This window comes from Oncorhynchus clarkii, chromosome 26 (genome assembly GCF_045791955.1).
Source record: "Oncorhynchus clarkii lewisi isolate Uvic-CL-2024 chromosome 26, UVic_Ocla_1.0, whole genome shotgun sequence".
Lineage (NCBI taxonomy): Eukaryota > Metazoa > Chordata > Actinopteri > Salmoniformes > Salmonidae > Oncorhynchus > Oncorhynchus clarkii.
In genome coordinates, this window is record NC_092172.1 from 21639711 (window position 1) to 21711799 (window position 72089).

The following is a 72089-nucleotide window of genomic DNA, read 5'->3' on the forward strand; positions in this document are numbered from 1 at the left end:
AAAAGTCTGTACCAAAATTAACGACATGGTATCAATAGCTCTATGTTATCAATAGATGTTCAATCTAGAGGAAAAAGAAAGGCACACCTATTTAGGCGAGGTGCTGGCTAGCGGAGTGGAAAACTTGATAATAAAGGAGACACACACTCTAGGAGCTCAGATCCAAAAATGTCATGTCCAACGTTATACCCTGAAAAAGACAGCTTACCTTTCAAAACGTTGGACATTACATTTTTGGATCTGAGCTCCTGGAGTGTGCGGCTCTCCTTTATTATCAATAGATGTTCAATCATTATCTTATCATGTGTCTCCTAAAACGAGGGAAGCAAGACAGACTAATCTCTATTCAGCTCCAGTAAACACCAGTAAATGTGGTTATGTAAGACAAGAGGGACATGTTTATCCAACAACACCCTTTCAAACATGCCGTCTCTGCCTGGCAACTGTACCGTTTAACCATTACCCCCGAAGAGTGTCCAAGATGCATCACTTATCAGGGGTGTTTGCAGTACAGGATCAAAAGTCTTTTAGAATTGACTTAGCTTCACACAATGAAATATTGTGAAAGACAATTCAGTTACTTTTTAAATCATTGCACTCTGTGGATGCCCCTGCTGTTTGCTGCTTTGACCCAAAATGGAGACTTGTCAGTGTCATAATGTCATCACCCACAATGCATTGGGTCACACCGCTTGTTTCACACCGCTTGTTTGAGCAGGGCAACTCGGGTCTAATTGAAGATGCATATCACACTGCAACAGTTGCATATTAACACAAAACCAGGGACCAATTGATCATTAGGCCGTCGATATGTAGTTTGCATAAAATTATTCCCCTTAAATAGTCTATGTTTGAGGTGACACAGGGTTTGCTCATCAATAATGCAAATGGAACATTAGGGCATTAACAGGCTGTCTATGGGAGTGAGGGAGCGCTGGTCTTCTGTAAGTTAATATCCAATACACCCTTCCATGCCAGAGAAAGGGAGAGGGGGAGACCTAGTCAGTTGAACAACTGAATGCATGTCTTCCGCATTTAACCCGAAACCAGCAGGGGGGGCTGTCTTAAACGACAACCACATCATTGGGGCCAGGGGAGCAGTTGTTGGTTAACTGCCTTGCTCAGGGGCAGAACGACAGATTTTAACCTTGTCGGCTCAGGGATTCGATCCAGCAACCTTTCGGTTACTGGCCCAACTAGATGCTATTTATACTTATTGGAGAGTTTTGTGTGCCATTTTGGGTAAACTGAAATGGTTGAGCTGATACAAAGGTCAGGACATACTCTGTATTGTTTACGCAAAGTTTAGGGAGGTTGTGATATGTGATAAACATTGAATTAAAGAAAATGTCTAAATTGGAAATTTTTATTTGTTTAAGTATACTTTTCCAAATTATATGCATTTTATTAACCTGTAAACTGATGTATTCTGTGTAACATAAAGTGAATCATTTCTGAGGAAATGTTCCAAACAGGAGTCCAATAATTCTGAGTAGAATTCCCCAAGAAGACATGGAGTCAGGGCCTGTCTCAAACCTCATCCTCCATCTCGATCCATAAATGCTCCTGGCTGCCAGCTGCAACCTTGAGACACCCCACCCCAGAGAGAGAGTGGCAGGAAATGGCGTTTGCTAAAGCGGTAGTGTCGTCTTAGCTCAGGGGAAAGGGACGTCAACGTGATCCATCACTCCATTGATTCCCGCTGGAGGAAAGGACTCAAATCCGCAGGAGAGCCGCAGCAGCAGCAGCCGCAACATGTCCTCAACTCTCAGAGAGGGCTGGATGTATTCTCCATGCTTTCTTTCACACTGGAAGAGTATGGGTATTAGAGGAGAAGAGGGGATAGTTTCACCACTCTCTTGCTCTTGGGCATGTCATGTCTCTTGTATGACTAATTATGACTATACTGGAAGAGCAATGAGACCAGAGTAAAAACCCTGAGAGTGGATATGAAGAGCAGTGTCACCAAATACCGTCTAGTATTTTTCAAACAGTCGCGCTCTATACAGTATCACATTTGCAATAACACTGATTTATGGAAGGGGAAAGTATTACAAACTCAATGGAAAACCATATGGATTCTCCAATTGAGTTTACACGACAGAAATAAGGAAAATGAAGGAACAGTGCTAATTAAATCTGTTTTTCAGCTTCTGAAACCTGGGACAGAGCATACAGATATAAGGCAGCTAAATGAGATAAAGAGGTAGGGAACAGTGAACGCTGTGTTTTTGATTTGCGTTCGCTAATCTGTAGATTTGTTGAAACCTTTAGCAGTCCCATGCAGACAGGACAAACGGCATCAGAATCACAGCTGAACTATGTGATCAGTTACAGTGCATTCATGAAAGTATTCAGACCTCTTGACATTTTCCACATTGTTACGTTACAGCCTTATTGTAAAATGTATTAAATCGTTTTTAAGATCTACACACAATACCCCATAATGACAAAGCAAAAACAGGATTTAGGACATTTTTGCAAATGTATTAATAATAAAAAACAAAAATATCACATTGACATAAGTATTCAGACCCTTTACGCAGTACTTTGTTGAAGCACCTATGGCAGCGATTACCACCTTGAGTCTTCTTGGGTATGACGCTACAAGCTTGGAACACCTGTATGGGGAGTGTCTCCGATTCATATCTGCAGATCCTCTCAAGCTCTGTCAGTTTGGATGGGGAGCGTCGCTGCACAGCTATTTTCAGGTCTTTCTGGAGATGTTCGATCGGGTTCAAGTCTGGGCTCTGGCTGGGCCACTCAAGGACATTGAGAGACTTGTCCCGAAGCCATCATGCATTGTCTTGGCTGTGTGTTTAGGGTTGTTGTCCTGTTGGAGGGTGAACTTTCACCCTAGTCTGAGGTCCTGAGTGCTCCGGAGTAGGTTTTCATCAAGGATCTCTCTGTACTTTGCTCCCTTCATCTTTCCCTCGATCCTGACTAGTGTCCCAGTCCCTGGCTCTGAAAAACATCCCCACATCATGATGCTGCCACCACCATGATTCACCGTAGAGATGGTGCCAGGTTTCCTCCAGACATGACGCTTGGCATTCAGACCAAACAGTTCAATCTTGGTTTCATCAGACCAGAGAATCGTCTTTGTCATGGTCTGAGAGTCCTTTAGGTGCCTTTTAGCAAACTCCAAACGGCTGTCATGTGCCTTTTACTGAGGAGTGGCTTCTGTCTGGCCACTCTATCATAAAGGCCTGATTGGTGGAGTGCTGCAGAGACGGCTGTCCTTCTGGGAGGGTCTCCTATGAATGGCACACATACACAATCCATTTCTCAATTGTCTCAAAGCTTAAAAATCCTTATTTAACCTGCCTCCTCCACTTAATCTACACTGATTGAAGTGGATTTAACAGGTGGGATCATAGCATTCAGTTGGATTCACCAGGTCAGTCTATATCGGGGAAAGTTCAGGTGTTCCTAATGTTTTGTACACTCAGTGTATGTGTCTTTGCTTAATCACCTTTGTATTTTTCACATTATATTTTTGCAATACAATGTTTGTATCTCTAAATACTGTGTTAATGCTTGCGTTCTCAGAGAGAGAGGACTACTGGCTGTTGAAATACTGTACGTTATTATCAAACTAAGGGGCCTCTCTCATTAAGGCAAACCGCTAGATTATCTCTCTCTCTATCTCTCTGCCTGTGTGTGTGAGAGAGAGAGGTTGCCAGAGTGTGTTCCTGTCATGCATGTCATTGCCTTTGAGAGGTGAAGCCTTATTTAACACAAGACAGATGTAGGTATTTGCTCATTTTTTAAGTACTCTTCAAAGTATTTTGTTGTGTGTGCCCAACACCATGGTTGTTTCATCCTCCCCCGGAAACACTTTGACTCAGAACATCTAAATAGAAACAGAACATTTAAGATGATTATGTTGTGAGAGGAAACACTAATGAAGGTGTGTGTGTGCCTGTCTGTAGGGGTGCACATTTGTTATGTGTATGGCAGCAGAGCAAAGAGCATGTGAAAGAGAGTTTATGCCAACACATTTCATTTCCATTAAAACGGGCAGTTAGCGTTCTTGCATTACTCGCCAAAGTAAAGAGTGGAGGCTTACCTAAAACACCCTGTGTTGTCATTTCTACTGCAGGGACAAGCTTGTTTTCATTGTAAAAATCACTTCAACCCAGCATTTATTAAGGAAAGAAGGCATACACATACATCTCAGCCACCTTTCAAACCCTAATTACAGGAGCAGGCTAATGCATATGCATTGGAGGGCCCAGCTAAGATATATAAATACAAGACCAACCCTGTTGATATTCACTGGCTTTGGAGGTAGTCTGTATAATATTGGATTGACAGAAGGATACCAAGCCAGCGGTCCACACTGGAACATCCCATTACACGTGTAGTGTCTTAGCTCTTATTACTTAATTATATAATAAGAAAGACTCTGAAAACAAACAATTGAACTGGAGCTTCACATTTACTAAAATGAGTTAGTACCAGAATAACATAGAACAACACTGCGCATGACCAAGGGTGCTCCATTCTTAAAGGGGACATCAGTAATTAACAGAACATAACAACATGCATCCCTGGGCGCCGATGACGTGGACGATGATTAAGGCGGCCCTCCATGACCTCTCTGATTCAGAGGTGTTGAGTTAAATGCGGAAGACACATTTCAGTTGAATGCATTCAGTAGTACAACTGACTAAGTATCCCCTTTCCCTTTCTCCAGATACTCATATAGCCTACACACATGAGCACGGATGCACACACACACACACACACACACACACACACACAACACACAGACACGCGGACGTACTCACACACACACAAACAAATATACGCACACACACGCGCACCCACTAGGCATCCATAAACACTCAACAAAAGTATACACTTTGGCGAAACACTGCACACTGACTGAAGGGGAAGACTCTGTATGACCTAACTAGGGAAACATACCTTTTTTAAACTATTCATGCTTGTCTGTTTTGTTCATTACAATTTCATCTGATCAATATCACTGTTGAATTTCAAGGAGAAATTAGGACTTGTTGAATAATACAGTGTCAAAGACAGTGTAACTTATACTGAAACTGTACGGATGATGTTCCAGTCAGTCTCCAGAGTGAGTCAGCCTGAGGAGAAGTGAAGAATAGGAAGGTCTAAGGAGCCTCTCTCTGGATCAATGGTGCTACTACACTGTTTCTGATTATATCTATGTGGACAATTTTCTGTGTAGAAATCATAGCTCTTTTTTCCCTGATTCTCTTGGCAGTAAGAATACCCTGGCACACGTCGACACCTATCTCTCACTCACTCTACTCTCGCTCCCTTCCTCTGTCTCTCATTTCCCTCTCATCTCTTGTCTATCCCTCCCCTTCTCCCCACCCCCCTTCACTTCCCTTGTTCAAGCTGCCATCTCAGTTTGTAACCTGGCCCCAGTGGCCTGTTTGCCATTCTGCTCATTACCAAACACAGGAAGGTATTTCGGAGTTCAAGACTCCTTATTGATCAGTCACAAGACCCTGATATCAACCTCTGTCTCTTGTGTTGGCCCAGTGTTAGCCAATCCTCCAACAAGGAACACAGCTATTGATCAAGATTCTAATTTACCTAGCAGATATACTCAGACAACCCCAATACAGCTCCAAAAAATGCATAACATTTTTTGTTCTTTGCTAAGACAGTGTAACATAATTTGTAACATATTTCAGAAAATCATTACACATAATAAGGCCTTGACCAATACATTTTTAGAGAGCAAAGTTTTACAAATAAAGTGTCATAAATGAAAAATGTAGGCTTTCACCAAGAGAACTAGTGGGTGCCCCACCTCCACCCGGCATGCCACTCGCGATGCTCTAACTCTGCCATCCTCCTCTGAATGCCAGCGCACCAGGGGTCTCGTTAGCCCTCTATTACAGATGTGACGAGCGTCCCATAATGGGCCAATTATCCCAAAACTCAAAATTTCACTCCAAAGGAAAACGACTGTGTAGTGATTAATGGGAAACACTTTAGGGGGAAGAGTAACACAACGCTGCTGGATGGGGAAGAAATATGTATCAGTCAGCCACCACTACAGATGCTTCCTCCCTTCTGACAACTGCAATTCATTTGAGATGCTATTAACATGCATAATTATGCTAATCAAGTGGTAATTAAGTGCCAATTCATCAGAGACTGTTTTTTGTGTGTAATTTTGAGGAAAACGGTTAGTTTGTTGTTGTTTACGTCCTCTATTTCCTTTCACAATATTGTCTAAGTGTTTCACGTTACATCCACTGTATCAGCCCTCTGCTCCATGTCTCCTCTCATATCGGACTGTTCACATCATCGCATCCAACATTCACAATCAACCTTAACACTTTTCAAGAGAAGGCCTCAAATAGAAAGTAGCCTATGCTGATCAATATAAAAGGAACAGTTCCTACATAATTTACCCAAACTAAACATAGATTTTTATTGCCCAGCTGCCAGCAGCGACTTTGGGTACATACTGTTTGTTACAAAGATATTAAACCGACCATGTTTGATACAGCCGTGATCTTAATTAATCCTCCATACAGTCGGTCCACTACTAGCTTCACCCCTAATTAATGACTCGCTCACTTTTCAAAATCTGATATAGGCCTACTTCATCCATAATGGCATCCATCACACTTCTCTACATGGATATCACTGGGAGTGAAATAATCCCTCTCTACAGCCCGTTGACTGTGACTGGTAGTCTAATCATGCTGGGTCTGTCTTAAAGTAGCTACAGTATATAAGACCATAGGTTTGTAGAAATCTGATCTCTCTCACTCTCTCTCTGTCACTCTCTCTCTCTCTCTCTTTTTCTCTCTCTCTCTCTCTGAACAGCTCAGAGGGCATTGAACATTGGCCAGGAAATCCAACAAATATCTCTGAACCTCAATGCCACCCTACGCATGGCTTGAGTGGTCTGACAGACACTAAAGCTTTTTGGATTTACAAAGGATAAACCTTTTAAGAACCCTTTTTGGTTCCAGGTAGAACCCTTTTGGTTCAATGTAGAACCCTTTTGGTGTCCATGTAGAACCTTTTCCACAGATGGCTCTACATGGAACCCAAAAGGGTTGTACCTAGAACTAAAAAGGGTTCTCCTATGGGGACAGCCGAACCACCTTTATGGAACATCTATTTCTAAGAATGTAGGCTATGCCTACTATCGTTATGTGCATGCCTACTCCAGTGACCCAATTTGGTATACAAACTTCATACAAAATAACAATATTAAAAATACTACAAATATAGTTTGGTTTTTTGTCTACAATACAACTTGTATCTATTTGTGTGTCCTAGTAGTTTGTGTCGGTCAGTGCACTATGACATAGGAAAACACATATGAAACATAATTTGCTGTGGCATCCCTCTGTCCAGTTTCACCCTGAGAGTCAGACAGGTGTTCTCATTGGACATGAAGGTCTCTGATGATTGATGTCACTCTTGATCACCACTAACGCTGGCCTGGGGTTATGAAACTGCTAGTTTCCCACCAACATGGGATCTCTTTGGAGTTTCAGCACTTTTAGGATGTTTTTGGCAGCTGCAACAACCTCCAACGCTACATCGAGATGGACAGAGTCTCACAACAAGGGGCATCAGTTCTCTTTCCCTGTCTTTCGCTGTCTCTCTCTCTCTCTCTCTTTCCTGTCATTTCTAAAAACAAAACTAAAACACTGTATTAGAGTTTCTAAAATGACCGAAGTGTACTAGTGGGCAGCCGTTTATATTTTTCATCATTTAAAGGCGACATGGAAGTAGTGCAAAAGCATTTTGCAAAGTCCCGAAATTACCATAAACCTCATTATAAACTGGCAGCGTTATTTCATTGGTAGCTTTTCATCCACAATGTGCGTTATGAAGAGGCAACTATTTATGTATTGCTCAATTTACTTCACTCTAATTAAAGAATTGAAGAAAAGTTTCAAATGAATTCATACTGTGAGAATATTATAATTTTTACGGTATTGTTAGGTCTTTCTACAATGCTTTTGCATTACAAAAATGGAAATGTAGCCCTAAATCTTTGTTTCCAAAATACATAGACATTGATTTAATTCTGCATCCTTAAATACTATACATGTGTGAATCTGGCCAGCTCTGTTGTTGTGGCACATGTTGTTGTCTGTGCTCCCCTCTAACAGTTAGCAGGCCTTGACAGATCTATTTAATAACCCAGGCTGTGCCCCTCTCTACACAGCACTCTGGCCCAGTTCACAGGAATAAGGCTGAGAAAACAGCCAAGCGAGAGGTCACCATAACACACTGTGCAAATGTTTGACCTCGAAATCTTTCCTCCATCTCTCCCTCTCCCTGTTACTAAACGTTTTCATGTCTATTTTTCTTCTCCTGCTCTCTCCTTCTATACTCCAGCTCATGTGTGTTCCTCTTTCTACACATCTCTGTCTCGCTATCCTGTATACAAAATCTCTTCTTCTATGTCTCTCCAACACCGCTCTCCTCTCCTTCCTCTCTATTCCTCCCCAGTTTGAAGACACAGAGGGCCCCAGGTTCCTCAGACTCCCCATGGTCTCCCCTGACCCCAGCCTATGAATGAATGATGACTGCATGGCCGGACACATAAAGACTCTTTATGGTGGTGGACCTGCAGCTGGTGCTCCCAGGGTGTCATGTTTATGATGTGGAGGAGAGAGGAGAGAGGCGCTGAAAGGCAAGGCCAAGGCGCTGAAAGGCACGGCTGCATGCTCCCGGGATGGGGAATGTAAAGCAAAATCAAGTTACGTTGCTTCATGTAATACATACTGGACTCAAAAGCCACATGGATGGATAGTAATTTATTACATTTATCATAGATGATCACAGAGTTCAGGGAGAACATTTATCATACTTTTTCATTTACACCAATATTGGCTATAATCTCCCATTGTTGCATGACGAAAAAGGCCTCTAAAATAACCTCCTGTTTGAAGAAATGAAAGCAACAGTAGAGGAAGAATACCATTTCTGTTTTCAACTCCTTCGTCTGAGTGGATCAATCAAATCTCAATGATGTTGTCTGTACAGTAGGCTGTGGTTGTTGTTCCATTAGATTCCACCAGTGGGAGAGATACATCTATCCTATTCCTAAAGTTCTGTGTGCAGCGTTTGCTAAATGACCTGATGCTCGATCTCGTGTGTTGAAGGACTCCTTAAATGTCTCTATAATTCTCTCATCTCTCCGTGACTGATCTCTCTCCTGTCTCAACATGTTCCCACTGCATTTTTCAGGCAGCGAAAAGGCCAGTCCTTTTTCAGCTCCTAAGCACACATGACAGGGAGTTGTCTCGGGAGCCTGTAAAAAGGCCCTTGGGTGCCGCGGGCGGCCGATCATAACAGATCCCAGTTAGTCCTCTGAATCATACCCCATCAAGCTTGTTTTGGGACGTTAGTTGGGCTGTCTGTTTGTCTGTAAAGCTCAGACCACTGGGAGAGGGAAGGACAGGCAGAGGTTGGAGAATCACTGAAAAGGCACATTTCCCATGCTTCCAATGGCTCATTCGAAACATCCTGAAATATAACTCAATTTTGAAGAATAAGACAACTTGGTATATTGGGAACTGGGAATTGAAATTAAACATAACAGATGCACTATGCAGAAATCGTTCAGACAAATTAGTTTCCCTAATTTCAGTTTGTGAAAAAATAAGTATGTACAGTGTAGAGAATCACTGTACTATCTTTCCCATAACCAAAAGTATTGTATTTTCAGCTGTTTGAAGCTGGTATACAAAACTGAAAGTAAAAGATGCAAAAACTAAACTTAAGAACAGGAAGCATAGAAATAGCGACATACAACAGATCTATGACTTCTTAGACTCGCTGTCAATGATAATGACAGATCTATAACTGAGATTTCTATGTGAATGTGGCCTGGTCGCCCAAAAAGTCACATATTGCAGCTTTAATGCTAGAGAAACACACAGTGAGACAGAGAGACACACAGATAGGACTGCTCCATTTGATACAGTGAAGGTTGCGACAGACAGACGGGCAGGTTGGACGGAGACGCAGAGGTCTTGATACAGCACGGCCGTATAGGACAAGATAGGCTGTGAGGTTTGACGAGGCAGAAGAAGGCTTATGCGAACGTCTGGCTGCTCCTTTTGACGGCATGTCAGGCTTGGCTCGCAGGCCGCTTGGCCACGTCCGCATGACGCACTCATCGTTGTGGCAGGCCTGTCCGAAAACACTAGTGTGCGGGAGACAGATCCGACCTCGGCTCGCCCAGCGACCAGTGTGTGACGTATGCGCCACCCTGCCAAGGAATATGTTCCCCAAACTGGCAAGCTGGTGGCAAGCCTGTTGACGAGAACGACCAGTGACATCATACAACAACATGATCACGCTCCGCTCCAGACATCTGAGGGAGCTCAAGGATCAAACAGACAGACACACCGACAGGGTGATTGATGGAGGTGCTTTCAGATTTGGTTGTTACTGTGACTTCTAACACCCTTGATAGAGAATGCAAGTTTGCTCTTTACAGAAAGAAGACGGGTTTGATTAAACAATTGTAAAATAGCAACAACACACAAAAGCAAGCAAGCAGGCACACTTACAAGCGGAGTAGGACTTTGTCAAGAGGGTCATTTTTTCAATGCCTTACCGATCCAAAGTTTTTTATGTGATATGTTTCAAGTGAATGGACAGGCACAGTGGGAGAATAATGTGTAATCATTAGCAAAGGGTTTACAAATTATTTATGTAATCTAAGCCATGATAATTTACTCAGACTTTTTTCCTGACTGCCATTAACAAGTAACTTGGAATCCAATAAATGTCACAATCGCTTTCACTTAATTAAAACAATAGATATCATATAGCAAGGCGTGCTGTCATTCATCCCCTAGTTAACTGCACACTGCCATTTACAGCCAATGCTTTATGAGAGAGGGTGACACAAATAATAGTCATTAAACTGTCAGCCAATGGGAGCTGGATCACATTACCGAAATTAGCTAAGATGCACCATTATAAACGAGGCCTTCCCTCTACAGAAGCACACACCCCCAAACATTACAGGAGGGAAACAGGCCAAAAAGGAGGAGAGGAAAGGTCTTTCTACTTACTGCTAACACTTACAGAGCAGTTTAAAGGCATACCCCCCAGCTTTAAGGTTGTTTCCACACAGAAGGCTCTTTTGTCCCCACCATATTTGGGCGGGTGAGTTGAAACACTGTGTCTGATCCCATTAGGGCATCTGTCTTGACCATCCTGACTCCCATTAGGGCATCTGTCTTGACCATCCTGACTCCCATTAGGGCATCTGTCTTGACCATCCTGACTCCCATTAGGGCATCTGTCTTGACCATCCTGACACCCATTAGGGCATCTGGCCAAATCCTGACTGTGACGTCCTGTTAATTAAGTGTCCATCGGACCACGCAAGATGAGCCTTTGTGCTTGACCGGTGCTGTGACATCCAATCATGTCCTCTGCGTTGGCATCAAACCCCTGTTCACCTCCTGCCCGTCAGAGAGACATTTGGGGGGGGGTGTTGTCATCACGTATGTCCTGACAAATGTGTCACATTGAGATGAGGGGCTGTAACAGAGATAGTATTACCATGACCCCGCTGATGGCCTGACTAACACCAGCAGGACTGGGAACTACCATTATAAAGTACGTGGGGAAAGGAACAATGAAAGACAAGAGTTCTCATTATCATTCTGTAAATCGACTTTAAAGTGTTTACTTCCAGCAAGGTCCAACCTTTGTTAGACGACATTAGTCACTTTCAGTCAAAATTAATTGACACACTCATTTCTCTTAGTTGAGAGATTATAATGGCCTGACATCACAATACAAAATTGTAGAAAAAGAGCAATAAACGACAGTGATAAGTGGTGTTAGTAGGCATCGTCACGGCAACTTATTCTACAGACAACACTGACACCTGTTGGTGTGGAACATCAGTCAAATCTTCACAGTCCAACATGATATTTAGAGTACCGCCATTGCCAAACTTTTCTGAAACTACCACATGTATAACGCCAATCACATACAGGCAACCCCCTACAGTTTAACCCACAGACCAATATCTTTATATATACCCCATCTCCCCTTTAGCGTCAGCCACATCCCTGTCCCCTCCTACCCATCCTCCACACCCAATATATCTTTATATATACCCCATCTCCCCTTTAGCCTCAGCCACATCCCTGTCCCCTCCTACCCATTCCATTCTCCACACCCACTCCTTTCCCTCCTCCTCTAATAAGCATTTAACATGGGCCATTGATTGGTGTGGCACACTATCGGTGGGACTAATTTATTTATGATCTTGTCATTTCCAATCATTGATCTGGATGTCCTTCGTTAGGGAACTAATGATATGCAGAGGTTAAAGATTCACTAATTATTGTGTTTGGTCTAGTGGAGGCTGTGCTGCAGGATGAGAGGTGACTACTGGAGGAGAGGGCGCCAGAGGAGAGAGGACTACTGGAGGAGTGTGCGCCAGAGGGGAGGTGACTACTGGAGGAGAGGGCGCCAGAGGGGAGGTGACTACTGGAGGAGAGGGCGCCAGAGGGGAGGTGACTACTGGAGGAGAGGGCGCCAGAGGGGAGGTGACTACTGGAGGAGTGGGCGCCAGAGGGGAGGTAACTACTGGAGGAGAGGGCGCCAGAGGGGAGGTGACTACTGGAGGAGAGGGCGCCAGAGGGGTGGTGACTGTAAGAGGAGGGGGCTCCAGAGGGGTGGTGACTGTAAGAGGAGGGGGCTCCAGAGGGGAGGTGGCTGCAGGATGAGAAGGCGCCAGAGGGGAGGTGACTACTGGAGGAGAGGGCGCCAGAGGGGAGGTGACTACTAGAGGAGAGGGCGCCAGAGGGGTGGTGACTGTAAGAGGAGGGGGCTCCAGAGGCGTGGTGACTGTAAGAGGAGGGGGCTCCAGAGGGGAGGTGGCTGCAGGAGGAGAGGGCTCCAGAGGGGTGGTGACTGCAGGATGAGAAGGCGCCAGAGGGGAGGTGACTACTGGAGGAGAGGGCGCCAGAGGGGAGGTGACTACTGGAGGAGAGGGCGCCAGAGGGGAGGTGACTACTGGAGGAGAGGGCGCCAGAGGGGAGGTGACTACTGGAGGAGAGGGCGCCAGAAGGGAGGTGACTGTAAGAGGAGAGGGCTCCAGAGGGGAAGTGGATGCAGGAGGAGAGGGCTCCAGAGGGGTGGTGACTGCAGGATGAGAAGGCTCCAGAGGGGAGGGCTCCAGAGGGGAGGTGACTGTAAGAGGAGAGGGCTCCAGAGGGGAGGTGACTGTAGGAGAGGGCTCCAGAGGGGAGGAGACGGCCCCATATGGGAAGTGACTGTAGGAGGAGAGGGCTCCAGGGGGGAGGTGACTGTAGGAGGAGAGGGCTCCAGATGGGAGGAGACTGTAGGAGGAGAGGGCTCCAGATGAGAGGTGACTCTAGGAGGAGAGGGCTCCCGAGGGGAGGTAACTGTAGGAAAGGGCTCAAGAGGGGAGGTGACGTGACTGTAGGAGAGGGCTCCAGAGGGGAGGAGGCGGCTCCAGATGGGAGGTGACTGCAGGAGGAGAGAGCTCCAAACTGGAGGTTTCTGTAGACTGCAGGAGGAGAGGGCTCTGGATGGGAGGGTGCTCTAGGATTAGATGGCTCCAGCCACTAACTTTCACAGGGGATGGGGGGACACATGTCCCCCCCACACACACATTCTGAAATTTCATTTTTGTCCCAACCCAGTTTTATCATTGGAATGTTAGAGCTGTCAAATCCACAAGTGGCTCCCAGCATTATACCAAAATGCAGACATTGTCATTGACCAGTTGTTTAAATCCTTTCTTCAGAAGTTTGAAGACTGGAAAGTGAGATGTAAACTACACCTAAGTTAGGATGATAGAAATCGTTATTTAGTTTCATGCTTTTTAAGTTTGGGCATTAACGCTGAATGGTTAAGGGTTAAGGTTTGGGATAGGCTTAAAACAAAAATCTCAAAAACAACTTTCTATTGCTGGATTTGAACATCCATCCTTCGAAATCAGAGGCAGATGCTTACACCCATCCACCATACTCAGCAAAACTGAAACATATTTGAAGTTAACGGCGCTCTCTGTTGCCCCCAGTGGCCGTTTTCACATCTCCCCATGTCTGAGGACGTTGATGGACGTCACATACCGACTTGAATCTCGGCCAAAGTGTTTTTTTTCTCAAAGTTGTCAGGATGTCACATGTCCTACTTATTTCAGTACACTCGTAACAAACATTGTGAAACTTCTATTCAATCAAATAAGCCACACAGCAAATAAGCCTCTCATTGACCTACAAACAAAAACTCCTCGCTTGGTGAGCGGGAAAAAACGAAAAACCGCCACCTGCTGGAGAACACAGATTTTAGGCCCAGTTATCCCTGTTGCTTCGCCTCTTGCTCTCTGACATAGTCTGGGTGGGACTTCCAACTTCGTTGGCTGATCCTTCCTTGTAACACTGTTGGAGTCAAGTCCAACCGGGTCATCAGAAGGGATCAGCCAATCATAAAGAAGAAATTGACTACTTCAAAATCGAGATTGCCTCAATGGCACTGCGCATGCTGTCACAGACAGTATCATGGCACAGATACAAAGATGATGTGACCATGGTATTATGATCAGCTAGCCAGGATACAGGCTACTCACATGTATTGTCATATAACCCTAGTCTGGTTCATGTAAACTGGAGATGTGGGGAATATTATTTTGAGACACTTTAATACATCAATATACATTAATACATTAATACGTCAATGAAACCGAATGTAAACTGCTGCAAAGACATGTACAGTAATTAAATCACAACATGCATTATGTTGACGATTGGTGCTGCACTAGTAAACTAGACTGCACATACAACGCATGGCACTATGCATCATTTAAAATACATTTTCATTTCATTTAAAATACTTGTCTAACGGGGTTATTCGTTTTATTAAATTCTATAAAACTCAAGGGAATCCAATCCTGAGACATGTCCTTGCCTTTTTAAACCAGTAGAGAGCAGTACTAGACCAGTCAAACAGATCACCTTAAACCAGTAGAGAGCAGTACTAGACCAGTCAAACAGATCACCTTAAACCAGTAGAGAGCAGTGCTAGACCAGTCAAACAGATCACCTTAAACCAGTAGAGAGCAGTACTAGACCAGTCAAACAGATCACCTTAAACCAGTAGAGAGCAGTACTAGACCAGTCAAACAGATCACCCGACTTATTTTCTTCCCCTCAGACAGTCATGAACTATTCTTTGACAGAGATATAATTGTTCACATTGGACAGAATAACCTTTGCTGCCATGTCTAGAAAATCAGTTGTGGACAAGCGTAGGAGTGAGATGATTGTGTGAAGCTGGGTAAATCACATGACATTCCTCTGCTAATGATGAAATGCAAGAAAAGCCCTAATGTAAATTGGATTGTTGAATGTTTATCTGTTTCTTTTCTGCACTTCTTTCCTAATGAAGATAACATGTCTTCTTGTTTGTACTTTTCAAGATGTTGGTACTCTAATAGTGTCTGAACTGGTCATTCATGTTTTGTTCTTCCAATCCAACTGTTGGATATGTCTGCCTTTTTTGACATATGAAGCCACTCAATTTCATCATTAACAGAATAACATTATTGATCAAAGAAGTTGCATTGATAAACTGTAAATATATTTTATTACAGCCATCAATTTCCCTCTATTATAGCTGAATAAATGGGTGTGGGCTTCCAACCTAAAAATATCCTTCAGAGAGCCATCCTCCACTTCAGATCTTCACGAGGGTGAGTACACAGGGCTTTCTGGGAATTTCTGCTAGTTTGGTTTCTGCTTCTCACAAATTCCAAGGCAGAATCTGTTCACTGCGTTCACACTGGAATAACACATAGGTAGACTATACAGAGGCTAAAGTATAACTTTAATGATGGACCTGAGGATACAATGAAGACCATAATGTTGCAATAACATGGAGGCGCATGGTACATAACAGTCCAACATACTGAATTATACTCCACCTACTGTAGCATTGTAACTTGAGCCATAGCATCACAAACACCATGAGGGAAAATGACATACTGTACGATAAAGAACATGTCTTCAGTTCTCTGAAAAACAATGCTAAAACTCACCAGGTTGTTCTCAGAGTCTGAGCTGGAGACAGAACTGTCCTCAGTCGATGCCTGATGGAACATTCATCAGCAATCTGAAAACATTAGCATTCATGGCTTACCAGTCACATGATAGTATACAATAGTACAGATGTAGCAATGCCGTAAATTCAGGTGTGCATTGACGGAATAATTATTTGAAGCCGCTGTAGCATCGTCTATAATCCATGATGTGTGTTATAGTGGAGTCAGTCAGCAAGAGCACTCTGCTTCAGAGTCAATATTGGCTAGTGTGGCCTTTTACCCCAATCACCTTACACCACATTAAATAATGCATTTAGGATTAAAATGAACCAAACAAAACAATCACCTGCAAATTATTATTTATTTTCAATATATAATTATAGGCCAGTTGAGTATTGTGTGCAAACCTGAATTTTCATGAGAGCACCTCGTTTTGTGAATTTGCCAATTATTAAATATAGCACAAAATAAATCAAACAAGCTTATAGAATAGGTATTCATTTGTACCATAACTCAAGAAAGGCAGTTAATAGCTAAGAAATCCAGCAAGGTAAGGAGGAAGACTACAATGGTCAGTAACATCATAAGGGTCGTGTTCTGAAGCAATTGCAGAAGATAGGAACATTTAATCCATCTCATGTTCCCAGGAATGCAGAGAGCAGCTTTCAAAAGGGAACCATTATACAACCATAGCATTATGAATACTCATTTAGTCTGTCAGGTCAGTCATCATTTCAACATATCCAGCATATCCATATCCAGTAAACAAGTAATTAGCACATCCAGCTAATTATCATCCAGCAAATACCCAATTAGCACATCCTGCTGATATTCATTATATGCACACACAGTATCTTGTCCAGTGAATCACCATTTGGTAAAAACACTGCTTTAGAATTTACACTGAATCAGCAACTTGATTCAGGGAGAGCGGGGATGTGTTTACGTAGGCATTTGGGGTGGGGTTTAAAAGCCATAAGATTTGCATTCATTGGCTGAGGGGAGCGTCAGTGTCAGCTTTTGGGCCCCACCGGTTCCCGCTTCTCTGACTCTCTGTCCAGGATGGGGCTGAGGCCACGGACCCCTGCGTACGGCCGGTGGGAAACCCCATTCATGACCGAAAGGCCCCCACTGTCTATCGGGCAGATGTAGTCCGCCAAATTATCTGGGCTCCTCTTCCTCAGGTGACTGAAGTGGGTCAAACCAAGCTTCTTGGGCTGAAATAATACAGGACGACAAGAGCTTAAGCTAGGGTCCTCTGTACACAATACGTATATTGAACAATAACTACTGTGGATTATTTCTAAAACTCTCAACAGCAGCATATTAGGCAGATTTCATTGCATGTACACAGTATTCACAGCACATTATATAGTAATCATGGGCCTTCTTCCATGGACACACAGCAGTCGTACCCGGACTTTGGCAGCGGTAGTGAGGGGTGCATGGCCGGTGGCGTTGGCATACTCCCGTTTGTCCAGAGTGGCCTGCGTCCCCACCAGGGTGGTGAAGGCGGTGGCCAGGTGGCGGCGGAGCAGGGTCTTCTGAGGGGGGATGTTCAGCAGCATGGCCAGGGTCTCAGAGCTGAACCATGGTTCCAGAATCTAAAGTACAGGGGTAGAGGACAGGGCTGGAGCTCACTCAGGTAGGAACATTCTCCAGTCTTCTTCCAAAGTGTGTACCTGCAGATGACAAGGGGTGTGCAACTGCACACTTCAGAAAAGTTTGGGGAATTGGGACACGTGCATGGTTCTGAGGTGCAGTCCACTCACAATGAGACCTCCATGTACCCCACTGCCCCGTAGGTTGGGTGCATACTCAGCCAGGTCCACTGCCCGAAGCCACTCCATCACACGATGGTTGGACCATTGGATCACTTCTGAAGGAGAGGGGTTCCTCTGACCAGGGGAGAGAGAAATGAGAGTTCCTCCACTGAGCAGTAAAATCTTATTAAACAAATTTTAACTCATTTCTCATCCCTCATTCTAACTTTTCCTCTCGTCCATCTTGCCAACTTTTGCTTCTCCTCTCTCATTTCCCTCCTCAGGGTCCCTACCCTCTCACCTCCTCTCCAGGCCTGCGTCGGAGGCAGTGGGGGTTGAACTTGTTGACGTGGAGGACGTGGATAGCACACTTTATACTGAGGTGATGGAGCTGACTGGTCACCTTCAGGAAAAGCAGGTCATTCTGGGAAACAGTTTAGATACTGTAGTTCAGTAAGAAAGCTAGAGCATATTCACTGTAGTTCAGTAGGAAAGCTAGGGCATATTCACTGTAGTTCAGTAGGAAAGCTAGGGCATATTCACTGTAGTTCAGTAGGAAAGCTAGGGCATATTCACTGTAGTTCAGTAGGAAAGCTAGGGCATATTCACTGTAATTCAGTAGGAAAGCTAGGGCATATTCACTGTAGTTCAGTAGGAAAGCCAGGGCATATTCACTGTAGTTCAGTAGGAAAGCTAGGGCATATTCACTGTAGTTCAGTAGGAAAGCCAGGGCATATTTACTGTAGTTCAGTAGGAAAGCCAGGGCATATTCACTGTAGTTCAGTAGGAAAGCCAGGGCATATTCACTGTAGTTCAGTAGGAAAGCTAGGGCATATTCACTGTAATTCAGTAGGAAAGCTAGGGCATATTCACTGTAGTTCAGTAGGAAAGCCAGGGCATATTCACTGTAGTTCAGTAGGAAAGCTAGGGCATATTCACTGTAGTTCAGTAGGAAAGCTAGGGCATATTCACTGTAGTTCAGTAGGAAAGCTAGGGCATATTCACTGTATGGGAACACTTTTATACTAATTGTATATTAAATGGTGATGATATCACATGAGCACGTAAACAGGATTCACTTTCAAAAATCTCATTGTTTAGCTTTACCACGGTGAGATACTGGAGCATCCTGCCATCCACTCGCCCCTCGTGGAACTGGTCCTTGTACTGAGGAAGGCCTATGTCATCCAACCATCCTGCATGTGACCAATCAGAGCTAACCATTTAACTTCCTTTTGAACAAGGAACATTTCCAAGCAAAATATCCTACAGACAATGCAGTTGACTCATTGTGCACCTCAAATACCACACTTCTGGCAATGTCTGAATATAGTAGATTTTAATAGTACAGTTTAAGTTGTAGACGTACGTGTAACCCAAATGTGGTCTAGCTCAGAGGACTTTTCCAGGGCTTTAGTACTGAACCCCCTTAGAGCCAGCTGTAGTTTCTTCCTGTGTAGCGGGTGTTTGATACCCATTTCCTGTGGACACAGAAACATTTACATTAAAATAAGGTTCCCAAACACATGCAAGGCTTTACTGTGGTTTCCCAAGGCCAATCAATGACTGTTTCTAACTTCAAAACATGATCCTGATTCCTGCAGTGTTACATGTTCTCCAGAGAGTATTATGACAATGGAGTGTCCATATGGAATCCTGCTGAGACTGAAAAGTTCTGAGTGACTGACTTGACCTACTTGCTACCCTGAGGCTGTCCTAATATAGGCACCATAGAAGCAACTATTTTGTATGTTTTTAAGTTCATCATGGTAGAAACCCTCTCGCCCTCAATGACCTTCTCAAAGTCCTGTGGCCTTGCGGACAGGAGCGTCTGTCCGTTGTCGACCCACTGCCGGGTCAGGTTGACGTACTGGCCCAGACCATAGTCCTCCAGCCAACCACACACCTGCTCCCTGGTCCACTGGCTGAATGGTGTGTTCATATCCCTGATAGACAGAATGATAGAAACTATGAAGAATTTGTGAGAGCGAGAGAGAATACTAACAGAAAACCTTGTTTTGCATCTGTCTACATGTATTGTATTTGGCCAACTCAACATCTATACTATGTGAACAGTATACCCTATATTGAAACAGGTGCAGTAGCAAACATATGTTACTCATTTCAGTAAAGTAGGCATATGTCACAAGTCAATACTGGAGACATTTTTTTATTAAAATTACATATTTTATCAAAAAGCTTTTTTTGCAGAAATGTATTCTGGAACATGTGAACTTTCATGTTCCTTTAAAAACAAACTTGTATGCCGTCTGTAAATGAAAATTGATTTTGTTAAATTATGAGCCTAGTTGGTTTAACCATGGAAAAACAGTAAAGGGGGATAACTAGTCAGTTGTACAACTGAAATCTGTTTTCTGCATTTATACCCAACCACTCTGAATGAGGTGCGGAGGGCTGCCTTAAATCAACATCAACGCATTCAGCGCATCGGGATTTTTAAATTGTCAGCTCGGGGATTTGATCCAGCAACCTTTTGGTTACTGGCCCAAAGTTCCTACCCGCAAGGCTACCTGCCGCTAGCCATGATTGGCAGAGATAATGGTTGGGCTGGACATGGCGAGAGAGGAGTGCGGATTGGTCTGCCATGTAGCATGCTTCTGTCTATAACATGAGCTGCTAAGTATGATAAGATAATACTTTCTAAAGTGGCATTTAGTGAAAGATTTCACAAAGAACTGCAGTGTTGCTAAGGCTCTTCACTTTCTGGGAGGACAGTGTTTTGAAATCAGTGGAATGCCTGGTGGAAGCAGAGTATGATCGCTAAGGAGATGGAGAAAATGCAGGCTTTTGATTGCAAATGCCGTGGGAGTCAAAGAGAACACAGAAGGCTGTAGTATACATTTGTCTGGATTACATTGTCAAACTAAGGGCAACCATGGCATTTGTGACAAAGAGGGAGAAGCGTTTATACTGTACGAGAGTCTAGCTAGCTACATTTTCAGATATTATTATCTTCTAATTTTGTTAGAACATCATTTTTCAATGCACGTTAAAGTGTACTGTTAACGCTAACTGGCTGGCTAATATTACGTGTATGATCTGTGCAATAATGTTATTTGTATCTCAGAGCTATTTACATTGCTAGTTATAGACTAATGTTAGCTAGCTAGCTAACATTGAACCTAGCTAGTTTGTTAGCTTTAACTACCTGTAGATTCATGCTGAGTATTAATATTATGAGTTGGGATTATGGTTCATTGTTTACAGAGCTACATGTCTAAACGAAAGACTGCAAGTAACTGTTTCACTGTACCGTTTATACCTTCTAACAAGCTAGAAAACTAAGCAAAAACATTTAGAAAGTTGCATTTAGTTGCCTGGTTTGCTAGATTGATATATTAAATGCACAAATTTATTGGTGTTAAAATGCACCAGTTATGCTATTGTTACCTAATGTAAAAAAAAATTCAAATGTTGCTACATAAGACCAAATTGAGGCAGTCGGTCACATCTTTAGTCTGGAATTTTTATCTGTAGATGCTCTACATATGGGTATACTATCAACAAGCCATCTGTTGATAAGCAACTGTTTGATACTGTAAGGTTAATAATAAGGTTTAGGGTAGGGGTTAAGGTTAGTAGAAATCTGTAGATGCTCTAAATTAAGTGTTACTACATTTTTTTTTCATGCCAATAATCTACTGGGGAATTATGTGGTGTCAAGGAGTCATCCCCCAAACCCAGTCTTACCGAACAGAGCTGCCAGACTCAGGGGTCCGGGTCAATCTTGGCCCCGCTGTGGCACGCAGCCCCCCTCTCCTAAACTGGTTTGGTTCCAGGTCCTCCCCCTGCAGACCCCCTGACTGGGTCCGCCTGATCCTGGAAGAGAGGACAGTATTTGATTTCATAGACATACTGTAGATAATATACATGACTTGGGTGTCATTCACATCCCAAAGCTTGCCATTTTAGGTGAGGTACATATGCCTAATTTAAAAAAATATATATACCCACTCACTTTCCCCAGAGTTTTCTGATACTGTTATTGTTCTTCAGGTGCTCTGGAGAGCCAATAGTCTGTTGACCTGACTCCGCCCCTGATGACTGGGGTGAAAGGTCAGAGGATGAGGTGTCGTCCATTTTCTCTGTCTTTCCTGTAAGAAGGGGGGAAAGAACAAAAAATATTATTTATTTTCTAGTTGTTTCAATCGGACATTTACATCTGTGCGAAGGTTCTGGTTTAGTTTTCATTAGAGTTGCTTTTGAAAATGAAAGAAATCAACTTTTTCAAAAAAGTAATTTCTTTCCAGGCCCGCAACACAAATAGCTGATGTTATCTTTGTGCAAGTAAGTTTCATACAGGCGGGGAACCTTCAGTCTTAATGATTGAATTCTGTTTATTGCCAATAGCCTGTGGAGAGATGACTAGCACAAACATGTTAATTAACTCATAGCTAGTGTCATGGACACTCTTACGTGTACATATCCCTGAAAGATAAGACACATGAATGTATTGGAAATTCCAAGTTGTATGCAGTCAACTTACACAGCACTGACACACACACTTACCCCACCAGACATGTCACCAGGGGTCTTTTCACAGTCCCCAGGTCCAGAACAAATTCAAGGAAACATACAGTATTATACAGAGCCATGAGTGCATGACTCCCTTCAATCTTATATAGTGCAAGTGAACAGCAAACCTGGTTTTAAAAAAGAACAAGTAAAGCAACACCTCACAGCACAATGTCTCTCCCCCATATGACCATCTTGTGTGTATGTACTGACATGTATGTGTAACTGATTGATGATCACGCACACACTTAAAAGCGTTAACATGTGTTATATGTAAATTGTAAAGTATTTTGTCGAATGTCTTTTTAGTTATGTGTGTCAGACCCCAGTAAGACTCACTGATAGGCCCACTGGGGGATTGGTAGCGCTTTGCTTTCTCATGTTTGTATTGGAGGCCTTTGGCTCAAACCGACCACCCAACAGGAGTGAGCGCACATAGAAAGGCGCTCCAGCTGCTGGGCCTGTGCCCGTTTATGTGCACAGCACAAAATCCCACCACCGCATCAATATGGCACCATTTACAGCTGGGAGGCCAAAATAGATTCATTTTGTGGGAGGATCATACACTCATGGGCTTGATTTTTGCCACTCCAAAGCCCAGGGTGGAGTTGGGGTGAGTGTGGTCCGTGAGAGAGGGTGGGGTTGTGTGGACCTTGATCATTTAGAAAGAGAAGGTGGAATTGAGGTAAGCGACCTTTGCTCCGGCTGGGACCTCTCCATTATTAGCTTTGATCACAGTGCCACTAGCCACTGATCAGAGACCTGTGTATGTGCCCTGTCTCAAAGGGAGGACCAGGGCTTGGTCTGATCTACCAGGGGCTTTGTGCTCTGTGGTGTAGAAGGGGCCAGAACTAAGCACATATGTTTTCTCAGAGCAGGTCTGTCCACTATATAAACAAGACACAGGGAAACCTACAGTATATTCTGAGGTGAAGGTGCCTGAAGCACCTATGGAGGGGGGGGGGGGGGGGTAGTGCTTCTTCAGACTTACTTGAGTCTCCGTCTTCACTCCCCTCTAGAGACCTCTGGCTCGGTGTCTCACTGCACTCTCCATTATGCTCTGGTAGGGAGGACTTCACCGGCAAGGTCTGGCACCTGTTATCTACAGGCCCATTCTGGAGAACAAACAGATAAATGAAACAATTAGACCAATACAATTTTCATTTTACTTTAAATTCATAGATTTTTTCTGTAAAATTCTGATTGACAAGACAAAACAATGTGGTCAGAAGTGTAACAAACACAAAGGGAACAGTAATGGTTAGATATGAAAGTGAAGAGTTTTGTTCACAGTTATAATACCGCAGTAGACACTTCAGCCTCTACAGGAATCACCACTACATGCTAGAGGTAGGAAAGGTGAAGAACAGTCATTAGATGACAAGGAGTCAGTGCTGTGATACAGATTGGGGAGAAAAGTAATGCCCTTGCTAGTCAGATTTTTCTACTCTGGTCAGTAAATGTTAACAGATGAAAATGTCTCCACTACCTTCGGTGAAGATCCATTCTGTAGGTTGTCCATACTGCTTGATAAAAGTCGGGGATGCGTCCTGATAAAACACATTATCATCTGATCATTCCCAGTGAAAAATATTGATTAGTGCAGTCAATTATGTCCTTGTGTGCAGTCCCTTGTGTGCAGTCACTTGTGTGCAGTCCCTTGTGTGCAGTCCCGTAAAAGGTGTTCCATTCCCCAGAGTCTCACCAGAGTTCTCTCCCCTTCTGGGTTGGCAGGTGGGACACAAGCTGGGGGGACGAACCGCTGAAGGACATCTGGACCAGAGGAGAGATGGAGATAAGGACAGGGAACAAGGAATATGACTGTAGCGCCACAGCCTCTAGTTCAAGAGAAGACTTGTGGGAAAATGAGACTTCAGAACCACATTGGGCAGGATCAATCATGTTTTAATCCAAAGGCACTTTCAACCTTCATATTATGCTGATACTGAAAACTGGAGTAATTGTCAGTGTATGCTTGGGGCTGAGAGAACAATGTGTTCCCCCATCTGAACATTCCCCTTCCCCACCTCAGTCTTTGTGTTCTCAGGGAGTGCACTGGGAGGAACTGTCCTCATCACCACTCCATGCTCCTCTTCTTCGCTGCTGCTCGACAGAGTCCTCTCATTGGATACTGAGAGGATAGGGGGTGGAGCTATCAAAAGAAAGTGTCATTGCTTTATACCATCATGAGTAATGGAAATGTTCTGCTTTATTATACATTTGAATGTAAGGAATGTTTTACCCTTTCAATAAAAAAAAATAAAAAAAAATCAATAACTAGAGTATGGTAGTGAAGGTTGTTACCTTGTCTTGGGGTCACAACATCTCTAAACTGTCTGCACTGGACTAAGAGCAGTGTGAGCTCCTCAATACGCCGGTCCTGTAACAGGGAGATGAATCCATACAGTACCTTTCAAAAAGTATTCTGAGTATTTCTTCTCAATTTGTACTAGAAAGTGGTATTAAAATTGAATTGTCAATCTACACAAAATGCCAAAGTGGGAGAAAAAAAAAAAGTAATAACTCAAATATTCAGCTCCAAGAGTCAAAACATGTTAGAAACACCTTTGGCATCAATTACAGCCATGAGTCTTCTTGGGTAAGTCTAAGAGCTTTGCACAGCTGGATTGTGCAATATTTGCCTATTATTTTTTAATAACTATCATCACTTCCTGTTTAACATGAAACGAGGAAGAGCTCGGTTGTGTTTTGAAATGTTTCTTAGTAGCTAGCTAACTTTTTAGTTTGGATCCCGCGACACAGTTGGCATCAGTTGCTGGGACTGCTAGTCTCTGTCCAGTGATCTTGCCAACTAAGGCCAGGTCTGAGGAGCAATTTTACCTAGCGGGGTTGAGGTGCAGACCGCAAAGCGGTTAGCCATTGTGGCTGGGACCGCAGATCGTCCCGAGTTTGTGGCCGTTTAGATCCCTGCTGTTAGGTTCAATCGTCCCTGTGACCTGCCCTGTCTGGATCTGCGAAGAGAAACAGCGTAACCTGTGTTGCTAGCTACCATGACAAAGTTCTACAAGCAGTTGTTACAAGAAAATAGCTTTGTGTTTTGTCAAAATACGGGTGGATTCAAGTAACTGAAGAACAGTTTGCAGTTCTCCCAGTCACTACGATGAGTAGAAACAGAATGGTAAGATGAGTCATTGAGAGAGAGGAAGGGTCGGGACAAGTCTCTGAATGTCCTTGAGTGGCCCAGCCGGAGCTCGGACTTGAACCCGATCGAACATCTCTGGAGACTTGAAAATAGCTATGCATCGACGCTCCCCATACAACCTGAGAGATTGAGAGGATCTGCAGTGAATAATGGGAGAAAAGCCCCAAATACAGTTGTGCCAAGCATGTAGTGTCATACCCAAGAAGACTCAAAGCAATGTTTTTGCTTTGTCATTATGGGGTATTGTGTGTAGATTGGCGAGGTTAAAAACAATTTAAGCATTTTTAGAATAAGGCTGTAACGTAACAATTTGGAAAAAGAGTCTGTATACTTTCCAAATGCACTGTATATTCAGTCATATCCCTGTAATGCTCAGAGAAGAGCTTAAGTCAAATGTTATTGAAGTGTTGTGGTTGCAGGTTCACTTGGCAAATCTAAAAAAAAAAACTTTTCATTTTGGGTGTTGCTATAGCCCACCAAGTGCTAACAGTCAGTATCTAAATGTGTGAAAAGCTTGATAGTGTGATGTAAACAGAGGTCTACTTTCATGGGGTCCTGAATACTGACTGAGATTCATCAAGCCGTCTGCTCAAGAGGAAGCTTCACTGTAACCAGTGTTTTTAATCTGGTTCAAGTGATTAATCAACGACACCAGAGGAACAAGATCCACATGTATCGATCACATTGTTAAATACTGTAGAACTTTATTTTAAAGCTGTGTCCGTACCCATTGGATGCAGTGATCACACTGTGGCTATAGTCAGGAAAGCCAACTTTTCAAAAGCCTATCCTAAAATCGTGTATAAGAGATCATACAAAAAATTTTACGTGGATGTTACATATTTGTTTGTCTGATGTGATTAATGAAAGGCGCATCCAAACGCTGCCCTTGATGAATTTATGAAATTTCTTCTTCCAATTATTGATAAACATTCACCTGTTAAGAAGACAGACTGTTAGAACTGTTAAGGCTCCATGGATTGACGAGGAACTTAAACTGTATGATTGAAAGAGATAGGGCAAAAGGAGAGGCCAATAAGTCGTCTACGCAGCTGACGTACTGCAAATTGTGACTAAACTCAAAAAGAAACTGCATTATGAAGCCAAGATCAATTATATAAATGGAAAAACTCAGATGGCTTATTCAAAGCCATTTAGTGTTGGCAATTATTTTAATTACTTTCTTGGCAAAGTGGGCAAACTTTGGCAGGAAATGCCAAACAGTGAGCCATCGTATTCATGTATAAAACTTTTTTTTTGTTATTAATTTTGTAAAGTTTGTGTGGGAGAGGTGGAAAAATTGTTACCAATCAATGACAAACCTCCTGGCATTGACAACTTCGATGGAACGCTACTGAGGACTCTAGCCACTTCAACGCGGTCAGGTCAACTGTGCCTAGAGGAAAGTCTTTGTCCTCAGGCTTGGAGGGAAGCCAAAGTACACTGCTCAAAAAAATAAAGGGAACACTAAAAGAACACATCCTAGATCTTAATGAAATTCTTATTAAATACTTTTCTTTACATAGTTGAATGTACTGACAACAAAATCACAAAAATTATCAATGTAAATCAAATTTATCAACCCATGGAGGTCTGGATTTGGAGTCACACTCAAAATTAAAGTGGAAAACCACACTACAGGCTGATCCAACTTTGATGTAATGTCCTTAAAACAAGTCAAAATGAGGCTCAGTAGTGTGTGTGTGGCCTCCACGTGCCTGTATGACCTCCCTACAATACCTGGGCATGCTCCTGATGAGGTGGCGGATGGTCTCCTGAGGGATCTCCTCCCAGACCTGGACTAAAGCATCCGCCAACTCCTGGACAGTATGTGGATGGAGCGAGAGATGTCCCAGATGTGCTCAATTGGATTCAGGTCTGGGGAACGGGCGGGCCAGCCCATAGCATCAATACCTTCCTCTTGCAGGAACTGCTGATAGACCGCTTGTGGCTGGAGTGTATCATTGTCTTGCATTAGGAGGAACCCAGGGCCAACCGCACCAGCTTATGGTCTCACAAGGTGTCTGAGGATCTCATCTCGGTACCTAATGGCAGTCAGGCTACCTCTGGCGAGCACATGGAGGGCTGTGCGGTCCCCCAAAGAAATGCCACCCCACACCATGACTGACCCACCGCCAAACCGGTCATGTTGGAGGATGTTGCAGGCAGCAGAACGTTCTCCACGGCGTCTCCAGACTGCCACAAGTGCTCAGTGTGAACCTGCTTAGATCTGTGAAGAGCACAGGGCGCCAGTGGCGAATTTGCCAATTTTGGTGTTCTCTGGCAAATGCCAAAACGTCCTGCAGTGTTGGGCTGTTAGTATAACCCCCACCTGTGGACGTCAGGCCCTCATACCACCTGCTGGAGGTCATTTTGCAGGGCTCTGGCAGTGCTCCTCCTTGCACAAAGGCGGAGGTAGCGGTCCTGCTGCTGGGTTGTTGCCCTCCTACACGTCTCCTGATGTACTGGCCTGTCTCCATGCTCTGGACACTACGCTGACAGATACAGCAAACCTTCTTGCCACAGCTCGCTGCACTACCTGAGCCACTTGTGTGGGTTGTAGACTCAGTCTCATGCTACGACTAGAGTGAAAGCACCGCCAGCATTCAAATGTGACCAAAACATCAGCCAGAAAGCATAAGAACTGAGAAGTGGTCTGAGGTCACCACCTGCAGAACCACTCCTTTATTGGGCGTGTCTTGCTAATTGCCTATAATTTCCACCTGTTGTCTATTCCATTTGCACAACAGCATGTGAAATTTATTGTCAATCAGTGTTGCTTCCTAAGTGGACAGTTTGATTTCACAGAAGTGTGATTGACTTGGAGTTACACTGTGTTTAATTAAGTGTTCCCTTTATTTTTTTGAGCAGTGTATTTCCGCTACCCAAGAGTGGTAAAGCAGCCTTTACTAGTCCTAATAGCACACCTATAAGCTTGCTGCCAGCTCTTGGTTGGAGGAAAAAATAAAAAAGTTGACCAAATACAATGCTATTTCTCTAAACAAAGGAAGTCTTAACATGCTTATAGAGAAGGGCAATCAACGTACTGACAAATTACTGATGATTAGTTGAAAGAAATTGATAAGAATATTGTGGGAGCTGTACTGTTCAGTACAGCCTTTGATATTATTGACCATAACCCGTTGAGAACTTAGGATTTTTCAATCTCAGCTCTGAATCCATGACATGGCAAACTAATTGAACTCAGAAAAGCTACCATTAAAAACTGTACTACAGGGCAGATCTCTAGGCACGCTATTCTTTTTACCAATGAACTGCCACTACACCAAGTGTCCATGTATGCTTATGATTCAACCATATATGCATCAGAAATCACAGCTAATGAAGTCAATGATCCCTTTAACAGAGTTGGTCTGTTTTGAAAAGGGTGGCCGGTAATAAACTGGTCCTGAACATCTAGAACTAAGCACATTGTATTTGGAACAAATCCTTCCCTAAGTTCTAAACCTCAGTTGAATCTGGTAATGAATGGTGTGGCTGTTGAACACATTGAGAATAGATTACTTGGCATTAGATCGTAAACAGTCATGATCAAAACAAAGATTCAATGGTTTTAAAGATGGGGTGGAGGTCAATCCATAATAAAGAGATGCTCTGCTTTTTGACACCACTCCAAAAAAGAAAGTTTCACAGGCTCCAGTATTGTCTTGTCTGGATTATTGTCCAGGCGTGTGGTCAAGTGCTGCAAGGAAAGACCTATTTAAGCTGCATCTGGCCCGGAAGAGTGGTACATCTTGCATGTCATTGTAATTAGAGGGCTGATATAAATACAATGTATGCCAGTCTCTCTTGGCTAAGAGTTCTCACCCTTAAACTAGCCAAGTCAGTTAAGAACCAATTCATATTTACGATAACGGCCTACGCCAGCCGACGCTGGGCCAATTGTGCACCACCCTACGGGACTCCCAATCACGGCCGGATGTAGAGGAAAGACCGACTAAATCACTTATTTAAAAAAAAAAAAAAAAAAAACTGTAGTTTTAAAATCCCAAATTGTTTGCATAGTCAACTTACACAGCTCTGACACATGTCACTAGGGGTCTTTTCACAGTCCCTAAACCCAGAACAAATTAAAGAAAACATAAAATATTACATAGAGCCATTAATGCATGGCACTCCAGCAAAGCTAGTTAAAAAAATAAAATAAAAAAACAGGTTAATCAACTCATTGCACAACAACTCTCCCCTATTGGACCTAGATAGTTTGTGTTGATATGTCAGCTACGCGAGTTAAAACAGTTTTGTACTTGAGCTGTTCTTGTCCATTAATAATGTTCTGTATTATGTAATGTTCCATGTGGACCACAGGAAGAGTAGCTGCTGATTTTGCAACAGCTAACAGGAATCCTAATAAAATACATTCAAACATGAATCCCCAACATCTTGATAGAGGTTCATGGCTAGACAGCAATTTGAGGCTTCCCTGAAAAACTCCAGTATTTGCCAATGTCAAGCATACCCATACCATGATTCAGTCACCACTATGATTGAAAATGAGGCAGTTACAGTGGTGTGTTAAGCGCAAATCTAAGGCTTTACCATTAGGCCAAAAGGAGTATTTGTGTTTTTGCAGTATTACTGTAGTGCCTTGTTGCATGCAGTCTGTACATTTGTATTCTTGTCACTGTCGTTTAGGCAATTGTGGCGTCACCACTACGTTGTTGATACAGCCTTAGTTCTCCCAGCACAGCCATTGAACTCCGTAGCCATTTAAAAAAATAATCACCAATGGCCTCATGGTAATGTCGCTGAGAAGTGTCATTCCTGTCCTGCAGCTCAGTAGGACTGATGTGTCTGGGTGGTTTAATAATCGACCAGATCATGCTGAAAATACTTTCATTGTCAGATTGGATGTTACCCATCACTGCCCTTTGAGGCTTTTTGATCTTGAAATTCAACACTTGATTGTGGGACCTTAAATGTGTGTATGGGGGACAGAGAAAGCATTAGGGGTTGACTGGATTTTTTAATGACTATTTCAGTGCGAGTCCAGGTAATTTGTGATATGTTAAGCCATATTTTACCCCTGAACTAATTTAGGTTTAGCTAAACAAAAGGGGATGAATACTTATGCAAGTCAGTTATGTTTATGCTAATGTGTTTTTACTCTAGATTGTTTTTAGTGGGATTAAAATGATGTCAACAAACACTGAAATAATCCAAAGGGTCTGAATATTTTAGCAAGGCACTGTAATTGGCTTTCCCCATATGCTTTTAACATAAGAGTTGAGAAATGTTGTTTGACATGGGCACAGCTGTAAATCAGTAGTGGTAACAGAGTGTGTGCATGTGTTTTGAAGTGGTGCCAGTGCCCCTGGCCTGGTCTAGTTTCTCTTAATGGACCAAACTCCAAAATTAGGTCTGGCATATCCAAGACTCATTAATTGTGGCTTTGCCTAAAACGGATGGCTGCGGAGAGAGCGAGAACGCATGAGGCCTATTTGTTCTCCACCCGTGGGTGCAACTAAGAGTACAAAAGCTCTGTGCTGTAAACTGCGGTGCTACGCATGTGTGGTTACGTACGCCATCAGCCTTCCAGCAGCTCCTGCCATTCAAACAGTGATGGTCGTGCTATGTATGCCTACATTGCTTAATGTATACAATGGCACCCAACTGTATACACTGTACAAAGCAATGGAATCAGTCAGTTCAATGTTTTATTTTGTGACGTATAGCAAATGATCTCACTACTGGACCAAGAGAGACAAACATGCATTAGTAGTAACCTTTGACAGACACCTACTCACCTTTTCATCATTAGCAACCAGCAGCGTCTCCATCCCAGTCTTTAACATTTGGAGCTCCTGGTCTGTAGAAATGAGTCATAGTGTAGTTGCCATCATGTACCTTATGTATGCAGTACCATAATATGACAATGTATTTGCAATCTTTCATTTTCTACCCCATTTATGCATATAGTTTTGTAAAATCGATGGAGCAGAGCTTTTCTCAGATGGAAAACGTCTCACCTAGCCAGGGAAAAAGCAACAACATGAGCTAGGGTATACAATAAAGCAGAAATTAAGTAGAGAAAGTTGACAGGCAGCCATAGGCAATGGAAAAGATTTCTGAAAATGAAACTTACTCACTTAACCATACTTCTAGTAGCAAGAGCATGATGACATATCAAGGTTGTTACTGGACACCAGTTGGCTGACATTCACAGATCAAGAGTCCCTTCCCAGTGGAAATTCTGTATTCTGATCAAGGGATTCAATAATCTACTCAGCTGAAGAACATGAGCTCATTAAAATGTTACCAGACCGAGGAAGCCAAGATCCATTCCTGGGTTTGATTTTCTTGGAGCCCCACAACAGGGTATGAACGAGTGAATTCATGTAAGGGACAAGATGTTGAAGCAGTGTTTTAAAGTTGTTAAGTGTTAAGGCTTGTGCTTATTGTTGAGCCTTCTCCTGTACATATCCTCCAACAGTGACAATGCAAGGTGGAGAGAGAACCATCGTTAGCAGCATGTTATTGATCCATGACTGACAAAAACCTATTGGCTAGTCACCAACAAAGGACATACAACCCCTTCATTACAGAATAACAAACCCTGAATACAGTTTTGAAGTGCTTACCTCTCTCGGAGGTCTCAGAGGACAGTGGTCTGGCCAGGAGCTGTGCGTGCAGGCTGTCTATCTCTGCATTCTTACTGAGCAGGAGCTGCTGGAGGTCTGATATCTGTGCCTGTGTGGGATAGGGGAACAGGGTAAGATCAGGAGCATACATAAGCTAAAAACACATACTCTCAGAAAGACAAACTAAGTCAACACTCATAACAAAAACCTCCACATAAAACTGTTGGAGACTAAGTTTATTGGTGGTGTAAACTGTTTAGCAGATGTAATAGTAGGTGCAGAAAAATGCACCTGAAGCATGTATTTACATGATTTGGCTTGTTCATCTTTCCAGAGGAGGCTATATGTTTTACATAGGGCACACTGATGTTCAGAGTAACGCAACATGACCATGTATAACAAAAATATACATTTTAGGAAGGCTGAGCTACACTAGCAGTGATTCAAGTTAAAATGCATAGTGTGAGCGAAAAGCAGATGGGACAGATGAAGCGAGTGAAAGTTTAAGAAAAAAATAGTGCAATGAAGTTCAAGAAAAGGAGAAATTGAGGGGTAGAGAGAGTCAGCGAGGTATGGCAATGGTGTGTTAACCAAGGTATTGTAATACCGCCAAGAGACAAGGACCTAACCACCATTTAAATCCATTTCTACAAAGAAAATGGCCTGCATATTTGTTCAGAAAATAGCCTTTTGTGAATGACTTGTCTGTAAGACTCATCTAACTGGGAAGAAAAGCAGATTGGACATAGTTTAGGAAAGCAGTAGATATCAGAGGAATCTGGGCACTACTAGTACAGTCTAGACATAACAGGAGATGAGGTAGGCTAACATGTTTAACCTTTGTTGCTTTGAGTCTCCTCTCATACTGGGACTTCTGGTCTTCAAGATGGTCTACTTTCTCCTTGAGAAGTCTGAGCTCTTGAAGTATGACCTGGGGACATTGATAAAAGGATTTACAAATTGTACATGTCATTGTCACAAATGTACATCAACAGATAATGGATTGCTTAAATAGTCGAGACTATCAATTAGTCTGTGAGTTCTATCTGCCAACTACTCAAAACACCACAGTGAAATGCCTCTTAAACGATGCAGTACAGTGCATGCAGCAACCCCCTTATCTACACAAGTCATGGGATAGCATTGAGTTTCATGAACTACACAAGGTGTGGTGAGGGGTTCCTTAGTGCAAGCATAGAGCTAAGTGTCAGAGCCTTGGGATCATTCCATACACGGTGATGGGACGACTACATGCTTAGGGTCAAAGGTCATGCAGCCATTCTCTGCCTACACTCTCGCTTCCACAGCAGCACTGCTCCTCAGAAGTACTGGAGCTATTCTCCACGCCTGGGAATGGGATCACGTCAGGAGGCTCCTCCAGCCCACTGGCATGTACCTCTTCTGGGCTACCCTCACAGGCGAGCCCCTGGTCTGGGTTTTGTGCCTCCGTGGACCCAATGTCATTGGCCTCCTGTGGGCTGCTGTCAGCCTGGCCTGTTTTCTCCCAGATCCTGCAATTGATCTCCTGCTGAAACTTACACATCTGCTCCTGCAGCTCACTAATCAAGTTCACAACACTCTGACAAAGGGAAGAGAGAAATAAGGAAAATAAAACTCCAAAAAGAATGAAAAGGGAAAGATGTGCGTGGTGTTCCTCAACAATATACTACCAACAGATGGAATGTTTAAAGCCATGCAGTGATTTGGGTTGAAGCGTCTGAGTGAGCCACAATGAGAAACAAAGGGCTGCGAGATCTAAACAACCTCTGGGCCTGTGAAATAGTCTTGTCTAAATATGCTTTTGACCTACTGGAGTGTGAACAGGTACCTAATCTCACACGTGTGTGCAATACTGCCACACGAAAGGAACAGTCTAGTCCATTAGAGCAGGGCATGTTATCATACTTAGAGTGTAACAACCATAGAGCTATACCTGGACTGTGGAAGTATCACATGGTGTCCAGTATAGAGGATATGACATATATGGAGAGCTGTCCACAGCTATATATAACCATGAGCTTAGGGACTCCGCTCCACAGCAGGGAGGCCTCCAAAATGAGTGTCAGTGTGCGTGCGCATATTCACACACATACTATACGCTTGAATGGTCACATCAGAGGAATGTTCAAAACAGAGGTCTCATTCTCTCCAGTCAGCTGTCATAGGGAAGGCAGTGTGTACATGACCAGAGCATAAAGACTATCGCAACACATGTCCTTATATTACTAAGTGTACTGAATATCCTCTGCATTACAAACCACAGGTATGGATCATTTCCTGTCTAAAGTGTTATGCTACCCGGTCTTGAAAGGGGTGGGGTTTCCTCATTTGGAAACCACCTGCCTCTGCAGTTCATATAATAGGCCAGTCATGATTTCATAAACATCAGGACTTTAGACTAAAACGTTAAACTAAAAACTGAAACCTGTCGCCGAATTAAAGCCTACTCACCCTCAGGTTTACCCAGTCAACCATCATGGCTTCACATAGTACTGGATGTGCTCTGGGGCACAAAGGCTCTTTAACAAGCCATGTTTTGACAGTAACTACATAACTATCAGGTTTTGCAGTAGTTCTGAGGAAAAATGTTAGACCTTACCTTCATGTGATGGGTGTAGGTAACCCAACATACCATATGGGCTCAAGCAAACAAACATTTCAGGTTGAACTAAAACACAGAGCCATGACTCCATGGAGAGTAGTTTCATTCCTAGGTAGTCCAGGAAGAGGGTGGAGTACATTTTACTGTCTTTAGCATATGTTTGTCAAAGTCAGCAGCATTGTTATATCTCCCAAAACATGACCAGGACTTGTACATGCACTCCTGTCATTTCCTGGCAAAGCTCACTTCACTAAATATAAGTATCACAAGGGATGTGAAACAAACCCCCTCAGGGAAGCTGAATTATTTCACTACTCTATAGATGTTTAAAAAAAATTATATAAGAAACTAAATCAGTCTTGCTACAGTACAGTCTGTCTCAGGGACTCAAATCTAACCGCCTCAGTCATACATAAAAGTTTAGGATTACACTCATCACCCCTCGTGTGTCTGTGTCCTTACCTCTGCTTTATGCTTCCTTGCTACTCCATGAATCTGTTTCTCCTCCATGTCCACCAGCTTCAGTTTCAGGTAGGACACCTCTCCCATCAGGTCCAACTTCTGACTCTCCAGTGACGTCCTGCTAAGGAGCTCCTGCCACCAGGGGAGACACTTGTTAACACCAATCATGCAAATGGAGAAAAAAAAAAAAAAAAAAAAAAATAGTACAACCACACCAAGTCCAAACAGAAATTTTACACTGGACACTAAAGAAGCTACCGTCTAGCTCTGTTCAGTTCTCTCAAAGTCAGACACTTCCCACACGGCTAAATATACACAGCCTCTGGGCACTATTTTTACTGCCCCTCTCACAGACAGACACACAAGTACAAATCATGCAGAGGAGAGCGTGACGAGCCCACAGAACCCTGCACAGTTGTCATACAACAACAACTAGAAATACTGTAGAGGCTCAGCACTTGCCTTCCTATTTAAATGAGGATTGCTATCAATCTAACATGATGCTGATTAGGACCTTGCTTGGGCCACTAATTATCCCTCTTTATCAGAAAAACAGTCTGCTTTGAATGTCCCTATTTCACTCAACAGCTAACTAGGTTGATTTCAGGCAGGTGCAAAGTCTCAGAGGCTGCCCAATTCTGATATTTTTTTCACTAATTGGTATTTTGACCAATCAGAGCAGCTCTGAAACAGTGCTGATGTGAAAAGATCTGATGTGATTGGTCAAAAGACCAATTAGTGAAAAAAATATCAGAATTGGGCTGCCTGTGTAAACACAGCCTTACAAAGGTCCAAAGAAAATATCTGAAGCACTGAGGCAGTCCAACCATGGGCATTTAAAAATGTAGCTTTTTTTTTAAAGAGAAAATGGTTTGTTTTCTAAGGTTTCTGGGAGAGTGCACATGGAAAATATTAGAGCTGTGTCACTAATAAGAGATTTGCGGCTCAGGTCCAACGCCTCATAATGACCACGTCTCAAGGAAACAAACCCGGCCCTTCAGAACAACCCTGCTGTACAGAGTTAACCAGGGGTGTATTCATTATTAAAACTGTTTATCGTTTAACCTCTACGGGATTGATGTCTTCCCTGTGGGACGGTTGAGCTAATGTGATTAGCATGAGGTTGTAAGTAACAAAAAAAATCACAGGACATAGACATATCTGATGGGCAGAAAGCTTAAATTCTTGTTAATCTAACTGCACTGGCCAATTTACATTAGCTATTACAGTGAAATAATACCATGCTATTGTTTGAGGAGAGTGCACAATTATGAACTTGAAAATGTATTAATAAACCAATTAGGCACATTTGGGCAGTCTTCATACATCATTTTGAACAGATATGCAATGGTTCATTAGATCAGTGTAAAACTTTGCACATACACTGCTGCCATCTAGTGGCCAAAATCTAAATTGTGCCTGGGCTAGAATAACAATGGCCTTTCTCTTGCATTTCAAAGATGATGGTGCAAAACAATTTTTTAAAACTTGTTTTTTTCTTTTACCAGATCTATATCTATTCTCCTACATTAATTTCACATTTCCACAAACTTCAAAGTATGGGTATCCTTTCTTCAGGTCCTGAGCTACAGGCAGTTAGATTTGGGTATGTCACTTTAGGTGAAAATTGTAAAAAAGGGTCAAAACCTTGAATGGAAACAAACGGAGCAAATCAAAAGTTTATTTTGGACAAATGCTGGTAGGTCCCTCCCCATTTCATTTATTTTGCTTCTGTTTAATAGACTTTTTGCAACAGAATCAAAGTTTGCAATGGCTAGCAAATGAAATGCATTGTTGGCATTTAATGACAGTCTAACAAAGATGGCCTACTATACAGAATTTGTTCAGGGGAACTTTGGAGCAGTTGAAAGCCTCTCCCTGGAATGATGATATACTGTAGCAAAAATGCTTACTAGTATACAAAGTTTGTCCTACCTCAGTTTCCAGTTTGTATGGACTGACGATAGTCCTTTTCATGCATGTTGCTGTCATGAAGTTATATTAGCTTAGTTGTAAAGAGGATCCTTGATTCTGACTGAGTTTCCATGTCTGCTCTGAGCTTGAACTCTACTGCACCTCACAGGAGTGGGAGACATGGACACACCACCTCTACTGATGACTGATCTGTCTGTCTCTCTCTCTCTCTCTCGCTCTCTCTCTCTCGCTCTCTCTCTCTCGCTCTCTCTCTCTCTCACACACACTCACACACACACACACCGGGGGGTTAGGGGTGTGACCGACTACGCTCCCGGTCCTGTGCACACATGCCCAGACAGACCAGCCCTAGAGCAGAGCAACACGACCAAACCTACCAGAGCAGACGGCCGCTGCACTCCAAGAATCAGTCCTGGATGGGAACAGACCACACTAAATATTTGGGTTGTCAGAGACTTTGGAGCCCGGCTAACTGGAATCCCAGGGAGGAATTTCCTCCTGGAAGCTGGCCTCTCTAGGACGCAGTCTACCATGAGACTCAGCATGTCTAGACAGTCTGCTAGGAGACAGAGCATGTCTAAATCTAGTCTGCTAGTGGACTGAATATAAGACTATTGTATGAGGAGTATTTGTGCCATGGGTGTGTGCTAGTCTTAAAATACAAAGTAGTAGATGGAAGCTTTGGATGTCCCCTGCTCACACATGCATTATTTTAAAGCATTCTAGTCATACATAAAGCAAATGTCATCATGTCAGTCTAAGGGAGAAGGCATAAAAGTTGTGCTGCTGTGATGCAGACTTTCAGATCCCAATTTGAATAGAAACGGGAAGATACGGAAGTGAACCTGATAACCACACAAATCGAGGAAGTTGATATCATGCTGAAGCCAGTCTAAACTGAGACTGTAAATAAGGTTGGTGTTCAAAGGTTTGTATGGATGGAAGAGGAGCAGAGTGTGAGGTCCTTACCTGCTGCAGCATCTCTTCTGTAGAGTTGAGCTTGTGTTGGTGTTCCTCCAGAGAACTTTCCAGATCACTGATCTTTACTCCCTGAGCTTCCACCTGGTCCGTCAGAACGCTCACCTGTGTGTGTGTGTGTGTGTGTGTGTGTGTGTGTGTGTGTGTGTGTGTGTGTGTGTGTGTGTGTGTGTGTGTGTGTGTGTGTGTGTGTGTGTGTGTGTGTGTGTGTGGAATGGAGTGGAAACTTAGTCACACCAGTAGACAGCAATACTTCAACATTTCTGACCCCTTCTTTCAATGTTGTCAACCCTCTTGACCTCTGCTCATCCTTCATTCCCACACTCTCTTTCTCCCTCCCTGGCTGCATCCTTTACTCCTCCAGACCTGGGAAGTTATCTAACCCCACCATCCATATGCACTTTCTCAAAGTCATTAAAATCACCTCTCTTTGCCTGCCAACCATTTCACAACATATCAGCTCCTTAATTGATATAGACTTAACAGTGCAAATATTTCCAAAGCTGAATGAATGACTCTTTGTCCTTCAGGAGTTTTTCTCAGTTCAGCCCATCAAGCCAGCTCTGCACTACTCATGATGTAGATAAAGCTGTTGAGAAAACAAACTAGCGAAAGAGCCAATCAGTTACAAAAGGCAGGGCTCAACCAGCCAATCAGATGGAGTTTAGTGGAGGAATGTGGTAGTGTGTACATGAGACCTATACACAACAACAAGACATCACATCTGCCAACAAACAGAGGTGTGTTGTAGCCAGCAAGTCTGGACCTGACTGCAGAAAAACCCTTACTCAACAGCCTTGAGAATTAGTGTACACACACACACTTAAGAAGTACTGCCCTTGTACCTAACCCTTGTTGACAACAAAACAACACAGCAATTAAGGCCAACCACTGGATTAGCACCCCCCCTCTCATATATTTACGTATATATATATATATATATATATATATATATATATCCCTCTCTTTCTCTCTACATCTCTCTCTCTGTATCTTTCTCTGCCACCCTATCTTTCTATCTCCCTCCCTCCATTTCTTATGACTGATACATGATAGAGATACTACTGTTTATATTTTATAGAGGGCACCAAGGGGCCAATGTGGTGTAATGTATCCTCTTGTATTGCAGTAGGCTCAAATTCAACTCTCTCTGTCTCTCTCTCTCTCTTCCTCCCTCTCGTATGACTGATACATAAGGGGGCCAATGCAGTGTAATGTATCCTCATGTATATCAGTAGGCTCATATTCAACTCAGGGGATTCAACTTCAGCTGAATTTAAATAATTTCTGTAGGTGAAGGATATATCCATTAACACAACTCTTATTTTTTTATCCGTTATTTTACCAGGTAAGTTGACTGAGGACACGTTCTCATTTGCAGCAACGATCTGGGGAATAGTTACAGGGGAGAGGAGGGGGATGAATGAGCCAATTATAAACTGGGGATTATTAGGTGACCATGATGGTTTGAGGGCCAGATTGGGAGTTTAGCCAGGACACCGGGGTTAACACCCCCACTCTTACAATAAGTGCCATGGGATCTTTAATGACCCCAATGACGTCCCATCCGTAAGACGGCACCCTACACAGGGCAGTGTCATTGGGATATTTTTTTTAGACCAGAGAAAAGAGTGCCTCTTACTGGCCCTCCAACACCACTTCCAGCAGCATCAGGTCTCCCATCCAGGGACTGACCAGGACCAACCCTGCTTAGCTTCAGAAGCAAGCCAGCAGTGGTATGCAGGGTGGTATGCTGCTGGATACATGCTAATGTGCAGTGAAACACACTATTCTCTCCCATACAAACACACAAATGCAAAACATACACATGCATGCACTGTTTATGCCATAAGGTAATCTTACCTGGAGGACAAGGAACTCTTTGTCTCCCTCTAAGCGTGTCAACCGTTCTTGGTTAGTCTCACCGTTCACAGGGGACCGCTGGTTTACCTACAGAGGAGTGGTCAGTTACTGGTCAATTTGTGGTCAGTACAAATACAACTGTGAAGTGAGAGGAGTTACCCACAGTGTCAGCTCTACCTTGAACCAGGGCTCTCTGAAATGAAAGCTCAGACTCTGGAGAGAACAACAAGAACACACACACACACACACAGCACTGGTATTACATTTTAAATAACCTATTGTGGCCGTGAGTGTGGAATTCTGTAAGAGGTTTATGCTTCTTAAGCTTTCATCAAATGATGTTGAACCTTTTAGTATTCTAATAATTTGATATTTGCTTCTCGACCAAGTGTGCAAGACCTCGGGCCTTCCTAAATAATGGCTTAGCCGTTCATATAAAGAATGAAACAAAATTAGAGCAAATTGCTGAGAAATCCAAACTTTTTTAAACCACAACCATTGTAAGTTTGTGGCGCAGTGACCGTGAGGACTATGTAAGAATAGACTATCTAAGAATACTCTTCAGATCTAACTGTTTTAGATTCAGAATCCACAGCATATGGCTGGAGTTTAACTTCCTTTACGAGTCATAGGAAAAAGAAGACAAAGTATGCATATAGCCATATATCTTTTGAACAATAGAATATGCAAATACATTCTCTCTTCAGCTATATCAAGTGCTGCAAATAACACATTTTTTCCCAACATAAACATCCTGTAAACAAGTCCAAATAAGCAAGTCAGTTTGGTAAAAGAGAGAGAAAGAGACTTCGTATATAATCATCTATCAGGCCATTTTGTGTCCAAGTTAACCCCGTAACAACGAGGTCCAGATGGTATGAGCCAGCAAAGAGTTAATCACATCTCCCTAATGACAACAAGATGGTGAAGGAGAATTCAGGAATGGGCTGATCGTAACTGCATCCAGTCTAGTCCTATCAGGTCTATTTCAGGTGCTTCCTGTACTGTACCTCCCAGAGGAAGGACAAAGTCTGAAGTGAAAACACATGTTGCCCATCCATTCATCTATTCTCCTCAGGTACTATGACCTCTTGACCTGTCTGGTGTTTATCTTTCACACATTCCAGTATGCACTTCTCCCGACACATGTTTCCTGCCCCTAATTGGTGATTGGTCACTGGGACCTTGATTGCTGATTGGCCGCAGGGACCGTGAAACAGGTTAAGCCTGGAGCACAAGCTCACCATACCAGATCTGGTTCCCATTTAGTGACTTGTTTAAATATTTTCCTCCTATCCTAGAAAACATCCATTCAGCCACAGACTCAGATTAGCCTACACATTCTTCACTGAAATTCAGTAAAAGTTCCTCAACAGATGGATTGACAGATTAGCCATATAGCTATTTGAACCATACGGAAATTACATTTTCCTGTTATTGTACCATGTATGAATCGTCTGCAGAGTTATGGATATATGGATATAGTTCCCTTATGGAAAAGCACCTTTAGTCCATCTGTTTTCTCTGTGAGAGCTTCCCATGCCTGGAACCCACTGTCATCAGACACGCATAACTGCACCACCTATCCCACCTTCACAAAAAAACTAAGAAATGGTTAAAGGCCAATCTGACTTGTGAACATAATCCCCAGCTGTGTATTGCTGCTCTCCATGTTGTCTGTAGCATGTGAGGTGTGGAAACACTTGCTTTTATGCATTTTGTTTTGTTGATTTTGGTGCTATTGTTCCATGTTGCTCTGCATGTGCTCACTGCTCATTGTTTGTCTGTATTGTAATTGTTTTAAGAACCTGCCCAGGGACTGCGGTTGAAAACTTTTACTGAATCGTTGATTAATGTGCACTGTCCCTGTAAAAATACAAATGAACTAAACTTATATTAGTAAAATATGATATTGTTCCTGTTCAGTAAAGAAACACAGGGAGAGTTGGGTCCTTTGTGGCTCAGTTGGTAGATGCCAGGTTTGGATTCCGATGGGGGACCAGTACGACCAAGATAATAAACAAGGTATGGAAATGTATGCTCTCACTACTGTAAGTAGATACGAACGTCTGCTTAATGACTACAATGTTCATGTAAATAACAGTTCAAAGTGTTTTCCAGAAAGCTGGATACCATGTTTTATTGAATGCTACCTGTTGCTCTTCAACAATTCCCGAGCTTTTCCCTATACCGGCCTTTTCTGTGAAGGTGTAGAAATTACAGACAACAGAACAGGTGAGTACTATGCTGCCCTACCAAGAAAAAAGGCAGTAACTGCTCATTTGGTCTAAAATGAGTTCATGTCATTTTTTGCTACATTAAATACATGCTTAATCATGTGGACAAGTATCCTGCCTCTATTGTATTGTGTTATGGAGAAAATGGGGGTCATGTTAGTAGTAAATGCATAAAGTTACTGTGAAACCAAGGTAAATAAAAGCCATTTTTCTCAGTTTCACGCTATTAGCATTTACTGCCTTTTTGCTTTTTAGGACAGCATGACGCGCAAATTTCCAGCTTACAGTCAAAACAGGTGAGTCTGTACTATCAATGTTGCCAACTGTGTTACAATGAGCAACTCCACAATACACGTCTTTCTCCATGTGCATCACCAGTATGCAAGGAATTTCACTGTCTGTGTACAATAACAAAAAACAGATTCCTCTATACAGATGTATAAGCAAGGTAAATGCATGAAAGTGAAACCTCAAAAAGTATCTTACCTTTTTCAGCCAGGCAAAATGCTTATAAAAATCGATGTCATACTCCATTCTGTTGGCCCATTGTAGCTTTGACTATTTCCTTCCTCAAACTCTACACTGCAACTTATCCCGGCAAGGCGGTGAGGCTCCACACACACACACAGAGAGAGAGACAGAGACAGACAGAGACAGAGACAGAGACAGAGAGAGAGAGACAGAGACAGAGACAGAGACAGAGAGAGACAGAGACAGAGACAGAGAGAGAGACAGAGAGAGACAGAGACAGAGACAGAGACAGAGAGAGACAGAGACAGAGACAGAGACAGAGACAGAGACAGAGACAGAGAGAGACAGAGACAGAGACACAGAGAGAGAGACAGGGACAGGGACAGAGACAGAGAGAGAGAGAGAGAGAGAGAGAGAGAGAGAGAGAGAGAGAGAGAGAGAGAAAAGAGAGTGATTAATAAAGTAGGAATCAGAAAGAAAGATACTATATCACTGTTACTCTCCCTGAAACCTTCTATCTTCTTCTTCCCCTCCTTCCCTCTCTCTTGCTGCAGAGAGACTGTAGTGGGGACCCTATGGTGTGCTGTGTCTGGTTCGGACCCTGGCTGTGTGGTTTGGAGCCCAGACAGAGGTAGGCTGAGAAGTAGCTAGTCTCTAATATCAGACTGCAGCTCTACGACTCAAGACCACGCCAGCTGGCTCCTCTCCCTCCCTTTCTTCTCCCTTTTCTCCTCCCCTCTCTCTCTCTTATTCTCTTTCTCTCTCGCTCTCTCTTATGCACGCACACACACACACACACAGACACACAGACACACACACACACAGAGACACACAGACACACACACACAGACACACACACACACAGACACACACACACACACACACACTCTCTCTCTCTTTCTCTTGCTTTCTGTCGGTCTCTCTCTTTTTATGCCTCTCCCTCTCCGTCTCATGCACAAACATTAGCACTTTGTTCTTTTTGGCTCTACCCCCCCCCCCCCCCCCTCTCTCTCCCTGAAGTACCCGTCGATGTAGCTACTTTTGTGATCTCTCTAAAAGGGGGCACGGGAGAGAGGGAGCATTCTGCTACACATGCTTGTCACAGATGTGGTACAGACCAGGAATGGTAGGTAGACAGAGAGGAGGGGGAGGAGGAAGAGAATGAGGAGATGAAATAGGCGTGAGGAGAAGGATGGAGGGTAGGTGAGGAGAAAGAAGGGGGAATAGGAAGTGTAGCTAGGTGGGGAGATTATTAGATGTTCCTTTCCTTACCCTGAATGTGCATAGTAAGTATGTGATAAAGTTTATGTGCAAATAAAACCAACATCAAAATGCAAGCAGGAAGGAGTGGATAAGGAGAAGAAAGAGGAGGAAGGGATGGAGGAGGGGAACTAACTGCTCCCAGTCTGAGCAGCAGCAGCTACCTCTGGATCTCATTACCAGTGGCAGATCAGAGACCCCTGCTCTGGCTCCTACTTCTGGGTGGAGAGGAGATGGGAGGGGGCATCCACCCCTGAATAAAGACCACCACAAAACAGACCTTATGCCTTCACGTACCCTATAAATACTGCACATGATCTATAGTTTTGTTCACCCAGAGATTTTAACTCATAGTGGAGATACAGCCATCAGAGCCTTAACGCTAGCTATCCCAGAGTTTAGCAATCCATTTTGACTTGTTTTGATTTTCTGAAATCTGATTACTATAAACTGTTCGGTGTTGAATATATTGTAAGTGACCGCTCCACAAACAGGCTGTCAGGATTGCTGAGTGAAAGTATTATGTGCTGATGAATGTCTCATGTAGGTTTGATGTCACTGAATACATCAACATACTGTGTGAAATAATTGAAAACATCCAACTGCTACCTAGCCAGACCACTAGAGGGCACACTCCCACTACAACGCTATCTTCTACAGTGCCTGAATGCTATCCGCTTTGAAAGTGTTCTCTATAGGGATATTGTAAAGACATTGTATGTTGTATTGACCGCCTCTATGAGTAAAGGCAGTGGGTCAAAGTGCTGTGCTCTGATGGTCTTTTAAATATTACACTAGTCTGCAACATTCATGATCTCATGTCACCTTAGTTGTAGCCCTATTCCGGGAATTGCTAGAATTTTCATTATTAGCATTATGCTAGCCTGTATTACCATCTCTATGGGTGATGTCACTGTTTTCTCAGTCTTAGAGCAGTCTGCTGGGGGTCATTAGCACTATGCTATCTTCATTATTAGCATTATGCTAGCCTGTATTACCATCTCTATGGGTGATGTCACTGTTTTCTCAGTCTTAGAGCAGTCTGCTGGGGGTTATTAGCACTATGCTATCTTCATTATTAGAGCCGTGTGTCTTGTGCCCCTTACCGGAACCCCTTACGGGAAAGAGAGTGTGTGTGTAAAGAAAATATTAATCAAACCTTACTGTTATATTTGTCTTTCTTGCACCGATTTTGCTGACAGCTGCTTTACTGAGGAGCGTTTTTACATTCTATGACTATGACGTGGTGTTATGGACCTTAGTTGAAGCAATTGTAAGTTGCTCTGGATAAGAGTGTCTGCGACCAATTGGGCCAGTGTCGTCCAATTGGGCCAGTGTCGTCCAATTGGGCCAGTGTCGTCCAATTGGGCCAGTGTCGTCCTAAATGTAAATCAAATCAAATCAAATTTGATTTGTCACATACACATGGTTAGCAGATGTTAATGCGAGTAAATGCTTGTGCTTCTAGTTCCGACAATGCAGTAATAACCAACAAGTAATCTAGCTAACAATTCCAAAACTACTACCTTATAGACACAAGTGTAAGGGGATAAAGAATATGTACATAAAGATATATGAATGAGTGATGGTACAGAGCGGCATAGGCAAGATACAGTAGATGGTATTGAGTGCAGTATATACATATGAGATGAGTATGTAAACAAAGTGGCATAGTTAAAGTGGCTAGTGATACATGTACTACATAAAGATGCAGTAGATGATATAGAGTACAGTATATACATATACATATGAGATGAATAATGTAGGGTATGTGAACATTATATTAGGTAGCATTGTTTAAAGTGGCTAGTGATATATTTTACATTTCCCATCAATTCCCATTATTAAAGTGGCTGGAGTTGAGTCAGTGTGTTGGCAGCAGCCACTCAATGTTAGTGGTGGCTGTTTAACAGTCTGATGGCCTTGAGATAGAAGCTGTTTTTCAGTCTCTCGGTCCCAGCTTTGATGCACCTGTACTGACCTCGCCTTCTGGATGATAGCGGGGTGAACAGGCAGTGGCTCGGGTGGTTGTTGTCCTTGATGATCTTTATGGCCTTCCTGTGACATCGGGTGGTGTAGGCGTCCTGGAGGGCAGGTAGTTTGCCCCCGGTGATGCGTTGTGCAGACCTCACTACCCTCTGGAGATCCTTACGGTTGTGGGCGGAGCAGTTGCCATACCAGGCGGTGATACAGCCCGACAGGATGCTCTCGATTGTGCATTTGTAGAAGTTTGTGAGTGCTTTTGGTGACAAGCCAAATTTCTTCAGCCTCCTGAGGTTGAAGAGGCGCTGCTGCGCCTTCTTCACGATGCTGTCTGTGTGGGTGGACCAATTCCGTTTGTCTGTGATGTGTACGCCGAGGAACTTAAAACTTACTACCCTCTCCACTACTGTTCCATCGATGTGGATAGGGGGGTGTTCCCTCTGCTGTTTCCTGAAGTCCACAATCAACTCCTTAGTTTTGTTGACGTTGAGTGTGAGGTTATTTTCCTGACACCACACTCCGAGGGCCCTCACCTCCTCCCTGTAGGCCGTCTCGTAGGCCGTCTCGTCGTTGTAAATGCAATAAAAATGATAGAGTATAAATGGAATAGATCAGGTGGGGGAAGAAGAGAGGCAGCTTCAAAGACAAGCAGATAGGTTGATGTACAGTAGCCTACTGTCAAGGACCATCTAATCAAAACCTGCGAGTTTCCCCCGGTAAATCTGCTCTAGTTGTAACAAACTCAATCCCAGGATCTCAAACTTCAAAATCACAAGAGGAACTTTCCTTTCCTCATTTCATGCTAAATCTAAAGTACACAATGTTTTAGATTATGCTTAGAAAGAATTGAACACATTGTAACATTCCTACTCTAAGTTGATCTATTTAAATCTCAATTAAACCTTCAAAACATTATCAAATACCAGTCTAGAGAGAGCAGTAATTGCAAGCCGGATTGTCTTTGAGGAGGTCTTAATAAAATTTGAAACTTACCAGCGATAATGTCATCCATTTACTCCAAGGCTGCCTCCATTTGCTCCAAAGCTTCCTCCAGCATGTGGCTGGCATCTGACGCCATGGCAACGGGCTACTTCATACACTGTTACTCACCAGATCACCATGCACCGGTAGGAGAAATTGAAATAGAGAAAGAGAGAGAGGGGGATGGAGGGAGTGAGAGTAGAGCTGGAGAGAGGAAGGTTTGAGAGAGACAGAGAGGGGCAGAAGGAGCAGAAGGGAGGGGAGTAAGACATGGGACAGTTTACAATCATGAACTAAAATGCAAAACCAGCCAAAGAGATTCTAATCAGCACTCAGATGACTGCAGCTTTAAGAAGTACTCTTTACCTCTTAGATCCATTTACAGCAAAACAACAGCTTTTTTCACCATGTAAATATCCTCCATGGATGTGGTTTTTGACTTTTCTTGCCATTGTCAGCAGTCCTATCCAAATGGGATGGGAGCGCAACCTTGGCATTGTTTCTGTTTTTGTTTTTGTGGGCCTCCCGAGTGGCGCAGTGATCTATCGCACTGCTAGCTGTGCCACTAGAGATTCTGGGTTTGAGTCCAGGCTCTGTTGTAGCCGGCTGCGACCAATTGGGCCAGTGTCGTCCACTTTTGGCAGGCACCAGCGACTCCTGTGGTGGGCCCAGGTGCAGTGCACGCTGACACGGTTGCCAGGTGTATGGTGTTTCCTCTGACACATTAGTGTGGCTGGCTTCTGGGTTAAGTGGGCATTATTGTGTCAAGAAGCAGTTTGGGTTGTGTTTCGGAGGACGCATGGCTCTCAACCTTTGCCTCTCCTGAGTCTGTACTGGAGTTGCAGCGATGAGACAAGACTGTAACTACCAATTGGATACCATGGAAAAGGGGTGGTTAAAAAAAATGTCTTGTTCAAGTACTCCATTTGTCTTCCCTTTATTTCTATAACTTGTTAACTTCATTCATATGTCCTGAAGGTAACTGAACTAAATGACTATCGCCCTGTAGCCCTCACATCTGTCATCATGAAATGCTGTGAGAGACTAGTCAAGGGCCATATCACCTTCACCTTACCCGACACCCTAGACTCAATACAATTTGCATACCGCCCCAAAAGATCCACGAATGACGCAATTCCATTCGCACTGCACACTGCCCTATCACTGCCTGGTATAGCAACTGCACCGTCCGCAACTGCAGGGCTCTCAAGAGAAGAGGGTGGTGCGGTCTGCCCAACTCCTGGTGGCACAATGCCTGCCCTTCAGGACAACTACAGCACCCAGAGTCACAGGAAGGCCTAGAAGATCATCAAGGACCTCAGCCACCCAAGCCACAGTCTGCTACCATCTAGAAGGTGGAGACAGGTACATCAAAGCTGGAACCAACAGAATTGAAAACAGATTCTATCTCCAGGCCATCAGACTGTTGAAACCTTAGTCACTGTTACTAGTCGGCTGCCACCCAGTACTCCACCCTACACCTTAGAGACTTATATTCCAGACTGACATTGCTCATTTTAATATTTCTAGATTTCTTAATTGTCTTGTGTTTCTTAATTTTTTCATGTCTGGTATGATTCTTATGGCTGTTATTTGGCCCTTAGGCTGAGAATACAGAAGTTATAAAATACTGTCTTACTGGAAACAAGGTTGAATAAGTATAAAGATGGTACTGACCAGCAGGACGGACATACTGTAGGAGGACAGGATGACAGATAGTTGGATACCGATAACCAATGCAAGCATGGACCAGTGGCTGTCATAACAAAGTCCAAGTGAAAGCCCTATGGGTGGTGTAGACAGAATGGTGAAACTATTTACAGTATAATTACACGCAAACGCGTACACACACAAACCTACTCACAGGAAAATGTATATAAATGTTTAAACCTAATGCACATTGTCACATTATATTACATCCTCTGTTCACAGATGTAATCATATAATCCTCTTATTTCGTCTATATACAAATCAAATTGTTTTTGTCACAATACAACAGGTTAATTAAGACCTTACCGTGGAATGCTGACTTACAACCTTAACCAACAGTGCAGTTCAAGAAATAGAGTTAAGAAAATATTTACTAAATAAGCTAAAGTCAAAATAAAATAAAAAGTAACACAATAAAATAACAATAATGAGGCTACATACATAAAAGTGTACGTGGTTGCAAAGGGCATCAGTGTCTTATTAACAGCGCGATTTACCAAGGCAGAATACTCTGAGCGCAGACCAATCCAGAAATCTGGCAGTGGCTTCTGATTAAATTTTCACAGAACCGCTTGTTGCAATTTCGATGAGGCTCTCTTGTTCAGATATCAGTAAGTGGCAGGGCATGAAAGGGATAACAATCCAGTTGTTTGTGTCATCCGTTTCGGGAAAGTTGTGCACCCAACTCACTAAGGTGCTTTGTGATATCACATTTGACATTGTCTGTAAGCTTGAGTTCATTTGCACACACAAAATCATACAATGAAGGAAAGACCTGTGTGTTGTCCTTGTTAATGCAGAAAGGGAAGAGCTCCAACTTCTAAATCATAGCCCCAATTTTGTCCCGTACATTGAATATAGTTGAGGTGAGTCCCTGTAACCCGAGATTCAGATCATTCAGGCAAGAAAAAAACATCACCCAGATAGGCCAGTCGTGTGAGAAACTTGCCATCATGCAAGCGGTCAGACAAGTAAAGATTTTGGTCAGTAAAGAAAACTTTAAGCTCATCTCTCAATAAAAAAAAAGTGTCAATACTTTGCCCCTTGATAACCAGCGCACTTCTGTATGTTGTAAAATCGTTACATGGTCGCTGCCCATATCACTGCATAGTGCAGAAAATACACGAGAGTTCAGGGGCCTTACTTTAACCTATTAGGGCTAGGGGGCAGTGTTCGGAAGTTTGGATAAATGACGTGCCCAAAGTAAACTGCCCGTTACTCAGGCCCAGAAGCTAGGATATGCATATAATTGGATAGAAAACAATCTGACATTTCTAAAAGTGTTAAAATAATGTCTGTGAGTATAACAGAACTGATATTGCAGGCGAAAACCCAAGGAAAATCCATCCCAAATGTTTTATTTTGAGGTCACTGTCCATCTCAACGCTTGGGATATACACATAAATAGCTCCCATATTGCAGTTCCTATGGCTTCCACTAGATGTCATCAGTCTTTAGAAAGGGTTTCAGGCTTGTTTTTTGAAAAATTAGCTAGAATTTGTAGTTTTTCAAGGTGGATGTCATTTGGACTGTAGTCTTGTATCATTTATTTACATATTAGGGTACCTGAGGATTGATTAGAAAAGTTGTTTGACTTGTTTGGATGAAGTTTATTGGTAACTTTTGGGATTCCTTTGTATGCATGTTGAACTAGTGGAATGGGTGGATTACTGAATCAAACACGCCAATTAAACATACTTTTTGGGGATATAACCTCTTTATCCTACCCCCTCCTTTTTCGAACGTTCTGTTAAAAATCGCGCAACATTTCAGCGTCCTGCTACTCATGCCAGGAATATAGTATATGCATATGATTAGTATGTGTGGATAGAAAACACTCTGAAGTTTCTAAAACTGGTTAAATCACGGCTGTGACTATAACGGAGCGTGTGTTTCATCGAAAAGCGCAAGAAAAACTGGTCACTGAAATCTGAAAAAAGTATCCATGCGCCCCTTTCATGGATGTTTAAAGGAAACCAAATTTAATATGGAGACGGATGCAATTCCTACAGCTTCCACACGATGTCGCCAAAAACATAATTTTCAGTGACAAAAATCCTTTGAGACATTACCAATAGATCCGTCATTCCATCCAGCCAACCTCAATCGATTTTGGAAGATTGAAAAATGGACACTGTTTTCTTGTGTAGCTGCTATTGAATACAGATCGCCCAGTGATCAATTTGATCGCTTATTAACGTTTACAAATACCTAAAGTTGGGTTATAAAAGTAGGTTGAAGTGTTTTGTCAAAGAATATAGGCAACTTATATAATTTTTAAACATGACGTTGCGTGTTGGAAGAGAGCTTTTTTCCTGATGCAGACAGGCTATACAAATGGATATTTTGGGCATTCATGGACGGATTTAATCGGGAAAAATACCAATTTGTGATGTTTATGGGACATATAGGAGTGCCAACAAAGAATATCATCAAAGGTAATGAATGTTTTATATTTTATTTCTGCGTTTTTGTGTAGCGCCGGCTACGCTAATTCTTTTTTTTACTTCGCCTTCAGGCATTTTGGGTTGTTGCATGCTATCAGATAATAGCTTCTCATGCTTTCGCCGAAAAGCATTTTAAAAATCTGACTTGTTGGCTAGATTCACAACGAGTGTAGCTTTAATTCAATACCCTGCATGTGTATTTTAATGAACGTTTGAGTTTTAACGAGTACATTTAGCATTTAGCGTAGCGCATTTGCATTTCCAGGTGCCTACTTGAGACGTCTGCGTCTCAAGTAGGAGCAAGAAGATAAAGAAGGACTTTATCAAACAAAACGACCATTTGTTGTGAAGCTGGGACCTTTGGGATTGCAAACAGAGGAAGATCTTCAAAGGTAAGTGATTTATTTTATCGCTATTTTTGAGTTTTGTGAAGCCTCTGCTGATTTGGATTCTTTTTAAATGCTTTTGTGTGTGGGGCGCTATCCTCGGATACTTGAATAGTATGCTTTCGAGTAAAGCCTTTTTGAAATCTGACAAAGCGGCTGGATTAACAAGAAGTTAAGCTTTTAAATGATGTAGGACACTTGTATGTTCATGAATGTTTAATATTAAGATTTTGTCATTTGAATTTGGCGCACTCCAGCTTCACCAGCACAGGCGTCAAAGAATCACAAATAGCGATGAAATACATCACTTACTTTTGAAGATCTTCCTCTGTTTGCAATCCCAAGGGTCCCAACTACACAATGAATGGTCGTTTTGTTCGATAAAACCCTTCTTTATATCCAAAAAATTTCAGTTTAGTTGGCGCCATTGATTTCAGTAATCCACTCTTTCAACATGCATACAAACGATTCCAAAAGTTACCGGTAAAGTTCGTCCAAACAAGTCAAACGATGTTTCTAATTAATCCTCAGGTACTCTAATATCTAAATAAACGATAATATTTAAGACGGAGAATAGTATGTTCAAATGGGAAGATAAATAACAAAGAGCATGCGCCTCATTCACACGCGCAACAAGACTCATTTTCTAATGACGGACACCTTGGATAAACTACAACTACTTGTTCATTTTTCAAGAAACAAGCCTGAAACCCTGTCTAAAGACTGGTGACATCTAGTGGAAGCTATAGGAACCGCAATCTGGGTCCTATTTATTTGTATATCCCATAGGTTAGCATTGAAATTTCCGGATGGATTTTCCTCGGGTATTCGCCTGCCATACAGTTCTGTTATACTCACAGACATTATTTTAACAGTTTTAGAAACTTTTGTGTTTTCAATCCAATGCTACCAATTGTATGCATATCCTAGCTTCTGGGCCTGAGTAACAGGCAGTTTACTTTGGGCACGTCAGTCATCCGAACTTCCGAACACTGCCCACTGCCCAATCAGTTGTGTTGTGACATGGTAGATTGCGGTTCCTATACAGACGACAGCCCTATTTGGTAATATTTGGTCTATTTGGTAATAGACCGAGTCCATATTATGGCAACAGCTCAAATAAGCAAAGATAAATGATAGTCCAGACATGAAGACATGAAGGTCAGTCAACATGGAACATTTTAAGAACTTTGAAAGTTTCTTCAAGTGCAGTACCAAAAACCATCAAGTGCTATGATGAAACTGGCTCTCATGAGGAAACCCCACAGGAAAGGAAGATCCAGATTTACCTCTGCTGCAGAGGATAAGTTAAATAGAGTTACCGGCCTCAGAAATTGCAGCCCAAATAAATGTTTCACAGAGTTCAAGTTACAGACACATCTCAACATCAACTGTTCAGAGGAGACTGCCTGAATTAGTTCTTCATGGTCAAATTTCTGCAAGGAAACCACTACTAAAGGACACCAATAAGATGAAGAAACATGAGAAATTAACATTAGACTGGTAGAAATCTGTCCTTTGGTCTGATGAGTCGAAAATTTGAGATTTTTGGTTCCAACCGCCGTGTCTTTGTGAGTAGGTGAACGAATAATCTTTGCATATGTGGTTATGGAGGAGGAGGAGGTGTGATGGTGTGGGGGTACCTTGCTGGTGACACTATCTGTGATTTATTTAGAATTCAAGTCACACTTAATCAGCATGGCTACCACAGCATTCTGCAGCGATATGTCATCCCATCTGCTTTGCACTTTGTGGGACATTGACAGGACAATGACCCAACACACCTCCAGACTGTGTGTAAAGGCTATTTGAAGGAGAATGATGGAGTGCTGCATCAGATGACCTGGCCTCCACAATCACCCAACCTCAACCCAATTGAGATGGTTTGGGATGAGTTGGACCGCAGAGTGAAGGAAAAGCAGCCAACAAGTGCTTAGCATATGTGGGAACTCCTTCAATACTGTTGGAAAAGCATTCCAGGTGAAACTGGTTGAGAAAATGCCAAGAGTGTGCAAAGCTGTCATCAAGGCAAAGGGTGGCTAATATATTAAATATATTTTGATTTGTTTAACACCTCTTTGGTTACTACATGATTGCATATGTATTAGTTCATAGTTTTGATGTCCTCACTATTATTCTACAATGTAGAAATAGTCCAAATTAAGAAAAACCCTTGAATTAGTAGGTGTGTCCAAATTTTGGACTGGTACTGTATGTTTGCCAATGTGTTGTAATTACACACACCCAAGGGTCGATACGTAGACTACTTACTGAATCGCAGATAAGGTTGTTATTTCATAGCACTCTGGCTCCATAGTGGCAGAGATGCAATCCCTGGAGGAGTGATAACCTACCAACTGAACTGCACCACAACAAAATGTATCAGATTAGTCAGATTATATCATGTCCTTGACCAGAACCAGAGTACAGCATCATTCTACCACCCCTATCTTGTCGTTATTTCAAGGTCTTTGGTACACTATTTGAAAGAAAAGTGCTATCTAGAACCTTAAAGGGTTATTTGGCTGTCCCCATATGAGAACCCTTTGAAGAACCCCTTTATTTTCCAATTAGAACCCTTTCCACAGAAGGTTATACATACAACCCAAAATGGTTCTGCCTGGAACAAAAAAGGGTTCTCCAATGGGGACAGCTGAAAAGTGTATAATGAACATTTCGACTTGTAGGCCTATTTTAGTCACAACCAGTCAGTTGTTGGCAAAATAAAGGCTTTTTTTCTGGCCAGGGAATAACAAAAGCACGTTAATGATATGGTACACGCACTGTGTTTTCTCCCACAAACCTCTGCACGGCTCAACACAATCCAAGAGGAAAGAAACAACCTTCTAGATGTACTGTGAAAAACACTGCTCAGATAGCTGTTATAGTGGGGAAGACGGCATCATAACATTCTTCTACAGTTGGAGAGTTTGAGATATTATCTACACACCCTCCCATACCACATGCTCTATCCCTTCCCTGTCCTCTCCCCTCTCCGGCACCCTAAGCTCGACAAAACATACCTTCTACTGTTACATCTCCAGTTGACTTTCCTTCCTTTCAAGTAAGTACAGGTTTTAAATTGAATCCCATTCCATACACTGTAACCATGAATCTGTCTTCGGGAATTGACTGAAATGCATCATTTCTATTTGATTTGACCTACATTGACATATGCCGTCGGGAGAATGTTCACTTGCCGTGTTATTGCCCCATGGTTAGCATCTGTTGGGGGCAGGATGGCTCATTAACAGTGTTATAATGTACATTTAGCCAGCGGGCTGCTACAATTAATGGTACATTACACACTATCGCAACATACTGTATGTGGATCTGTTTATCTTCTGTAGTGTAATGTGTTCACATAACCCAATTGAAATGGTATTGTGTTGCAGATTCATTTGTAATAGAGCATTTATGTTCCACTGTTGCTTCTCCCTTCCATTTGCATTCACCTGTGTGTTCATTTGACTGTGTCTCATTAGCAGAGACCGTAGAGAAAGCGAAACATCTCACAGGCATTTTATTTTCTGATTGGGCAGGGTGGGGTGAGCGGGGGTGAAGGGGGACGAGGTAGACCAGAGCCAGCTGTTATCTGGCAGATTCCCGTTGAAAACAATTATGAAGGTTCCTGTCTAAGTGGGCGTTCCCTCTCCTTTGTGACCATCTTTGAGAATGCACGGCGGAAACGCCCACTTACACAGACAGGAACCTTGACCTTTTTGTTTTTATGGTAAACAGCCTTTATGTAGCATCTTCATTATCCACCATCTTTGCTATCTGTATAGGAGAGCATGGGGAGGCAGTGATGTGCTGCTATGCCTTACAAGGCCACCAGAGAGCATCAAATCACTGCATACAGTATGTCAATGACCAAATGTTGTGTGTATGGCTATCATGAATGGTGTTCTGTCTAATATACTGTTTAGCAAAAAACACATCATAAAATAGTCTAGACATCATAACATAGGCTACACATCATAACATAGACTGCACATCATAACATAGGGAACACAACTGCAAGATGGAGTGGGGTAACTGAATTGATTCGCTTCAAAAATGTCAGTCCATTTATCCAATGAATTCTCCTATTCTCTCTCTCTCTCTCTCTCTCGCGCGCTCTTAAATGGTTGCACACAAAGATTGCCGTGGAGAGATCAGACTGGTGCCTCCTGGGTAGCGATGATGTACAAACCTTGGCCTTTCCTGAAGACCATAATAAATGCCGTCATCCTCCAGCCAAGACCATTAGCAGCCAGATAAATGCAGGGTGTGTGTGTTTCATATGGGTTTACATGTGGGTGTGTTGGTAGGAAGTGTTTTGTAGAGGGAAAATGTGTGTTTTCTTCTATGTGTGTCTGTCAGTGTGTTCATGCACTCTACCCAGTCTTCCTTTCAGACCCCTAGACACTTGTATGGCCACAGGGTGTATCCTGATGGCTTATTAGATTATTTTTAGTGATGGCCATTAGCTAAACAAATAAAGGCCATGTCTCTGTGTTACGACCTCCACCACTGTGGTCACAGGCATGATCCACCGTTGATCACAGGATCAACATTTTAACTTCATACATGAAACCAAGCAGAACTAGGTAGGGTGAGGAATCATATACAGGTGCTTCTACACCTGCATTGCCTGCTGTTTGGGGTTTTAGGCTGGGTTTATGTACAGCACTTTGTGACATCAGCTGATGTAAGAAGGGCTTGATAAATACATTTGATTGATTGATTGATACTGTACCTTGGGACTCTGGTCTAGAGGTGTTATCTCAGTGAATGTTGCAAAGTGTTGTAATAACAGAATCAATACACATATATATCTGTATGTGTGTAGTCATTCCTGCTTATCTGCCTGCATTTGTGCGTGTGTGTACGTGCATGCGTCTGCCTGTGTGATTGACTGCTGGGTTAATGAACTTGACATTCCGTCATCATGATGACACTGACCTTCTCTCCACAAATGTGTTCTGGCTAATGCAGTTCCCAGAGAGTGGAGAAATCAATTGCTCAGTCAGGACAGGAGGTGGACTGGTTCACCATGGTCAGTTTACTGACTGCTGCACTGAGCACAGCGTATCCCCTCTTGATTTGATTTGATTTATTAGGATCCCCATTAGCCAACAGCAAGGGTGGACAGCTAGTCTTACTGGGGTGGAGACATATAACGAACAAGATATTACAGACAAAATACTTTACAATTTACATACATTTAGAAACATGAACATGTAGTGTGTGTGTGCATCTATCAGTTACACATACATGTCAGTACAAACACACAACAAGTAAGTCACATGGGGGAGAGGTGTTGTGCTGTGAGGTGTTGCTTTATTTGTTTTTTGAAACCAGGTTTGCTCTTCACTTGAGCTATATAAGATGGAATGGAGTTCCATGCACTCATGGCTCTGTATAATACTGTACGTTTCCTTGAATTTGTTTTGGACCCAGTGAAAAAAACTCAGGTGGCATGATGACGGAACTCTTTGCTAAGGGTTTTAGTGACTTCATTAGCTGTGGTTGCTGATGCATATATCATTGAATTATCAGCATACATGGACACACATGCTTTGTTTAATGCCAGTGGCAAGTCATTGGCATGAATAGAAAAAGGTGAGAGGGCCCTGCGATACACCACACTTTACATGTTTGACATTAGAGAAGCTTCCATTAAAGAAAACTCTCTGGAAGAAAGAAAGAAAGAAAGAAAGAAAGAAAGAAAGAAAGAAAGAAAGAAAGAAAGAAAGAAAGAAAGAAAGAAAGAAAGAAAGAAAGAAAGAAAGAGAGAGAGAGAGAGAAAGAGAGAATTAGAGAGAGAGAGAAAGAGAGAAAGAGAGGGAGAATCAGAGAGAGCATACTTAAATTCACACAGGACGCTGGATAAGACAGTAGTATCCCCCTGAGGATAGACTGGTCACTTAAACCAATGATGGCCCAGGTCAATGGATACTCGTAACTCAGGATCTAGAATAGCCGCTGGCATAGATAGCCTACCGAAGTGTGAAAAGAGTGTGAATCTCTATTAATGGTCCTCACTGTAGTAATACGTATCTAACTGTGCAGTCATATGAAAAGTACTTGGATTAAAATGATGATGTAGTCTTTTTGTTTCACAGACTTGTTGGAGACCTCATCAATGTTACAGTCTCTAGAGGAAAGAAATGGCTTCTCTCAATGTCCTTGTAACTAGATCACTGTGATGCCCTGACCACTTCATGTGGATAGAGGAGTGGGTGTGAGCGTGTGTGTGTTTTTGTGTGTGTAGGTGTGTGTATGTGCATGTCTGTGTGTACATCTGGGTGAGAGACACTTATGTTCTGCATCTTTTGTAGATTAACAATCATCAAAAATGTATAGTATCTATGTTATGTTGATTTAGTTCCAAGTCTACTTTGTCAACAGTATGTTGATGTCAGGCTGATCTTTATTGTGGAGAGTGCACTCATGTACAACTAGGGGGTTTCTCAGGTGAGAAAACTCATGTGCTGCTACTACTGCTTCTCTCAGCTCATTATCCATGCATGTAGGCCACTGGAATATGCAGCTCTGGGGTGTCTGTACAGCTGGTGACCACAGGCATGACAGAGACAGAAAAGTGCAGTTTGACCGAAATCTTCCCTGTGAGAATTCACAGAATTTTTCACCTAGTATTTTTTATTTGTTTTTGTATTTTCTATTTTTTTGCAGGACAAAAAGTTTAATCACAACGATAAAAATACCGTAGGATTTTACAATGGTGGTGAACACCAGTTTGGACAGGTTAACTTTACAGTTAAACAACAGCTTACTTTGGGTTGACATCTTGAACCACATACCTCAGTCCCTTTAACCAAAATGTGACCAACAATGATTGTCACATATAGAACAGAGAATCTCATGTATTCTGAATGAGTTCTACAGTCTAAGAATTGACATGTCAACAGCTTCAAAAAGATAGGGTAGTACACCAGTGGTCAGCATTAGAATGACACATTTCCTGAACAAATTCAGTGATATCTGCTAACCAGACGCGTAGACCTCTCATTAAGCGATGGTCAGACGATGGTCTTGTATTGCTAAAGAATTCAGATGGTTAGTCATTCATTAAGGGCTGGGTTTCATCCATATCGCAGAAGATCCAGGTTGAAATGTAAAGGTCATTTCCGATTGCGTCAACGTATACAGCGTTTACTGTGAATGCAGTCTCCGCAAACGCAGGAAAATTCACTAACTTTAGATTGAGAAATAACTCAGATCTTCAACCATACGGACTGAACCCAGTGATCAGGCAGAATTACTAAACATGAACATCTCTGGAAAGAAGTTTTGATTCATCTTAACTCATCCCGAAAAACTCAATCACTCCCAGCTTGCTATTAGCTAGCTCGTGATTCTACAAGGAAGTATAGCAACCAATCAGATTGTAGATAGACTGACAATAAGATTCAACACACCTTCATGATACACACACATTCATTTCTTATTTCCATATATTCCATCATCTTTGATTTCTTCATCATCCTACTAGATGGAAACTATACACTTTTTCTTATGCAGGAGTGGCGTTTCAATTATAATTTTTTTATTGCAAAAAATATAGAGGAAAACCCCTCAATTAGCACATGATAATCACAAAATATTAACACTGTTCATGTCGTACATTGTGTGTCTGCTTGAGAGAGAGAGCAAAAGAAGGAGTGAGGGCGAGAGAAAGGATGAAGGAAAGGTGATTTATATCACCTTAGGCTCCTTAACCGGAGGCACCCGGGCCTCTGGTGGAGGGGTGCTGGCAGCGGATGTTGGTAGAGAGGCAGTGGAGGTGGTGCTGGATGTCGATGCACTGACAGACACCTTAGGCTTTACTGCTACCTTACCATCCAGTTCCTCTTCTTCTGCTCCTCCATCGGACACAATAACCATTTAACTGTAGTGTCCAAAATGTCAATCAAGTAGTCAGGCATTCCCTTGGCAGCAAGAGCCTCTCGGTAGACGATGCAGTGTACCCAAGTGGCGTCGGGAGCAACTGCTTGCACGCGCGTTACCCCTCCACCATATCTCCCTGTCATGGCTTTTGGGTCATCAGTACAGATACCAACATGAGCAGCAGCTACGTTTGGCTACATACGGACCGTTAGTGGAATTCCTGCGAGAGAGTAACGGTTAATGTGATTGGATCTTAATTATTTGACTAGGCTACCAGTATTTTACATTGTGTGTTGTTACTTTGCTGAACACTAGATGGTTTCATTTTATTTTTGGCAGTGAAACTCAGGCAAGAAAAAAAACTCACCCAAATGTATAGCCCTGTTGGAAAATATAAATGGACTATTTGAAAATGTGAAGATTTAAACCATTTACAAAAATAATAATCTGAATCAAATTTTTATTTGGCGTACCCCCGACCCCAGTTTGGGAATACCTGCTCTACGGGATTGGTGTCCCCCTACGTGGGAAGGTAGAGTTAATGTAGACTAATGTGATTAGCATGAGGTTGTAAGAAACAAGATCATTTCCCAGGACATTTCCCAGACATCAAATTCGACAACATCCGGTGAAGTTTGAGAGTGCTAAATTCAAATTATAAAATCGTAATATTAAACATTCATGAACATACAAGTGTCTTACATCATTTAAAAGCTTAACTTCTTGTTAATCCAACCGCGTTGTCAGATTTCAAAAAGGCTTTATGGCGAAAGCATACCATGCGATTATCTAAGGACAGCGCCCAACATCAAAATACTTTTTCAAACCAGCACAGGCGTCAAAGAATCACAAATAGCGATGAAATACATCACTTACTTTTGAAGATCTTCCTCTGTTTGCAATCCCAAGGGTCCCAACTACACAATGAATGGTCGTTTTGTTCGATAAAACCCTTCTTTATATCCAAAAAATGTCAGTTTAGTTGGCGCCATTGATTTCAGTAATCCACTCTTTCAACATGCATACAAACGATTCCAAAAGTTACCGGTAAAGTTCGTCCAAACAAGTCAAACGATGTTTCTAATTAATCCTCAGGTACTCTAATATCTAAATAAACGATAATATTTAAGACGGAGAATAGTATGTTCAAATGGGAAGATAAATAACAAAGAGCATGCGCCTCATTCACACGCGCAACAAGACTCATTTTCTAATGACGGACACCTTGGATAAACTACAACTACTTGTTCATTTTTCAAGAAACAAGCCTGAAACCCTGTCTAAAGACTGGTGACATCTAGTGGAAGCTATAGGAACCGCAATCTGGGTCCTATTTATTTGTATATCCCATAGGTTAGCATTGAAATTTCCGGATGGATTTTCCTCGGGTATTCGCCTGCCATACAGTTCTGTTATACTCACAGACATTATTTTAACAGTTTTAGAAACTTTTGTGTTTTCAATCCAATGCTACCAATTGTATGCATATCCTAGCTTCTGGGCCTGAGTAACAGGCAGTTTACTTTGGGCACGTCAGTCATCCGAACTTCCGAACACTGCCCACTGCCCAATCAGTTGTGTTGTGACATGGTAGATTGCGGTTCCTATACAGACGACAGCTCTATTTGGTAATATTTGGTCTATTTGGTAATAGACCGAGTCCATATTATGGCAACAGCTCAAATAAGCAAAGATAAATGATAGTCCAGACATGAAGACATGAAGGTCAGTCAACATGGAACATTTTAAGAACTTTGAAAGTTTCTTCAAGTGCAGTACCAATAACCATCAAGCGCTATGATGAAACTGGCTCTCATGAGGAAACCCCACAGGAAAGGAAGATCCAGATTTACCTCTGCTGCAGAGGATAAGTTAAATAGAGTTACCGGCCTCAGAAATTGCAGCCCAAATAAATGTTTCACAGAGTTCAAGTTACAGACACATCTCAACATCAACTGTTCAGAGGAGACTGCCTGAATTAGTTCTTCATGGTCAAATTTCTGCAAGGAAACCACTACTAAAGGACACCAATAAGATGAAGAAACATGAGAAATGAACATTAGACTGGTAGAAATCTGTCCTTTGGTCTGATGAGTCGAAAATTTGAGATTTTTGGTTCCAACCGCCGTGTCTTTGTGAGTAGGTGAACGAATAATCTTTGCATATGTGGTTATGGAGGAGGAGGAGGTGTGATGGTGTGGGGGTACCTTGCTGGTGACACTATCTGTGATTTCTTTAGAATTCAAGTCACACTTAATCAGCATGGCTACCACAGCATTCTGCAGCGATATGTCATCCCATCTGCTTTGCACTTAGTGGGACATTGACAGGACAATGACCCAACACACCTCCAGACTGTGTGTAAAGGCTATTTGAAGGAGAGTGATGGAGTGCTGCATCAGATGACCTGGCCTCCACAATCACCCAACCTCAACCCAATTGAGATGGTTTGGGATGAGTTGGACCGCAGAGTGAAGGAAAAGCAGCCAACAAGTGCTTAGCATATGTGGGAACTCCTTCAATACTGTTGGAAAAGCATTCCAGGTGAAACTGGTTGAGAAAATGCCAAGAGTGTGCAAAGCTGTCATCAAGGCAAAGGGTGGCTAATATATTAAATATATTTTGATTTGTTTAACACCTCTTTGGTTACTACATGATTGCATATGTATTAGTTCATAGTTTTGATGTCCTCACTATTATTCTACAATGTAGAAATAGTCCAAATTAAGAAAAACCCTTGAATTAGTAGGTGTGTCCAAATTTTGGACTGGTACTGTATGTTTGCCAATGTGTTGTAATTACACACACCCAGGGGTCGATACGTAGACTACTTACTGAATCGCAGATAAGGTTGTTATTTCATAGCACTCTGGCTCCATAGTGGCAGAGATGCAATCCCTGGAGGAGTGATAACCTACCAACTGAACTGCACCACAACAAAATGTATCAGATTAGTCAGATTATATCAAGTCCTTGACCAGAACCAGAGTACAGCATCATCCTACCACCCCTATCTTGTCGTTATTTCAAGGTCTTTGGTACACTATTAGAAAGAAAAGTGCTATCTAGAACCTTAAAGGGTTATTTGGATGTCCCCATATGAGAACCCTTTGAAGAACCCCTTTATTTTCCAATTAGAACCATTTCCACAGAAGGTTATACATACAACCCAAAATGGTTCTGCCTGGAACAAAAAAGGGTTCTCCAATGGGGACAGCTGAAAAGTGTATAATGAACATTTCGACTTGTAGGCCTATTTTAGTCACAACCAGTCAGTTGTTGGCAAAATAAAGGCTTTTTTTCTGGCCAGGGAATAACAAAAGCACGTTAATGATATGGTACACGCACTGTGTTTTCTCCCACAAACCTCTGCACGGCTCAACACAATCCAAGAGGAAAGAAACAACCTTCTAGATGTACTGTGAAAAACACTGCTCAGATAGCTGTTATAGTGGGGAAGACGGCATCATAACATTCTTCTACAGTTGGAGAGTTTGAGATATTATCTACACACCCTCCCATACCACATGCTCTATCCCTTCCCTGTCCTCTCCCCTCTCCGGCACCCTAGGCTCGACAAAACATACCTTCTACTGTTACATCTCCAGTTGACTTTCCTTCCTTTCAAGTAAGTACAGGTTTTAAATTGAATCCCATTCCATACACTGTAACCATGAATCTGTCTTCGGAAATTGACTGAAATGCATCATTTCTATTTGATTTGACCTACATTGACATATGCCGTCGGGAGAATGTTCACTCGCCGTGTTATTGCCCCATGGTTAGCATCTGTTGGGGGCAGGATGGCTCATTAACAGTGTTATAATGTACATTTAGCCAGCGGGCTGCTACAATTAATGGTACATTACACACTATCGCAACATACTGTATGTGGATCTGTTTGCCTTCTGTAGTGTAATGTGTTCACATAACCCAATTGAAATGGTATTGTGTTGCAGATTCATTTGTAATAGAGCATTTATGTTCCACTGTTGCTTCTCTCTTCCATTTGCATTCACCTGTGTGTTCATTTGACAGTGTCTCATTAGCAGAGACCGTAGAGAAAGCGAAACATCTCACAGGCATTTTATTTTCTGATTGGGCAGGGTGGGGTGAGCGGGGGTGAAGGGGGACGAGGTAGACCAGAGCCAGCTGTTATCTGGCAGATTCCCGTTGAAAACAATTATGAAGGTTCCTGTCTAAGTGGGCGTTCCCTCTCCTTTGTGACCATCTTTGAGAATGCACGGCGGAAACGCCCACTTACACAGACAGGAACCTTGACCTTTTTGTTTTTATGGTAAACAGCCTTTATGTAGCATCTTCATTATCCACCATCTTTGCTATCTGTATAGGAGAGCATGGGGAGGCAGTGATGTGCTGCTATGCCTTACAAGGCCACCAGAGAGCATCAAATCACTGCATACAGTATGTCAATGACCAAATGTTGTGTGTATGGCAATCATGAATGGTGTTCTGTCTAATATACTGTTTAGCAAAAAACACATCATAAAATAGTCTAGACATCATAACATAGGCTACACATCATAACATAGACTGCACATCATAACATAGGGAACACAACTGCAAGATGGAGTGGGGTAACTGAATTGATTCGCTTCAAAAATGTCAGTCCATTTATCCAATGAATTCTCCTATTCTCTCTCTCTCTCTCTCTCTCTCGCTGTACGTTTCCTTGAATTTGTTCTGGACCCAGTGAAAAAAACTCAGGTGGCATGTCTATAGGGTAAGTGTGTCAGTGATGTGTGTAAATTGACTATACAAACCATTTGAAATTTCCAACACATCAATGTTTCTTATAAAAACAAGAAGTGATGCAGTCAGTATTTCCTCAGCCAAGAGAGACTGGCATCCATAGTATTAATATTATCCCTCTGATTACAATGAAGAGCTAGATGTGCTGCTCTGTTCTGGACCAGCTGTAGCTTAACTAGGCCTTTCTTTGCAGCACTTGACCATACGTCTGGACAATAATCAAGATAAGATAAAACTAAAGCCGGCAGGAATTGCTTTGTGGAGTGTGATGTCAAAAAAGCAGACCTCTACCCATCTTTACAACCATTGAATCTATATGTTTTGACCATGATAGTTTACAATCTAAGGTAACACAAAGTAATTTAGTCTCCTCAACTTGTTCATTCGCCACATCATTCATTACAGGATTCAGCTGAGGTCTGGAACTTAGGGAATGAATTGTACCAAATACAATGCTCTTCGTTTTAGTGATGTTCAGGACCAGTTTATTACTGGTCACCCATTCCAAAACTGACTGCAACTCTTTGCTAAGGGTTTTAGTGACTTCATTAGCTGTGGTTGCTGATGCATATATCATTGAACTATCAGCATACATGGACACACATGCTTTGTTTAATGCCAGTGGCAAGTCATTGGCATGAATAGAAAAAGGTGAGAGGGCCCTGCGATACACCACACTTTACATGTTTGACATTAGAGAACCTTCCATTAAAGAAAACTCTCTGGAAGAAAGAAAGAAAGAAAGAAAGAAAGAAAGAAAGAGAGAGATAGAGAGAGAAAGAGAGAATTAGAGAGAGAGAGAAAGAGAGAAAGAGAGGGAGAATCAGAGAGAGCATACTTAAATTCACACAGGACGCTGGATAAGACAGTAGTATCCCTCTGAGGATAGACTGGTCACTTAAACCAATGATGGCCCAGGTCAATGGATTCTCGTAACTCAGGATCTAGAATAGCTGCTGGCATAGATAGCCTACCGAAGTGTGAAAAGAGTGTGAATCTCTATTAATGGTCCTCACTGTAGTAATACGTATCTAACTGTGCAGTCATATGAAAAGTACTTGGATTAAAATGATGATGTAGTCTTTTTGTTTCACAGACTTGTTGGAGACCTCATCAATGTTACACTCTCTAGAGGAAAGAAATGGCTTCTCTCAATGTCCTTGTAACTAGATCACTGTGATGCCCTGACCACTTCATGTGGATAGAGGAGTGGGTGTGAGCGTGTGTGTGTTTTTGTGTGTGTAGGTGTGTGTATGTGCATGTCTGTGTGTACATCTGGGTGAGAGACACTTATGTTCTGCATCTTTTCTAGATTAACAATCCTCAAAAACGTCATGCTTAATTACATACATGTACAGTATCTATGTTATGTTGATTTAGTTCCAAGTCTACTTTGTCAACAGTATGTTGATGTCAGGCTGATCTTTATTGTGGAGAGTGCACTCATGTACAACTAGGGGGTTTCTCAGGTGAGGGACAGCTTGGCTGTAGCCCTAAACGATGTGCTGCTACTACTGCTTCTCTCAGCTCATTATCCATGCAGACCACAGGCATGACAGAGACAGAAAAGTGCAGTTTGACCGAAATCTTCCCTGTGAGAATTCATAAAATACCTAAATTCTCAAAGTGATTTTCTAACGGAGCATTTTTCACCTGGTATTTTAATACTTAATTCAACAGTTTCAAAGCTCTCTATTCTGTCACCATTCAAGGTGATAAAACGACACATACAGTATGTGTGCTAATCAATTACTCTGATGACACCAATATATCCTCCCCTCCTGTAATATAGGCAAAGAGAATGATGTGCTGTTGTTACGCCCCTGAAAACAGGGGAGAAATAATCACGAGCGTGATATGGTATTGTTTTCTCAATACAACTTTTAGTTCAATCATTTCACAAAAGTAACACATTACAAAACAACAGAAAGACCATTATACAAATAACACAGCAAAATATCTTATTAACAACGCACAAGTTCATTCACAATCGACATAAAATGGCAGCTACTCTCAGTACAATGCTATTCTTCGCTACAACCGAGCAGGGCTAATATTACTCTCTTCAAACTTAACTCTAACTTCCTCAATATGTTATTAAGACACACCTTAAACACTCTTAACGTTAGCGAGTTATTACATTTAAATTACTCTTTTTTTTATCATCAATAAAGTACCTGAAAACAGGGAAGAAATAATCACGAGAGTGATATGCTATTGTTTTCTCAATGCAACTTTTAGTACAATGAAAAAAGACCGCGATTTCCCCAGGAATATGGGTGGAGACCAGAGCAATCGATCTCCGGCTCATAGATTAAGAGCATTTCGTAGATCACAGATTAACACGTTTAGGCACCACAAAATAAAGTAATCAATATAACGTTTACACATTACTCACAATTCGTACCCTTTGACAGATTTTAACGTTAACACAATTATATGAATGTTATCAATCTCTATCAACTAATACTGAATGCATCTTTTTAACCTTAGATTTTTTACGATCCTCACATACTATAAACTTACTAATACTTTTTAATGTATAACAGGCTATGAATATTTACTTTAACCTGTCACACTCTCCCCGACAAAATAAATGTTGTCCCAACATTACCAACATTGTCTTCTTCAACAGTCCGTATGCACTGGACCTAGAAAATCCTCTTCTGTAAGGTAGTACTTGAGCAGAGGTCAAGGGTCACAGTTCAAATATAACTAACAAGTTATATTCACAGTCCATATCTGTTGACCAGCTATATAACATAAGCAGTATTTTCTCATACTATTGATCAACGGTCCATCAATTTTAATGATCTATATGCATAGTCTGCAAATTGTCTCTTTTGACAGTCTGTGAAATCAGACAGTAGTCCATGGTCAAACATGTCAACTCTGTAGCCTCATGTTTGCTGAAGCCCATACATGTAAGGTGGCTGAAAGTAACATTGCTGTAGTGGTGGCAGCCATGGAACCAGTCCTGGTGCAGAGTAGACAGGGAACAACTGTGGCTGTGGCTGTATACTGTAGCAGGAAGGGATACCAAGCTGATCATAGGTGATACGTCTTGGAGGGTGTCTCTCTCTTTGTGGCAGCTGGTAGGCTGGTTCCTCAGGTTCAGCAGCATCAGTTAATGAAGGAAAGGCACTTGGTGGACGATCATCAGTCAAATTTTCAGCAGGCAAATTCATCTCCTCAGCAGGCAGGTCTTTAACTGTTGTTGTCTCCTCCAGCCGCTTTTCAACAAGAGGCTGTGCTGGTAGCGTATCAGGGACTGGCACTGCAACTGTCTGTCTCACTGTTGGGGGCCTGTGTTCCCACTCTCTCGCTGGTTCAGCATTCCTCTCCTCAGGTACTATAGGAGATGTGGGAACCTGTAGCAGCTCATGATGAAGGTCATATTCATCCCCGCTGTCTTCATCAGAATCTAGAGGCTGTGATGCATGCTGGTGTCTCCTCGTTTTCTGACTTTTGTCCACTTTGGTCATTTCTGGTTGTGTCTCAAAAGGTAAGTGGTCACAGGACATGAGCAGGTTTCTGTGCAGGACCCTGGAGCGTCCCCTACCCTTTTCTGGTCTCAACTCATAAATCGGCAGGTCTGAACCCATTTGTCTCACCACTGTGTGAATTGTATCTTCCCAATAGTTACAAAGTTTTCCTGGTCCTCCTCTTGGTGTCAGGTTTTTAATCAGAACTCGCTCGCCAGCCTGTAGCACTGAACTCCTAACTTTAGTCTCATAGTACTTCTTACTTCTTTCAGCGGCTTTCTGAGCATTTTAATTTGCAATGGCATATGCTTCTTCCATCCCTCGTTTCCAGTTCTCCACGTAGTCTCGCTGGTTACTGGAACCTGCCTCTGTGCACAGTCCAAAGAGCATATCAACTGGAAGCCTGGGTGATCTCCCAAACAGAAGATAAAATGGTGAATAGCCAGTCAATTCGCAACGGGTGCAGTTATAGGCATAAACCAGTTTGTTCAGAGACTCCTTCCAATTTGACTTTTGTGTCTCAGTTAGTGTCTTTAACATTTGCAACAATGTTCTGTTCATGCGTACCGCTTGACCGTTTCCCATCAGGTGATAGGGTGTTGTCCTGGACCCCGCCATGCCACTGAGTTTCTTTAACTGATGGAACAACTGATTTTCAAATTCTCCCCCTTGGTCATGGTGGATGCGGGACGGGAACCCAAACTTCAGGGCAAAGTCATTGAAGATGAGATTTGCAGCAGTTTTACCTGACTTTGATGTGGTGGCGTAGGCTTGAGTGAAACGTGTAAAATGATCAACAACCACGAGGATGTACTCATATCCCCCTTTGCATCTGTCGAGATGAAGGAAGTCTATACATACCAGTTCAAATGGCTGTGTTGTCACAATGTTTGTCAGAGGAGCTCTTGTTTCATGGGCTGGCTTTTTCTGCTTGACACAGCTACAAGTTTTAGTCACATAGTGCTCGATGTCAGATTGCATATATGGCCAGAAGAAGCGGTCACGTACTAGTGATACAGTGCGGTCAGTACCTTGGTGTCCCATGTTATTGTTCAACTCTCCCATCACTTTACCTTTGTACTGCTCTGGTAGAACTAACTGCTTGCGGGCTGTAGTGATTCTGTACAGAATGCCATCACTGTCTACTGTCAATTTGTCCCATTCTCTGAATAGGCATTTTGTCTTTGGACTGAATTTCTTTTGCTCTTTAACTGGCGGTTTGGAACCAGACAGTTTGAAATTGAGCACAGGACGGATGACCGGATCAGATTCTTGTGCTTCTCTTATCCCATCTTTTGGGATCGAGATGGTTGTTGCAGTGGTTGTCTCACCTTCAGCTAATACTGACATCGATGCAGCTGAAAATGACCAAGGTACAACAGCCTCTTTCTGTACCTCAACTGCTTGTATCGCGGCGGCAATGGTGTCTGGTGGAAGCTCCTCAGAACATTCTCTCATCAGTGACTCTACATCCAGTGGCATCCTTGACAAAGCATCTGCATCACCGTTCTCTCTGCCTGGCCTGTACTTTATTGTAAAGTGGAAATCAGCCAAGTCTGCAACCCACCTGGAAGTGGGTTGTTATCGCTGTATACAGTGAAGGTCGGAGCATAGTACAAATAATCATGGAACTTATCAGTGATTGCCCATTTTAGAGCTAGAAATTCTAGCTTGCTCGAGTGGTAGTGATAGTTCTTCTCCGCTGCTGTTAAGGTTCGAGAGCCATAAGAAATGACCCTAAGCTTCCCCTCTTACTTTTGATAAAGAACTGCTCCCAAGCCTTGGTGTGACGCATCAGTGTGTACAACAAATGGCTGAGTGAAATCAGGGAAACCTAAAACTGGTGGGTGAAGCAAACACTCAATCAGCTGTTCCAGTGCCTGTTGATGCTGGTCAGTCCACAGGATTGGCTTGTTTGAGGGCACCACATGACTTACTTTCTTTGTTTTTGTTTTCCGTGGGTGGTCAGGTATTTTCTCTGAATCTGCTTTCAGGAGGTCATACAGGCAGCTGGCACTCCTAGAAAAGTATTTGATGTACTGTCTGTAGTAAGTGAGTAAACCAAGCATTTTTCTGAGCTGGCCTACAGTCTCTGGTCTGATTTCTTTCAATGCTCTTACTGCTTCAAAATCGGCTGGGTCAACTCGGCTGCCCTCTGCAGACACTATTCTGCCCAAATAACGGACCTGGGGTTTAAAGAGATCACACTTACTTGGTTTGAGTTTAATGCCATACTCTCTGAGACGCTGCAAAACTTTTCGCACATCATTCACATGGCTGTCGAATGTTTTACTGAAAACTAGCGTGTCGTCCAGATAAGGAATGCAGATGTTATCCCGGAGACCTTCCAAACACTCCTCCATACACCACTGAAAAGCTGCAGGAGCGTTCATGAGGCCGAATGGCATACGTATCCACTCATAGAGTCTCCACGGTGTCACAAATGCTGTCAGTGGTCTGCTTTCTTCAGAGATGAACCCCTGGTGATACGCTTTTCCCTGATCTAAGAGGGAGAACCAGGAATTACCACCTAAACTGTCCATGATGTCTTGGACCCGAGGGATGGGCTGGCGGTTGGGATGTGTCTTTCTGTTCAGGTCTCTGTAATCTATACACAACCGGAGGGTCCCGTCCTTCTTACGAACGCACACGACAGGTGAAGAATATGAAGAGTTTGACTTCCTAACCCAGCCCTGGACTATGAGGTCATAAAGGTAACCCTTCATCTCCTGATACAGTGGCCTGGGCACTGACATGTATGTGCGCTTTACTGGTTCAGAGTCCTTTAGAGAAATAGTCATTTTCAATCGTTCAATGCAGCCAATATCATTGTCTGACCTGGAGAAGGAGTGACACTCTTCTCTAAGCATTTGCCTAACAACCTCTCTCTGCTCTTCGGTTAGGTGAGTTAAACCTACTGGTGGATCCCACTGTTCAGTAGCAGTACATGGGGTTCGAACGCTGGTGTGATTCACTGTGGCTGGGGTGACAGTTTTTTCAAAGACTTGGGCAGGTAACACAGTCATAATGGTTTGTACTGTACCGATTAGTGTGCGTCCTAGCAGGGCAATGTCGTGGTCAGTGGGGTTAGAGACATCAAGCAGGATAACTGGAAAAACACCTTTCCTGACTCTGACTAGTGTGTCAAAGAACTCAAGGTCGTCTGGCCACTGCGGGTTCAGGTCTGGCTGGAAAAGCATTGTCATGTCATCTTTGAAAGGCTGGGAAGCTACACGGCACTCAATCTGAATGCTACTGTGTTTTGGTACAGCAACCTTCTCTTTCTTGGTTTTCACTGCGTATTCATCTGTCTGTTCTGCGCTAACAGCCTGTATAAAAGCTCTCACCTTGTTTCTTTTGAGGCTTGGGAAAGCTATTTTTACTGTACTGTATCGTTTAGTCTTTTTGGTCATTGTCAGGATGTGCTCGATAACATTGAAACCTATGATGGGATGAGATAGGTGACAGCCTTTCAGTACCAGCACTGGGATGATCAGTTCCTTTGTTTGGTCAGTTTCAGAGGCTAGCCGAAAAGTTGTTTCAATCCATCCCAGGTATGGCATTTCAGTTCCATTTGCTGCAGTCAACCTTAGATCATCAGGTGAGTCCAGGATTTCTGAAACATCTCTCAGCCTTGCGTTTGGGAGAGATTCCTCTTTCCATCGTTCATCAATGACCGATACCCGAGATCCTGTGTCCAGTAGAGCTTGGAGGTGGTGGCGATTCAGGTGACACTCAATAAGGCACTGTCTGCCGACTAGCGAGGTGATTCGCTGGGGGTGGCAACCTTGAGCTAGGGATAGTAAGGAGTGGGCATTTTCCTCTGTGTAGGAAAACCTTTCATGCATTATTCCTTATGTTTATTCCAATGTTGGTTTTGACATACTTTGGAACAGTACAGTGTCTCTTTACATGATGAACATTGTTTCAGGTTCTCAAATGACTCTTCTCTGGCACAATTTACACATTTCTGGGACTTTTTGGTACCTACGGTTAACACTCGTCCCTCAGCGGTAACCCGTTTCTGTTTAAAGGGGCCTCCCTTGATGGTCTGGCTCCCCGGATTTTACATCCAGCTTGAAAATGTTCTCCACTCCCACATCGGAAGCAGTGTGTGCAGCGTGCATCTGTTCTGGCCTGCTGGCAGACAAAACACCTCCTTGGAGCTTGAGCAGAGTGGTTGGTATACCGGTTAGGTGCATATTGATGCTGCGCAGGGTCAGGTGCTTGGGACCGACTGTAGTTGCTGCAATACTGCTGCTGGGAAATAGGTGCCTGGGGGTCCCTATCTGGCCTCCTAACTGGGGGTGGGGCATAGGCACAAGGCGGTGACTGAAACATAGGCTGCTGTAATGTCTCCTTAATGTGAGCAATCTCTGCACTGAGACCTTGTAGAGAAGCTACACCTATCTTAAGTTCAGCTAACTCTGTTAACAGTTCTGTGGGTATCTTAGCTTTGGCTTCCT

The 72089-nt window shown here is 42.7% G+C and overlaps 1 protein-coding gene across 11 annotated transcripts; it reads right to left on the minus strand.

The window, feature by feature from the left end:
• Nucleotides 1-15857: 15857 nt before the first annotated feature.
• Nucleotides 15858-42895, minus strand: LOC139384362 (liprin-beta-2-like). Of its 11 annotated transcripts, none has more exons than XR_011628850.1 (22): nucleotides 42718-42895; nucleotides 39995-40081; nucleotides 38123-38236; nucleotides 35219-35350; nucleotides 33446-33733; nucleotides 32993-33085; nucleotides 32155-32263; nucleotides 31321-31382; nucleotides 24694-24769; nucleotides 24417-24541; nucleotides 24095-24162; nucleotides 23879-23939; nucleotides 23381-23504; nucleotides 21833-21968; nucleotides 21565-21693; nucleotides 19649-19799; nucleotides 19223-19334; nucleotides 18961-19049; nucleotides 18155-18277; nucleotides 17863-17988; nucleotides 17506-17772; nucleotides 15858-17307 (listed from the first exon to the last, which is right to left on the minus strand). XR_011628850.1 is itself a non-coding variant. In XM_071129071.1 (22 exons), exons 1-22 carry the CDS (start codon nucleotides 42763-42765, stop codon nucleotides 17104-17106), a joined length of 2646 nt encoding a protein of 881 aa, XP_070985172.1. In that variant the 5' UTR covers nucleotides 42766-42895; the 3' UTR covers nucleotides 15858-17103. The 11 variants fall into 11 exon arrangements, 9 of the variants coding, with proteins under 9 accessions (XP_070985172.1, XP_070985171.1, XP_070985176.1 ...); XR_011628849.1 differs by having other exon boundaries at nucleotides 32984-33085; XM_071129071.1 differs by having other exon boundaries at nucleotides 17506-17694.
• Nucleotides 42896-72089: the final 29194 nt, after the last annotated feature.

What these genes read in the sequence shown, in the direction of transcription:
- LOC139384362 (XM_071129070.1), bottom strand. Translation starts at nt 42,765, where the DNA reads ATGGAGTATGACATCGATTTTTATAAGCATTTTGCCTGGCTGAAAAAG. An exon ending in ATTTTGCCTGGCTGAAAAAG is followed by an intron (nt 40,082 to 42,717) that starts GTAAGATACTTT and finishes ACTCCTCTGTAG; the next exon opens with GTAAACCAGCGGTCCCCTGT. An exon ending in AGAATGGATCTTCACCGAAG is followed by an intron (nt 23,505 to 23,878) that starts GTAGTGGAGACA and finishes TTTGTTCTCCAG; the next exon opens with AATGGGCCTGTAGATAACAG.